Source organism: Xiphophorus maculatus, chromosome 21 (assembly GCF_002775205.1).
Source record: "Xiphophorus maculatus strain JP 163 A chromosome 21, X_maculatus-5.0-male, whole genome shotgun sequence".
NCBI classification, from domain to species: domain Eukaryota; kingdom Metazoa; phylum Chordata; class Actinopteri; order Cyprinodontiformes; family Poeciliidae; genus Xiphophorus; species Xiphophorus maculatus.
The window spans coordinates 15,803,450-15,875,538 of record NC_036463.1 but is presented as its reverse complement, the minus strand read 5'-3'; the positions used below and the strand labels follow the sequence as shown (position 1 = coordinate 15,875,538).

Sequence of the window (72,089 nt, the reverse complement as noted above, 5' to 3'; positions counted from 1 at the left end):
GTATTTTATTGGTAAAATCAATTATATATTTACCAAATTACTTCGGTGTGAGAGAATGTTAAATATTGTTTAATATTTCAGACGTATTCATTGAATGCAGAGAAAGTTGTAACATTTAAACAGTTTGTTAATGGACAGTTTTATCAACCCATTTTGAAAAGGTTGTGCAGTACAGGGATGTGACAGTATACAGCGTGTGACATTATAATTTATTCATCACAAACAAGCGGAAAACTTAAATTCATCTGCTTTCCGCATTGTATATGGGCTACACACTGTTAGACATTTGACCCGTGGCATGCCATCGCATGGAAACATTAATCTAAACCTCGTCCGTTTCTGACAACGGGTAAGTGCTGCGCATTTCATTCAAATAAATACATACAGACACCAGTAAGTGCCCTTAAAGATGTAAAAATGCAAAAAACATTGCACATTAAGTACACAGTTGTTTGGAATTTTATTCTTGCTGCATATGAAAAATGAGCCTCGCGCGTGAATTTACAATTCAGATGGGTTTCCTAAGGGATACCCATTTAAGATGCATTGGTATAATATATTTGTTGTCTTTACTGCTCACCACTGCCATTGAACATCATTAGGTAATGCGCACTCAGTGGTGGAAGGAGAGCTCGTGTTTATCATCATTTACTTGGCAAGGAGTCGTTAGCTGGGGCTTTGGGTCGACTCTATTGTGAACTGGGCGTAGTTTGATCATCTATCATATCAGTTTTATATGCTAAAGACCAAGAAACATGAATACAATTAGCATATCTGAAGATGTGTGTTGGGGTTTTCTTTTCTGTAAAAAGAGATTTGATTGGGGGAAAAAAAAAAAAATCCTTTCCCTGTTGTGTCAAAGCGTTCACATTGACAGGTTTGTTGGAAATAGCTGGGCAGATACTTTGGTCCAGAAGTATCCACAAGTCCAACACTGAGTGGATCCTTCCCGCCTGCTGAGAGGGATTATGAGAGTCATTTAAGAGAGTTTTGAGAAGAGATCTACATGGAACCTCAACAATCCACTTCCCTGTAGGGTGCAAAAGAAACTTATCCATCATATTTTGGGACAAAGGGGGAAATAAAAACTGTTTTTCTTTTTAAGCAAAAACATTTACTTTTGCTACTGTGCCTTTAAAAAATATTCACACCCCTAGAAATCATCTGAAGCTTTCATAGGTGTATATATACTGTGATTAAATCACACGCTACTGACTTCTACTGTCTTGGACGTCAGAGATTAGATCTGGGAATGAAGGTAAACTGAAGTGTAGCAGAAGCCTTGAAAACTGATTTGACTGTTAATTCGGTAGCTTCATATAGGTCAATAATGAATTTTTTATTTGCTCACACATGAAATAAATGTGTTAAAAATATACTGGTTGTACAGCACTAGTTTAAGTTAGATGTAAATTATGAGGCGTGCTAATGAAAGGTCTACATCTGCCAGTTTCACTTTCTTGACAGCCATGTTGGATTTTGAACTCAGTGCTGCTCTGCAAACACCAACTTTCCTAGTCAAAACTTCAACTTAATAAGGTGTTCTTGTCGTACTTCTAGATGGGAACTCTGGGAAAGTTTTGTTGAAAGTCCAAACAAAAAAACTCTTCCATGGATGCATTGGTTTTATTTTTGAAGGATCAGATTAAGCACAAATGCACTTCATGGTTTTCAAATTTGTAAGATAAAGTTTAATTTTTTTTTTTTTTTCACTTTATTGCTTTGTGTGGGTCTGTCAGATAAAACGGAATCAAAACACTTTGAAGTTGTAACATGACAAAATGTTAAAAGCTGTATGAATATGAATATTGCCGATATCTCAGTACACTGTAATATTATTATGTTTGTCTGGATAATCTGTATATTTGGCTGTGTTTTATTGTGATTATTGAGGTTTGAAAGCTACACAAAAAGCAAACTCATGAGTCTAACACCGCCCTGGAGCTAACAACTCAAAAAGGCGCTTTTCACTGTTTTCTTTCTTTCACAGAGTCGGGCTGGAAATTTTCTCTCACTGTGGATAATGGAGAGACTTATTTGACATGGCACTGCATGTTCAATAAGATTTCTTTCCGCTCTGCACACTACTCTTACACCATTTGAATGGTTAATTGAATTAGACATTTAATACTATTATGATTTTGCAATTAGGGATTATTTAATCCCTTTTATCACAGGGCTCTTTAATTTAAGCAGCCTGCTGTCATTGTGATCCACAAACATAAAGAATGCCATTAATCCATCTGGCACCTCTTAATCCTAGATGGTTTTGGTAACCAGTAATGGCACCAAAACATCTTATTTTATTATTATTCTCTTTGCTTTTCCCCTTGAAAAAAGTAGACACCAAAGCTAGAGGCATAAAAGAAGAAGATAAGGCATTTAAAAAATACAAAGAAAAACATCTTTATTTTTGTTTCTTAGTAGCAAGAATTCAATGAACCAAATGACATTACTTAAAACTGTTTCACAGTAAAATTTTCGATTTTTGTTCCCAACCACCAAAAGAAATGTCAAGACTATGAATGTAATTATGAAAGCTTAGAACTTTGGTTTCCAAACTTTCATTAATGTCACATTAAGTTTGTTTGTCAGTAATTGTATGATGCTATACACGTTGTGTTGGGTTGCAAAGTAGGAAAAACCTTTTGACACAAATCACAGTTTTTGTTTCATCATCCATGTAAACAGATGTCGTATTATTGCCAGATAAATGACCAAATGCTGCTTTTAAGCCACATATTAAACAGCCCACTCACGGCATTGTGAGCATTGTTGAGCATTTAGCCATTCTGCACATGTGGGTATATACAGAATGGTTAGAAGATGGTACGTCCTCTGTTGACTTTAGATTTTAATGTGCACGCTTTATCACTCATCCCCATCATTCCAATCACTTCCATGCCCGCAAGTTATAATGACAGCAACCTGGCAATGAAGAAGTAGACCACGTAAAATCTGAGTGAGGTCAGTGAAGGTTCAACTGTTTGGAGAGATCTCCAACTTTCTTAAGTCAATACAGACTTTTAAACTTCAAGTGTCAATCAGATTAGTTAAAGAACACAGCATACAGAGTTTCACAGAGTAAGTTCCCGGAACTGAGTTGCTGCAACTTAGCCCGACGATCCTTAAAGGCAATGCAAAGGATGTAGTGGTGTAAACCAAGCTTGTAGAGCAACAGATACATCTTCTCTGGAGTGAATTGTGCTTTTTTTCTCTGTCAATTTAATGGATAAATCAGGGTGACTAGCTTGATTGCTTGTGTTGAGTTTAAAATTTGGTTTAGAGAGATGAATATAACTAAGGGATTCTAATTTAAAAAGGGCAAGAAAGACAGTCTTATCAGATCAAAATGTTTACTTTTAATTTTAAAAAGGTATCCCATCTTTTTTAGTCCTAAGTGATCATAAAAATCACCAATCAGACCTCACATTAAGATTCCACACATTAATTTCAAAATGATGGGAAATAAGTTTTATTCTATTCATGCAACTGTTCTCTCCATTTCTCCTGTTTCTAACTCCTGGTCCTGTTCCATTGTGGATAATGTGAATGGACTGAGTCTCCCGGGTGTCGCGGCCCTCTCTTTTGCCTTACAGGCAAATCTTTAGCAGCCACTCAGACGGGAGCTACTACCAAAGTCTACAGCAGTCTGTGGGGGCAAAAAACCGGACGATGTAAAATGATGATGATGGGTTTCATCTTGGACTTAGAAGATTGCATCGCCCAGCGCATGTGGAGCATGGCAGAGAAGGGAGAGCGCTACCCGGCCAAGGCAGAGCATTCTTGACAGTCCCTTTATTTTGAATTCACCAGGACTTGACATATGCCTCAAATTGTTTGGTCTCAACAAGCAGCAGATCCACGCTCCGCTGTGATCGGAGACAGGGGTCCGCTGTCTGCCGCTGAGGCTGTGTGTCTGTCATGAATGCATGCCAAAGACTCAATTTGTGTGTGCGTGTATGTTAGCGTTTTCAGTGCATATGTTGCTGTTTTGCATGCATGATGGCAAGCATAAATGGCAACATATGACATTTGCCATTTCCTGCCCATGCAACTTGATCATGTGTCGTTCAGTTGCCCTTGATGGACAGCCTCTGTTCTGTAAAGTAAATCAGAGTACAAGTGCTTACTAGAAAAGAAATACAAAACTAGGTAGTCGTTTTATCTTTACAGTTAATTTACAGTCAAACCATGCGGCTGGATCTCGGCATTACCTTAAAGTGTCCCGCATTCGCAGTAGAGGGCTCAATAACGTCAGCGTTCTCAGCGTTTTGCCAACCGCCATAGAAAGAAGAAGTGCTCAGTGTTTGCGGAAGTAAACATGGATGCTAAGGGTGGAGCATAGCTTACACATTTAAAGTTGTTGTTCAACAGGAGCCAGCACATTACCAACTGAATCGTCATTATAGTACGTCATGGTTGTTGTTTTTATTCCCGCTTGCACCTATCAGGACGCAGAATAAGGACATTTGTCGAGTGTCAGTGACGTTCAGGTCGGATGAATACGACCTGGACGTTAGGTCACATTTGAATTGGAAATGTTAATGCATTAACATTAGCACAAACATTGCTTATGTGGCTACTGCCCACATAAGCAGTAGCCTTTTCCCTAAATTATGCTTTTTAGCTATTTTGTTTATTTATTAGCCATGTTCAGCACACTGAGTGGAGGAAGTCAATGTAAGACAACATGTTACTTATATCCCACATGCCACTGACATCCTTTAGGTTAACATTAGCATTTTGGCTAATTTTAGCTTATACACTAGTTTTACTCCTGTAACATGGAGTAAGTCCATGTTACTCAACATGCTTGTGTCTCTCCATATGCTATTGTGTACATTGTAGCTTACTTTAGCATTGATGCTAATTTTTAGCATCAGACTGCTTGGTTCCAACTGACAGGCACACTTTGGCAGGCCAAACTTGTAAAGACATTTTTTGTTCTTTCTGAAATGGTGTGCAGGTACTGTTAGCTTTATATTGACTAAGATATTTAGTGCAACCACACAAAATTTTAATTTCAGAGTAAAAACTACCAGATGATCTTGAATAGAGAAAATGTTTTATGGTACAGTTTGTAGTATTTTGAAAATATAATGGGAGATGTAACTCAGTGTCAACAGTAGGTGGGTGAATGTAAAAAGGAGTCAATAAGGTATTTAAATGTGCAAAGTTAAGACTGGCTTGCGGAGGACATGAGGTTGTGGTTGAGTTTTAAACCACTCAGAGGCCTACAACAAAAATTTTCAGAAGCTGCAATCCAGCAAAACCAGAGGCAGAAAAGAGGAAAGAAATACGTCAAGGACAGCTAAAGTCGGATTACCATCACCTAGATTACGGTTAATTTATCTGCTACATCACTCCTTTAATTTAGCAATCGTAATAATATTCATAGATCATAGATTAGGCTAAATGCTATAGAGTGAAGCTCTTGTCATCATGTAAAAAGGTGGCGTGCTACAGAGACAAATAAAGAATGATTTGTATTACCCTGGAGCAAAGTGCTAATCAAGACTGTCCCCCAACTCCAATCTAATTGTCCACGTCCAGCTGATCAGCCAACGGAGCCCCTTTTACTCGGCACTTACTGAGATCATTGGTTTGAGAAATGATCCAGTGAACTGTACTAACTCGGATATGATTGGGTGGCCATTTAATAGCATTTGGGGGATGGTCTCGCTGATGTCTGTCGCAGCACTAATTGCAGCTAATTTACTGTGAAGCCTTTTCCCAAGCCGCAGTTGTTTTGGGGGTGGCACCCAGAATGGCGCTAAAACTCACATTTTATCCACGCAAGTAGGAGAAAGGAATTCACTGAGAGATTTGCAGAGATTGTTTATTTCCGGGAAATTGAAGATGCTGATGGTTTCTAGGCACATTCAGTGATAAGTAAAAATCTCAGGTCAAGCATCACATTTGGAGATATGGTCAAATGCTTCCAAGATTAGGATTTTTGTCAATTTAAATAAGGTTTTTCTGGTTTATTTTGCCCCTGCTTACATAAAACAAGACACCTTCTGTGGAACCACAAGCAGTGCTGTCATAGGTGACATTAACTTGCAGGTTTACTCAAGCATACAACATAACGCTTGCAAACATTACACAATCATCCTATGAATGGCCTTCTTGTTGGATACTTATTAATCTTCTCTGCACCCGTGCCATCAGCTTTAAGGGTGTGTAATGACTCGTAACGAAGGCAGTGCTCTGTTCTTAATGTGGGCCTACTGGGATCACCCCCATCCGCGAACACCAGGCTGTCCACTCATCAGTTCCAAAGGACAAACCTCTCCTTTCCCTTTGAAAATCCAGCCGTTACTGTACACCACAATTACACTCTTCTGTTTCTATTTGACACATGTGCCTGTGGATGTGACAGAAATTGAAATCCTGCCTCGTCGCTTCTCCAAACGTACATTTGATTCTTTTACTAAAAATATTCCTCAACCAGGTCTATCGACTTTGTCTCGAGCAGGACTATTTTCTTACTTCCATCAATCCAAAAGAAGTCCTATTATTGCCTCAGACGCTCTCCAGGCGAACTTGTCACCTCTGCGTTACCTCTGGGTTTGCCCCCCTCTCCAAGCCCCGGCTCTTCCAAGCCCCACATTATTCCATTTAAACTTCAATCCTATTTACGGCCTATCCTTTCCCTCGCCTGCCCGAGGCAATCAAACTATTCATCCAGCGGACTTCATGTCATCCGACCCCGTCATAAAAGCCTCTGTTGGGATATGTGTCCAGGAAAAGTGTATGTTTGCCAGTGTTGTGCATTTGGGTGACTTGTGTGGGTCTGCTTGGTAAAAAACAGAAGATTTGTTTAAGTGTGACTTTGTGACGGTTTAGGGCAACTGCAATATAGTACCTTGCTAAAAGTATTCACACCCATTGAACCGTATCACATTTTGTCAAATACAAACACAAAGTTTAATTCATTTCCTAGGACTTTACGTGATTGATCAACTGATGGTGTTATTATAAAAATCTGGCATACATTTGCATCCATCGCAACTGAGCCAATAATTTGTAAAACTAACATTTGTTGCCACTGCAGATCAAAGTATTTTGAGGTACGTCTCCACCAGCTAAAGATTAAAATGTTGACAAATTCATGATGAATTAGCTTAAACTCAGTCAGATTGGATGGGTAGCATCTGTGAACATCATTCTTCAAATCTTTCCGGAAATTATCAATTGTTTGAGTTTTAATTGGGTCATTCTCCTGGTATGTAATCCAAAAATATATATATATATTATTCTATACATTTTTTGTCTTGATTTGTTGTATAAATAAATTAGTCGTCCCATCTGTGCTCTGGATTAATCCTTTCCTTGCATGTTAGTGCGCCATCAGAAATTGGAGACTTTGCAAAAGGAACAGAGAGGCTGAGTTTGAACATGAGCTGTCAGCTTGTGGCTTAACATTTTTTTTGTTTTTTCCCTGTTGACTTCTCCTCTCATCCCAATTTGTGCCCTGGTGGAACTTCCTGCATCAGCAGAAACGAGGTGCTGGGGAAGAGGTAGGATAAAAGGTCTGCCCATCACCGTCCTCCTCCTTTTTCCCCGTTTTTGTTGTTCCGTGTTGTTCTTGTTTTCTCCTTGTCTCTTTTTTTTGTGTTTTTTTTTGCATCACATCTTCCTCCAATTAACACCGGGGGATGCTCGTAATGAGCCGCTGCAGCGACGTTCGAGGCGAGGCCTTTGTGGTGCGCAGAAGTTGAGGGGTGCTGGTGATACGGCGAGACAAGGCAAGAGGGGTTGGGGGGGATAATGCGAGGATGGATTGACAAGCACGGGGAGGCATTAGGCAAATGGCATCATTAAAAAGTGCAGTTACCTGAGCCAGGCTTCATGTGGCATCAGATGAGAGAGAGGAGAGAGGGAGACGGGGCAGAAAGGAGAAGCACGTTGGGGCGGAGCGCCTCCAGCTTTGCTGCTCTGGTAATTTTGATCTTGCTCTTCTTCTCATGTTTAATACACTCCACCTCTTTACTGGAGGCCTGCACATGAGACAGAGGCTAGAGATGAGGTGCAGGAATTATGGTATGCCCTTTTTGATGCCACATGCCTGTACGCGTGTGTACAGGCGTGTGGTCAGCTAATATTTACAGATTTTTTAATTATAATTTTTTTCCCCTCGATAAAACATATCATTGAGCATCATTTAATTGAATGTTTGCAGTCGTGAACCTGTGGTGTAATTGCCCCAAACCCTGTGCGAGTATAATCAAAGGCCAGTTTGTGTGTATGACAATGCATTTTGCAGGTGCTGAGTTAGGCAAGTGTAGCGCGTGTGTGGGGGTGTGTGTTTCGGTACGTGTGACCGTCCTCCGTTGGTCCTCTCTGTAAATGGCAGCCAAGGAGAAAAAGGAATGTGGAGTCATTTGACTTCAGAGATTCTTGCTGAGGTGCCTCTGGCAGCCGGTTAGAGCAACCCCCTAACACACCCACACACACACCCACACCCCCACGCGCGGAGTATACGTGGCCCTGTTCCCCACTTTTTAAATTACGTTTCCAAAGCCGACTAACCTGTTAGCTGCCATTTACATTGTGACAGCTAAATGTACCTGGTAGCATTTTTGGAAGGCTTTCAGAAAATTGTTAAACGTGGCCCTTTATGTTCCCCCTAACCAACTTTGCCTGAAGATGTTGATGTTTATATTTCTTTTTGATGACGTGTACAGGGGATATAATTTTTTTATTACTTCTATTTACATTCACTTTTAAATTTTAGTTTTAAATTTGGTTTCGTACCTGCTTCATGCCACAGGTTTAAACGCCAAATACACTTAAGGTGACTGGATATAATTTCCATTTTTGAAGAAAGTAAATTGTGAAATTTCTATTGAAATAGGTTATATGTTAAATTTTATTACAGAGTAATGCAGGAGTAGAAATAAATTTGAATGTCATGTTGGTTGATAATTGGCCTGACAATTGTGTCATTATTAGACACATCATATTTTTAAAAATAAATAAATAAATAAATAAAACAATATTTGCAGTACCGTGTTGCAAAGTTAGGTTGTTTTTTTTTTTAGAAATGGGGGAATACAAGTCTTGCTGTCATGTTCGAGGATATTTCAGCTGCAAGACTTGGGGTTGCTAGCCATCACTTCAGTCATGTGAATTTGGTGAGTTTTAAACAAACAAACAAAAGTCCTTGTTAAAGTCCTTGATTAATTGGTGACTGATAAGATCACATCAAAAGTCAGGCTTCCATTAAAGGCACAGTTTTATATTTATTTTAGTCTTTGGGATTTATTGCTCACATAACTTCAAAGAAAAAAAAAATAGAATATATTTATCCATAAATACCTTGATTTGAATTGGAAAAATGTAACATTTCTAGAAAAAAATACTTAATAATCCTGCTAATTAACTTCATGTATTGTTTCTGCATTCATGTCATTTTCATCTAAATGTTAATGTAAAACAGCGATTATCTCGGAATCCCTTCATTTTCTGTTGGATCCAAAACTCCTCCCGCCATCAACGACCCTGCCGATTTTTCTTTTATTAGGCTTAAAGTTTGTTACATGTGCAGCATTTTCTAATTTAAAACAAAGCTTGCATAAATAGTTTTGTGTCTGTTATAATTTGCAGACCTTGAATAGGAATCTATCCCTAATCAACCGTCACCAGGCAGTTTCCACTTCCTAATACCATTAGAACCAGTCATGGCTTTAAAAATAGGCTTTTTAAAGCCTACTTTGGTGCAAAACTGCACATTCCAGTGCCCAAGAAACACACAGTTGGTGACACAAATTACAAGCCCTGATGGCATGTGCACCGGCTTTTTATGTGTTGCGAGTGTATCAGTGTCACTCGCAGAGGGCTACAATTGCAGATGAAACTGTTTTCTCATTCCAAACACAAATTAGATTCGTGCACCGAGCGACCAGGAAGTGGGGGAAATGTTGCCTTTATGATTGTCACAGATCAACAGCTAGCTTATTCCCCGGAACAATGAATGAATAATGAAATAAATAAAGCGGATGTCTTCAAATCCATAAACCTATCTAATTGGCTCATAGGAGAAATGGAGAGCAGTTGAGGTCTCACTTTCTCAGCATTGCGCCATTATGTAAATTGAAGCCAATCAAACTGCTGCCATTGAGACGCTGTGTAATAGAGTTGATAAGCTAGGCGGTTTTGAATTAGCCATAAAAGGAGTCATATAAATGGATAAATTCAACCTTGCGTATTTTAACCCAGTGAACTTAGTTTTAGTCTTAAGTCACACTGCTTCATACATCTGATCACTGTGGACCTATCAATGGCTGGTGGTTTTTTGTTCTTTTTTCTTTTTTTTGATAGTGGTGAAGGATTTCGGTCTAATCCTAGCATTGCAGTTATTGGATTAACAAAATTAATTGTGAAAAAAATATATATGTATGTATTTTATGCCATTTTTTAGTAGAAAGGAAACATAAACTCCTCCTAAAACATTATATTAATTACTGACTTTGAAATAATGTGGAATTTTTCAGAACATTTGTTCTTTGTTACTTTGATTTTGACACAGTGACTTTAGCAAAACGTTTGGCTGCCTTACACTCACATCTTGCTAGCTGTTTATAAGAAGTACAGCTTTATTAGGAGTAATAAATCATAAGCCTTTAATTTTAAGAATGACAGTCTGGCATTTTTGGCACCAAAAATCTTAACGAAATGAAGAATTGTTTTCTTTTTTAAACAGAGATATAATAAAACCCCTTTTTTTTAACCTGCTTAGTAGTAGTGAAAAACATCATGGAAAGGGGCAGTGCTGGGTTTCCTTTGCTGGAAAACCTTTTTACCAAATAGCCTGTTAAACTGAACTTGTCTGTATTTTTAAATCTACAGGATTTCAGTAATTAACTCTGATTCAGTCTATGTGATTGGACTGACAGATGTTATGAATTGGTGCCATCTAAATGTTGAATAGGTCTTTATCTGTGCCTCGTTTGTTTTTAAGGTTTGATCTGATTGGCTGTCCTTGTTTGTCCTTCTGTCTGTCTGAGATTAGAAACAGGTGAGTGAGCATTTCCTGTAGCTGTGTCCCCTCTGACTTGCTGTTGTCCTATTTAGTGTTGTTAGCTAACAATAGAACTCCACCGTTTCCCCTTGGCCACAGTAAACTGCTGTTTGTGCTGACCTTGTAGAGCACAAAGCCCGGCTACAGTTTATAGTTTGTCCTACTGTGGACTTGTTCCTCTATGTGTTGTTTGTTTGTGTGTGGGAGACACCGACGGAGATCCGTGTTTGCACAGGAGTTTATGTTGGTATGTTGGTGTGGTGAAAATCATAACACCCAATATTTAAGAAAGAGACTCTTTTTTTTTTTTCTTATTTACTTATTTTAGGTGTTAACATGATTCCTGTGAAAGACTCATAATTAAACTACTAATGCAAACTTTTTCCAATCTTAAATTGGAACTGTAAGAGTGCTAATAATTATCTAGTGGGCGGAGCCACTGGCACATTCTAAACATATTAGTCAGGCCAAGATAGAGAGTTAAATTGTCATGTATAGAGTGATCGCATTTGTTTGGAGAAACATTTGCCCTTCCTTCCAATTTGATTTGTTTGTGAGACAAAGGAAATATCCATGCACAGCATCATTTCAATTTTTGCAGTCATATTGAAAAAGGGATATTGCATTTGTAAAATGACTGTTGCAGTACCTGCAGTAACAACTAAAGGAGAATAAATCTACGTTAGAAAGCTTGGTGAATTGAATGTACAGTCCTATTCAAAACTTTCAACAATCTAATTTATTAATAATGACACATTATTTGAACCATTTCAGACTTGTTTCTGCTTTTAAATTGGTCTTTTAACAGTTTTGTGGTATAAAGGTGAACGTGAAAGCTCATATCAGCTCAGTTATTCTCAATCTCTTCCCAATATGAGCAAGATTGCTTTTGTATTAGTTTCGCTTGCAGGTTTCGTAGCCGTGTCAAAGCTTCTGCATTAGCATGCAGTGAATCTGAATCAATAACACCAACAAGGAGTCTAATTTCTAAGTCTAATTTAAAATTTTAATTTCTCAACTGTTGCACAAAGTTGCCAGTTTCCTGACCTACTTTTAGTGATTACGTCTACCATCCAAATTCCCACTAGACTCAAAATAATCTGCTTTGTCAAAGCATTAATTTGTTCAAACACACTCCCTTCAAATATACTCCATTAATACATGCACATGCCTCCTTGCCTTTTCTGACATTTCTCTGACGGATGATGTATTTCATTATGCAACAGGTTGTAGAATGTCTCTTCTTTTCCTTTTTTTTTACATTTACATTCACTCTTGTTGCAGATGAATGCCTGTAATCTTCAGTGTATTCCACAATTCAGTGTCTAATGCGGACAAATAGGATGGCGGAGGCAGTGAACATTTGCTTCAGCGAGTCCCTGCCTCTCTTCTCACCCTGCATCTGGAGAGCTTTGACTCATTGTCTATATAAAGTCACTTTGTATGGTTTGTGCATATCTGCAGGCAGCACACCTTGCTCTACACATATCATTTGGTTTAGTGGCAACAGACCCAGAGGACAGAAATCACAGTCTCTGAAATGCACACAGACACACACACACACGCTCACAGATACATATTTGCCTCCTAAGGTCCCCTCTCCTCTCTTTCATCTTTTATTCAAAAGCGCTGAGGAGGAGTGAAAGAATCGGACGATTTGGTGTGAGTGACGAGCGGGAGAGCAAGCCGGCGTGCGTGCGGGGGTGTGTGTGTTTGTGTCTGTGGGTGGCGAAGACGCATTTGCGTACTCATCTTTTCATTTTCCCTCCTGTCTGTCTGCCACCAGCAGGGGGGCTCTCTAATCATGTTTTTAGTAGTATTTACTAATGTTTCATTCATTAAGCTTCAGCATCCACAGGAGAGACATCATCCATCCTCTAAAGTGGAGGTTATTATCACCTTAAATCATCTTGCAGGGTACCTGTTTGCTTGGCTGTCATGGGCCGACGGAGGCCGGCCCCGGTTAGCCCCCAAGGGAAAGAGCTGTCACTCTGCCCCCCTCTGTTTTCCTCCCTCTGCCACTCTTATTCCCTCATATTACTCCTCATCATTTGCAGCCAGTCCTTTTCTTTTCTTTTTTTTTTTCCTGTTCACATATATTTATTTATTTATTTACCCACTTTCAGTCATTTTGCTTCATTTTCTGTTTTGAATTGCAGTTCTTCTAGTTAATCCAACTGGCTCTTTAAGTGCATGGCTAGATAAGGCCTTGTGTAATATTGTGCATTTAGAAATGCACTGATCGACCTGAGATGTTTGGTGAATTTGCAAATTATGGTTTTGTTAATCAACTGAGATCTCTCTCTTAGAGCTACTTAAAGATTATATTAGAAAAGCATTAAAAACATTTTTTTATAGTCTTAACAGCTTTTATGGGTTTTTCATATCATAAAGTTTGGATGAAAGTACAAAAAATCGTGTTTCACAATTACTTTAAAGCAAAGATAAAATGATTAGATTTCACATTTTACGCAGTCTTTAGCATCTTTTATTAGCACCATTAGCATGGACTATTGCTGTTAGCATAGATTGCATTACTCTCTCCATTTCTCAGTCCAGCCTGTTCAATGACACACACAGGCTGAAGCTCAAAAAGAACTAGAAAATTTCGGAAGAAATTTAGACGGGGCCTGCCAAGGCGCGCCCGTCGGGCATGGGCCCGGTGTCGTCGCGCCACAAATCGGCGTCGACGCCAAAGGACGCCGCGACGTGATCAGTGGCACGCGGAGAACCGCAAGAACGTTAAGCGAGGCGGACGTGCACCGTTCGGTACGATTTAAAATGTTGTCAAGGCTTTTATTTTGGAAGTTTTGTTAACCTTCATTTCAAAGGGCCAAACTAATCCCATGCGTAATAGTCCTTGGGTTAAAATAGTTATATAATGCTCAAAACACAAGTAGCTGATGTAAAAATATTCAAGGCTTTTATTTTGAAATTTTCAGTATGCTTCATTTCAAAGGGCCAAACTAATACCACGTGTAACAGTGCTTTGGATGAAAAAGTCAAATAAAGCCAAAAAGAGCAATTACGTCATGTAAAATTATTCAAGGCTTTTATTTTGAAATTTTCAGAATGCTTCATTTCAAAGGGCCAAACTAATACCACGTGTAACAGTGCTTTGGATGAAAAAGTCAAATAAAGCCAAAAAGAGCAATTACCTGATGTAAAAATATTCAAGGCTTTTATTTTGAAATTATTATTATGCTCCATTTTAAAGTTCCAAACTAATCCCATGTGTAACAGTGCTTTGGATGAAAAAGTCATATAAAGCCAAAAACAGCAATTACCTGATGTAAAAATATTCAAGGCTTTTATTTTGAAATTTTCAGTATGCTTCATTTCAAAGTTCCAAAGTAATCCCATGTGTAACAGTGCTTTGGATGAAAACGTCAAATAAAGCCAAAAACAGCAATTACCTGATGTAAAAATATTCAAGGCTTTTATTTTGAAATTATTATTATGCTCCATTTTAAAGTTCCGAACTAATCCCATGTGTAACATTGCTTTGGATGAAAAAGTCATATACGGCCAAAAAGAGCAATTACTTCATGTAAAATATTCAAGGCTTTTATTTTGAAATTTTCAGTATGCTTCATTTTAAAGTTCTGAACTAATACCACGTGTAAGAGTGCTTTGGATGAAAAAGTCAAATAAAGCCAAAAAGAGCAATTACGTCATGTAAAAATATTCAAGGCTTTTATTTTGAAACTTTTGTTAAGCTTCATTTCAAAGGGCCAAACTAATACCACGTGTAACAGTGCTTTGGATGAAAAAGTCAAATAAAGCCAAAAAGAGCAATTACATGATGTAAAAATATTCAAGGCTTTAATTTTGAAATTTTTGTTAATATTCATTTCAAAGGGCCAAACTAATACCATGTGTAACAGTGCTTTGGATGAAAAAGTCAAATAAAGCCAAAAAGAGCAATTACGTCATGTAAAAATATTCAAGGCTTTTATTTTGAAATTTGCAGGATGCTTCATTTCAAAGGGCCAAACTAATCCCATGCGTAATAGTCCTTCGGTTAAAATAGTTATATAATGCTCAAAACACAAGTAGCTGATGTAAAAATATTCAAGGCTTTTATTTTGAAATTTTTGTTAAGCTTCATTTTAAAGGGCCAAACTAATACCATGTGTAACAGTGCTTTGGATGAAAAAGTCAAATAAAGCCAAAAAAGAGCAATTACGTCATGTAAAAATATTCAGGGCTTTTATTGTGAAATTTTCAATATGCTTAATTTTAAAGTGTAAAACTAATCCCATGTGTAACAGTTACTGAGTTAAATCAGTTATATACAGCCCAAAGCAGCAAGTAGTTGTAAAGGCCAGTTCTCAGTCCTGATCTGTTTCAACTGAGGATAGATAGAACTACAACGATGCGTATTCGTAGTCCTAACCAGCAGCCAATAGCCTCTTGAGTTCCGTTGCTATGGCAAATAATGGTCTCAGCAGGTGTGAGCTCTGAGCTGTGAGCTCTCAAACACACAAGTGTGTTTGAGCAAACACACTTTACTGAAAAAAAGCATTGGAAACAAATCCTTCTTGTTCGGGAACCGTAATACATATTCGAAAAGCGTTTTAAGCGTATGACAGTTCAATGTGTCTTCTGCGATAGTCCCGAGATTCATATCTGTACCTCACTCAGAGCATTTACAGTGATGAGAGAAAGAAATGTTGTGCCCAGATATGAACCGAGGTCGGCTGTCACTCTAATATGAGCAAAAATGAGAAACTTTGGGTCGCTTAGAGGCAAATTGTGGACAAACCATAACTGGTATCGACGAGCCGTCTTCACTTTCGAAGAGATCACAGACGTATCTACAAAATGAAATTTGAATGGCATTTCTAGGTGAATTTGTGACGACACAGCAAATCCTCAAAAATAGGGTATTTCTAGGATTTTTCCCATTGAGTTATAATGGGGTTTTTTTCGTAGTTTTTTGCGAATTATGTCGCCATGTTAATCCCGAATCCCACCAAAAGTAATAGCTGGAATGGCGTGAATTTTCTGCACGTTTTGATACCTCTTTTGTAGGTGTGCACGCAGCGGTATGAGCCGCATTAACGGTTACGGATGAAAAATAAAGAATAATAATAATAAAGAAACTTTTCTTGGGAGAATAGCAATAGGTTCCTGCCATTGCTTTGCATGGCAGGCCCCAATAATCAAAGCCACTTTGTTGCACTTCGACATGCCTCAACGTTAACTGATGAAAGCCTTGCTCTCTTGTAGCTTAAATGAACACATCTCGACACGCTGTGGATTATACTTTTTTTCATTTACACTAATATTTTACATCTCTTCGCTTCCCTTCAGCTTACTTCTAAACACCTCACTAAAACTGAAAATAGTAAAAGCTTTCCTGCATTAGATTGTTTATAAGACAGCTCTAGGAGGCGTTTGATGATCCAAAAAAAGATCAGATATTTTGAACGTAGAACTGATATTCAATTGATTCTGGTCAACACCGGATTTCTCTTGCCTATTAAAACCGCTAGTTTTAAAACTCTGTAGTACTCTTCAGTAAAATACTGTGCCGTCATATTTGACGGCTTCGGGTCCAACAGTTGTCCTTGCTGCTTTCTCTCCCTGTGAAAAGCCCACATTAGCTCACTCTCCTCTCTGCATATCCATTCAGTTTTCTTTTCCTCTCTTTCTGTCTTTCCGATCGCCATCTCACTCTTCCTCTCCCCTGCAATCCTTCTCTTTTTTTGCTGCTCACCGCAGCAATTATCGCCCCACCTCACTTTGCGGTGACCTCTGAGATGATTAAGTGAGATTACCTGTACAGTTGCTGTGTGAGAAGCACGCTGTGAGATAGCGTGTGGGTGTGTGTGGGATACAGTAACTAGAGTTGCCTCTAGCCCCGGGGCAGGTGAGCCCTACAGTGTCTGTATAGCTGCGGCTGCTTGCTTAAAGTTTTCAACATGATTGGTGGACTGCCATATAGATGCAGTCCTTATTATCCTGGGTATAAATGAATAGAGTACAGAGAAAAATACGAGGCAGGTTAGGAAAAAAAGAACGCTCTGCTCATGCATTGCTCGTAACACTAACGTGAAGTGCAAAGATTACGCTCAGCCGCAGTTCAAATGCGATACAATGTTAACAGAAACGAAGGTCGTTTCGTAACTTTCACACGAACACACCCAAGACAAAGATCCCAACTGTCTACACTGAATTAGAAGTCCTTCCACTCTTGCCAGTTTGAAGGTCCGCGCCCGTACAAAAGGCGATTTGTTGGTTCCCTACTTTCGCTGCAATATGCTTCTCATTAGGTGTCCGTTGCTCATCACCACCTAAGGGTGGAACTTACACTAATGAGGACACTACATCTAACGAACATCCTCCTCCCCCTGTCCTTAATTACAGCGGCCTGCTTCTCCCCAGGCCACTACGGCACCCAGAATTCTTTTTATTTTTTTGGCAACACCCTGCCACCCCCCCAACTCTGCAACCGAAACACAAGCTCTACAAACTGTTTTGTCCCCAAAAGCCGAAACGAAAGACGCGCGCTCCTGTCCGCTGTGCTAGCGCGCCATGTTTGGAGGGCGTCGCACTGAGGCTATGTCCTCGTCTTTGTGTAGGGAAGTGGGGTGTTTGTTCATTGCACGGTGAGTTGAGCCATTATTTGATATTAGCTGAAACAAGCTGCAAGCTCGCGGGTAGATTGGTGATTAAGCATGCAGTTACAAGACCATGTGTGAAGTACTGCAAACTGTCCTCTTAACAAGGAACATTGTGACTGATGCATTTAATATTTACATGCTCATCTAACAACTCGGAAATGACAAAAAAAAACAACTTTTTTCTTTCTCAAAAGCCTTCTTACTAGGATGACAAGTTTTGCTGGGGTTTGTTAAATTACTACAGCTACAGTCGTGGGGTAAAAGTGACAAGGACAGACACAACTGGTTCTTTAAGGTTTACTAGGAGACCTACAAGCCAGGTACTTCAAATTAAACATAGCTTTGGGCACCTAAGCAAATTCAGCCACAGGTCAGACATCGCAATGCTCAGATAAACTATAAAAGACTCAAGAGTTGCATCTCAGACTTTACAGGTATCATTTCATAGGGTAAATGTTAAAGCTGGTGACAGTATAATTAGCAGATTTCACAGATATGGCTGGTATGGAAGTGTTGCGGGAAAAATGCTTTTAAGTCTAAGAAGAAAATGGCAGGACGACTTAGGCTTTCAAAGATGCCTCTGAGTGAAACTCAATGCTTCTAATTATTCGGAGGAAACCAAATTAATATTAGCAACAAAAAAAAAACTCACTCAAAATTTTAAGCATAATCTTGGAAGGGTGATCATTTGTGTTTATTTTGCAGATACAAACCTTGAGCACCTTAAAGCTATTGACCGGACACAATAAACTCGGCCAACTGACTCTGGTCAAAAAAAGCTTTCTAGAGCACAGGTGTCAACTCCAGTCCTCCAGGGCCGCTGTCCTGCAGTTTTTAGATGTGCCACAGGTACAAAACACTGGAATGAAATGGCTTAATTTCCTCCTCCTTGTGTAGATCAGTTCTCCAGAGCCTTAATGACCTAATTATTCTATTCAGGTGGTGCAGCAGAGGCACATCAACACGTTGCAGGACACCGGCCCTTGAGGACTGGAGTTTTGACACCCCTGCTCTAGAGGAAAGTGACCACATTTAGTCTTTTTTTTTTTTCAGAGAGTTTGAATAGAAATGAATCCAGATATTGCAAGAGCCAAGTCAAAGTCCAGAACTTGGACCAATTAAAATTTAATGTTACAAACACCTCAATGAAGACAAGTCATGTTCGGAAGAGGAATGGGCTAAAATTGGTCTAATGATGTGAGACACTGATAAAGTCAAACAGAAAGTGACTACTGGAAATAAAAAAAAAATAAAAAATGGCAATTTTATCACATATACATTTCTTTATCATTCAAAGCCGAGGCCTGTACGTCTCCAGACCTATATGCACAGCACCATGCAACATTTACAGTAGCACTTTGTCTAACAAATCTAGATATTTCTTACAAAACTGTTCCAGTATATTTCTATTCATGCAATGCTGTTTAATGATTTATCACATAGTTTGCAGCAACAAAGCCCTTGAAAGGATGAAATGGACCTAATCCTCAGTAATAGGCATAAATTATGACCAGAGGACGTCCGACAGCGGCGTTAACTGCGGCCAAAATAAGGCGCTCTAATTGGTCATTTTGAGCATCAGAAGACCATAAGTATCGTTCCACTCGGACGTGCTTCAGGGCCCGACGTTTCCCCATGAGCACCTGAGGTTATTATGTGCAAATTTGTAACAATTTCTAAGAGACTGACCCGTGGTCATCGCTCGTGGCTTCTCCTCCATCTCAGACTCAACAAGATGTGAGGAAGCTAATTAGGGCAAAGTGGAAATCCAAGTATATGCCTCAAACTTTTAGAATCATCTTCATTTTCCTCCATTTCTTATCTAAATTAAGTTCATCTGCCAACATGCAGTCTATATAAACTCGGTTTTTGAATGTACAAAGAAGCCAATGCAGTGATACAAATTTTTTTAGCTTTTTAAAAAAAAATCTCTGTCCTCTTTTTTGTCGTTGCCTTTATTTACTCTTCCTGACTTTTTTTTTCTGCTTTGTGTAACCACGGCATATTATGAATGGAAGTGGATGTTAAATTAGAAATTAATTTGGATAATTTGTCTCCAACCTCTCCCTCCTGCTGCCGCTCCTGCCAGAAATATGTTAATATATCGTATTAAGTAATATTTGGCCCCAGATACACATGCTTGTAGAGAGAATAAACTCGACTATCAACAGAAGGGAAAAAAAAATAAAATAAATAGATGGATCACTCATGTTGCGTTGAATCTCTAAGCAGTTAGCTCGGCTCTCTGAGCATGCTCAGTGGAGACTTCTTGTTTCCTCCTGTTAGCTATGCACTGTTGCAATCCAGAAAGTCTTACAAAGAGCTTAAAATGACCAGCACTTCCTGTCTTTTATGGGTTTATGATGTCACGATATCAATTATCACCAGGTGTAATTACCATTTTTACTTTTTTTGTATGGTATTCAGTATTCTCCTTAATGTAACCCAGTGAGCTGCACTGTATTTTCCAAACTATTTTCTTCTGTAGGTGGGTTTGTTGATTGGATTAATAATCTTATCTTCTGCTTATTTTTAAAATTTTGTTTTGTTTGTTTGGTTTAACTAATTTTCAAACATTTTTCTGATCTATGTAGAGGTCTGGTAGGAATTGTTGCTCCCTTTTTTTTTTTTTTAATTGCTGATTAAAGTTCACCTACAGGAATCCCTCATTATTTTAAGAACCTTGACTCGGTTTGTGCACATGTGCACAAACTTGGAAGAACCCCCGCTCCCCTAAAATCTATAATCAAATCAAATTAAGCTGGTGCCTGTGTGTTTTAGCCAAAAGCATATCATTGTATTTCTTTGCTCTAGTGAACTGAATCATTCCCGCCACTACGCAAGATAAGAAATAATAAAAAAAAAAAGATAATGCTTTTTTTTTTCTTTTTTCGTGCTTTTAAGAATGGTGGGGATTGAAGGGAGAGGAAAACATATTATGCCACTAATGGGAAATGAGTGCGCTGATGGTGGAACTGGTGAGCATTAGTGTGACTGTTTAAGCGACCACAACCTGAGATCGACTTCACGTTAAGGACTGGCCCTGCAGGACTAACAAAAAATAAATAAAAATCTGCATCTCTGTGTGTGAGAAGGTGGGAGTAGAAAGGTGATAGACAGAAATGTCATGTTGTGGGGGTTCTCGTCCATCTCTCTGCAAGCACGAGGCTCTTTATGTGACTTCTCACCGGTGTGGCACATTACAAAGCCTCATAGACAGTGAATAAACAGCGTGGCATGATTCAAAGCTGATGTGGGAGCCACCGGGGCTGTGCGGCGAGTCGCTGTCATGTCACATGTTTGAGGAATCAGATTAGTTTCCAATCGTCGATGTGGCGCACCGTATCTCTGCAGATAAGGAAATGTTTTTTTAAGTGGCACCCAGAGGATGACTGCTGAGGAGAAAACAGCAGTTTTTGCTTTGATTTGACTTAACTGTAACACTTTTTTTAAAATTAAAAATAATGATGTAAGTAGAATATGTTTTTTTTTTTACAAGAGATCGTAAGAAGATAATTAATGAAGAAATGCATAAACAAATAAAAATAGCACAAACATGACGAGTAACGCATTTTTCAAACGTTCCATTGGATCGTACTAATTAACATCTTTCTACTTCCCTCTTCTATCTTCTCTCCTTTCTTTCTCTCCCCTCCTCGTCTCCCCCCAGTTAATTGAAACCCAGGAGACTCCTCTTGCATAAAATCAGATTTATCTATCCATAAAAGGATTTCGTTAAAAATAGTCCAAATCCAGTGGCTCACAACTAAAAGCCTGGAGCTACTTAGGCGAGCCTGGCTCCAACCCCTTTCGCCCTTGCTCAGTCGCCGCGGTAAAGCAAGTGCTGCCTATTGCTAACTAGCTGGGGACCCATTAATTAATTGCAGAAAAACACAGACATTATGTCTGTGGGGCACGATTTTCTTCCTACCCCAGAAGAAAGACATGAGCGCTTGTGTGCACATGTGGGTGTGTGTGTCTGTGTTGCTCCCATGCACAGCCTTTGTGAACTGTCTCAAATGTCCCCCATGCAGTTTGCAATAAGTGGGAGCTAATGATGGTCCGCAGTGATCGCGAAGAGCCAATGGATCATCCAAAACACATTGATTGCAGAAGACGGCAGAAATGATTGAACAAATGTAAGCAGAGCAGAAAGGTGGCAAGAGGTGATGATGTTTGGTATTGGTGTATTGAACTGTCTTATAGAACTTTTAGGGGTATAAACAAATAATGAGTTGTAGATAAAGATGCAATGCATCCAAAGTGAGAATGTCATTTATAGAAACTTGACTGTCAAAGACTTTAATTGGATTTGAAACATGACTTGTGAATCTCTCTCAATATTACTATGTGAAAAAGCTTAATTCAAAAATCCTGAACGGCTGTAACAAGCAATTACCACATTTAGGTTTGTTCGGCACTGTCCACTGTTTACGTATTACCACTACAGTGTTTTCTTTGGGGGTTATGGGTGGCTCACTTCCAAATAGCTCTGGATTTATAGCACTCCAGTCTCCCTTATTCCTCCCTTGGTGTATACAAGGTGTTGTTATTTGGATCGCAGCCAAACATAGATATTGGTACTGCCGCAACCTCCTTAGTTATGTGGGAATTGAGTTCGGATCAGATGCTTGGTACATAATTAAGCCGGACAGGGACTTTTCAACGAATTCAAAAAAAAAAAAGAAGCCTTCGGGGCGACCATTACTGATGAAACACCCTAAGGACAAGGTTCATATGTGGGAAGCTCCAACTGAGGGGTTTTCTTATTAATTCTCCATCATTGGACACAAAGTGACTCCCCCCCCCTTTTTTATCCCCCCCAATACACAGGGTGACAGAAACGGCAAAATTCTGACATTCAGTTGTTTCCTTATGTAAAAATATGCGCATGTATGAGCCCACACTTATTAGTTTGTTTGCATTCACATTTGGCTTAAAAGTGATACATGGTGCAGCTGTGTTGTACCTCCAGTCAGTGCTTCCAGGCTCCAGAGCTCTCTTCTTGTACAGGAAATTAATAGGCAGCTGCCACTGGTGCGTTAAATTGCTTTGCGTTGGGTACTGCAGATAACTGGATTATTTATTTGTTATATGACCCGTATTAGAACAATTGGCTTCTGCTTTGCTATTGTCTTTAAATGAGATCTTGTTTCCTTGCATAGTTTTTGAAGACACTCCTTGTAATTGTTTCACACCATGACATGTGTTGCAAGGTTTGGTGTTTAATTCTATTATCTTTAATGGGATTTTTTTATTTATTTATTTTTTTTTACAGCCATCCTTCATTGTAATAAGATCAAAATTAAGAACACAGATTCTGTAACTTTTTAAATTAATAACAAATTTGTGTTCAGCGCACAAATTAGCGTGTGGCTCGTTGTTGATTAAGTGCAACTTTACCATGACTACATTTAGATTTTGGCGTTAAAACAATCCTTTACGTTTTCCAAACCAATCAGTTAAATATGTCACAGATCCAAATTTCCACTTGAGGTTTAAAATCTAAGTTAGGAGAAGTTAGAATTTGTTTAAAAATATTAGTCGAATGGGTGAGCACAGTACAATGATTGAGGAGAGTAATGCTTTGCAATCATTCATTGATCATTGTCTATACTAATTAACTTTTGCTTGACTGGAGCAAAGAGAAACTTTAGGAGAAATTAAAAGTTTTCTCCCAAATCTGTTTCCCAACAATACAAATATACTGAACAAGAATATTATATCAAGTTTTTAGGAGCATATCCATGCTGTGACCCAATAGTAGTTGCAAAGAGCATCCATGGATTAGCAGCCTAAGCATGAGCAAGTGCCTAGTGTTGCCTTGAGCATTTTCAGGTAGCCTCACTGAGATCAGACTGGTTTTGTATTGGAAAGCACAAGAGTGAAACATCGAAATGAAAACATTTTCAAGCCATTTGCCTGTCTTGTTCATAAACCTGGTGTCAAAACTTGTCATTTTGATGACACTGACACTGGTGGCTGATCGATGAAGAGCACCAGCGCCACGGAGGAATTGTGAATATGTCTCATGTAGCTGTTTATCTGTTGCTGACATCATTTTTAATCGCATAAAGATTATTCGCTTGTAATTTTAATTTAATTTCGTGTAATTTTAATTTCATGTACCATTTACAGCAGAATATAGACAAAAAATTTGTACACATTTGTAATGTCTGCATTGCTGATGGTAGGACGAAGCATACATGGTTGGCAGCAAGTTTAAACACTGGGTGGAAGGGTAGAAAACTAAGTGAGGCATTTTGAAATATTTTAATGTACAGCAGTCAGATAGGCAGAGTATAAAAATGTATATTTTTACTACATTTCACAATTATGGGGTAGTTGGTGAGATTCCTGCACACAAGCTCATACTGAAATACAAAAATATTACTATTGTGACGTCTCAGAATGCAAAGAAGTTCACACAGAATGAATTCCTTTGCAAATCTTTGCAAATTGTTTTTTTAATCAAACCATTATTAACCGTTATTCATTGTTTTATCATCTCATTCTCTTTCTCTTACACCCACCTACCTTTTCTTCTGTCTGTGTCTTGCCATTGTGCAGTGAAGACTGCTTGCTGTTTTCCTCTCCAGCGGGGGGATTCCACACACACGCACACAAAGGACCACTGTCAGTGGGGATCTCCCTCAAACCCCTGCCGCTGCCTGGCCTGGCATCGTCTCGCGCTGCCTCTGCACATATGCATGTCATGTGGTGTCAGTGCCAAGGTGGTTGTTGATGTTATGGGGCCTGATGGCAGCATATTCCCTGCTGATAGCGATGATTGCTACACTCAGGTGCACCTCTGCAGTTTGAGCGGGTGTGTGCGTGCGTGTGGGTGTGTGTGTGTGTGCCCTTTAAGCCTGCCCTTCACGTTATTGGTCAGAGCCTGGGCTGACTGGTTAACCCTCTGTAAGAATTGAGCTTGGCAGCTTCGGGTTTATGAGGCCGCTCTGTACTCTGTTTCACCAGGTTCAACATGTTCTTGCCCCCGTTTTCCCCCCATTGTACACCGACCCTCCTGTTTTTCCATGTAGCTGAGCTTCTCTCAGAAGGGCCTGACTCACACACTCTGGCGGATGTACAGAGGATCATCGCTCCACTGATTTGTTTTGCGTCCTCCAGCTCCATTTAAATGGATCTCTTGTGTAAATATATGCAAAATTGTCAAAGATGCTTCTGAGTGGATCTTGTGCAAATGTTATGCCACAACATTCATCTCTGTTTCAATGCTGGTTCCCCATAAACTATATATATATATATATACTGTGTGTGTATATATATATATATATATGCTACTTTCAAGTTCCATTCTTGATCTTATGAAATAATATAAAAATTACATTGTTTAATAAGACATGAGGAAAAATGTAAAGATCCTTACGGCTGACATGAAAACCTTTCCAAATTTATTCACGTAAGATGTCAAAGAAGTTAGAAAAAAAAGGGGGGGGGGGGGGGCAATAAGTAATATTCAAGTTTGCTGCGATTTACTGTGACATTTAGTAGATTTTGCATTAGCTCACACACCAGGCAGGACCCATGGGAATCTCCTCTGCCGGTCTACGGTTAACATTCCGCGTTTGTCCGGCACTCTGTAATTTATTGGATCTCATCTGTCCGAGCTTTGATTTATATATTGATTTGAAAAATAAATAAAAGTGATAGGAACCTGCATTGGAGTGTAATGATGGACTGTGTCGACATGCAGGAGTAGGGATATGAAACATTGGGAGGAAATTAGATATTATGCCCCCAAGACAACTGCAGCCAGCAGCACATTCATTATTGGCTGGATATTTATTATTAAGAATTTCTCCTCATGAGTGACTGCTGCAGAATATTTCTTCTCAGCTCCAGCGAGCTAAATGGTGTGTGCGCGCGTTGGGGCGTGGGTGTCTCTACAGCGGAGTATTTGTTTGCATGTGTTTGCAGAAATGTTTGCGGCCATATTGTCAGCAGGTGATGACAAGGGAGCTGGGCTTGGCATATTCTGGACTTTACAAGGAACCACGCACAAAGAAACGACAAAAGGATCCTTGGGCTTAGTTGGGAAATATATGGATTTATCCATAAAGAGACGTGATCTTGGTTACACAATCCATATTTCTAGCTGAGAGGACTCCATTTATGGAACCAGCAGGGCAGAAAACACTTGACAGCTGCTGAAAACCAAAGCTCCTCGCCACAACTTCTGCACAAATTCTAATTACAGCCCAGTGAATTTCAAACAGCAGCAGAGAAAAGGGCTGGTGTCCAAGCCTCTCAGATTTTATTATTTCATTTTTCCCTCTCTCTCTCTCTCCTCCCACTTCTCCATCCTAATCCACTTCAATTATGTTCCCTCCCATTCCTCCTGATCACTTTACAGCTCAGCAGCACCTGTGCTAATTGTGGTGTGATGATTGCTGATATGTTTTGCATCCTTAAAGGAGTTTTACAGGAGGGGGACGACAAATAAACATCCAGCCCCAGGGCTTTTTGGGTAGCACAGCTCAGCCGAGCAGATGGCCATCATATTATATGAGCGAAGCCTCTCGCGGAGGCTGAGGTGTGGGTGGGTGGGGTGTAATGAGTCCGCGGTGGGAGGAGGATGGAGGAGTGAGAAGTAAAGAGGGGAGACAAAGTGAAGGAAGGAGGTAGGAGGTAACGTAGGAGAAGGACAGAAGGACAGAAGACTAAGGAGTCCAGCACTAGAAAAGATTTCTGTTGACAGCACAGTCAGCTAAGCATATATGCTAAAATTCGATGGAAAGGCCTAGCTTAGCTTAGACCTACAGCTAATTTGAACAGGAAATCTTTTAGCTTATCAAATCTCTCTATGCATTTGATAAACAGGTCATATTTAAAATTATATGTGACATCAACAAACAGCCTCAAGTGTTCTCAATAAAAGCATTTGATAAACCACTGTGGCAACTAAAAATTACTTTAAAGAAAGTTAGTCACCATCTAGTCACTCACAGTCCCATTAAATTAAGTATTTTCTTGTTGAAATTACTTTCCTTCTTGAGAGTTTTCTTTAACATAAAGCAAGAAATAATTGAGGAATTACTTTAGATGGCACCGATATCGGCAGGATATGAAACTATGGGTTGTTGATTTCACATCTAGATATTTTGTTATTGTGGCAATAAAACATCATCCTTGGTTTTAATCAATAAAACTGCATATTAGTTATCAGTACAGAAGTCGAGGGGAGCCAGGTTGATGAATATATTTTTACAAGAGTATTTCAAGTTAGACAAGCTTTTACTTTTAGTACCAATCTGTGGTAGTGTTTATGATGGTATAACTTCTCTATTATTAAAAAGAAAACAAAACAGTGGAAATATTTCTTTTTGCTTTAGAGATAAGAATCTCTGTTTAGTCTTTCTGGCAGCAGATTAAACATGCACAAATTCACTGGATGGAATCACATGGTACAATCTGCATTATATATATATATATATATATATATATATATATATATATATATATATATATATATATATATATATATATATATATATATATATATATATATAGTCTTTCTCTGACATTAATATTTGCTTCATGATTTGAAACGCACAAGAAAAGTTTTAAATTCCAATTTAAGGTAACTAAAGCAGTTATATTTTCTTTAAAAGAGCCAGAAGTGGACACAGTGGCTTTATGTCTCTCACCTATCCACCTTGATGCCCCCACCATGGCGCCTGCCGCCGTAATAAATGTGCTGCCAGTTCTCCCTGCTGTGGCTGTCTGAGGTCTGACCACATATTATATGGCAACCTATCTGAAGTGGACTGCATATTATATAGCAGCCTATTTGCTGGAATGATGAGATCCGGACACCTACACCATTATTTATTAGATAGGACCAGAGCGGTGTGAGGCTGGGTGGCCTCGGTTGGCAGGTGTGTGCGTGAAGTTGAAGGAGGGGTTAAAGTAGGAAGACAAGAGGAAGGAAAGTGAAAAACCCAAAAGTAAACTAGGGATAAAAAAAATAAAAATAAGGAAGAAAAAAATTGACCCGAGCAATGTGATGTGTACGCATCACTTTCTAAAAAAAACAAAAAACAGGAAAGTCATTTATTTAATTCTAATAGGTTGCTGTAAGGAACAGAGCTTTCTTTGAGCATACAATGAAGCATTTGTCATCTCACAGCCTTTCTGACGACAGAGTGCTTGGAAACAGAAAAAAAAAAAAAATATATATATATATATATAAATAAATGTTAGTCTAAATAAAAAATAGCTGACTACAGTTTATGGCAAATTGCTTTGCTGCTTTGAAAAATGGCCAAAATCCTCCATGTTCTAACAGGGGTCAGCCTACTTTGTTAGGTGTGTTCTCCTGGTGCAAAAGACAAATGATGTACTTTGCCTTGGGTCAACTGGGCTTTCCCATCCCATAATGACCTTTCAGGGAGCTGGAAGAGAATAGGTGTTCCCATAGCGATGAAGTACGCCGCACATCAAATGTGTGCAATGGCAAACTAATGTTTTTAGTGCAGCAGTATGACCTCCCAACCTCTAATGGACTGTTTTGCTGTTCATAAATCACACAAATACATCAGCTGAGCGGAGTAAAAAAAAAGAAAGGAGTTTGGTGCTTGTTTCTACTCGGTTCTTGTTTGAAATCCTACTCTGTGACAAACGAAGAAGGATCTAGAGTTGGTTTCAGTTAAGATGCGTCCTCATCACATTCCACAGAGAACTTGCCACTTTGCTGCTAAGGGGGAAAAAAACAAGTAACAGTCCTCTGTGTGTGGGTGTGTGGGTGTGTGTGTGTAAAGGTTCCCTGAAGGAGAGAAGATCTCTGTCAGTTTGTCACCACACACAAGCTGCCAAATTTTATGAAATACCAAATTACTAATTGGCCCAGTGCTAGGTTTCCTGCCTGGAAGTGAGACTGTAATATCTAGGCCTCTATTAGGATCACAGAGAGAAGCACTCTCATCCGGTCCCCCACTGTGCTGGCAAGCCTCTGCTACTTCACAGCATGGTGGTGGAAATGAAGGACAAAAGACCTCTGAAACACAACCAAATGCTCCTACTGTAACGCTCTCTTCAAAGTTTGACGTCCGAACTTTCGTCAGAAAAATCAAACACTTTAACAAGCTATGCAAAATATGTAGTTTCTTATATTAATGCCTTCATTTAGAATTTAAACGCAAGTACGACACCATGAAGGATTGCGAGCGCTCTCTCTTCAACTACTCCACCAATTTGCGTGTGCTTTTCTTAATATGAAAAAGGCTATGTTTTTTTTATTGTGTGTGTAGCAAGGTACCGTTGTTTTCCAGGGATAAACTGTATAATTCTGGCCATATTTATTGGCACCTCTGCTAAAAATGTATACCAAAATAAATAAATATGTGCATATACATTCAGTGAGATAATCAACTCATGGAATTTGATTCTCTCAAAAGATGATTAGTAATAATAAGACAGCACTTAAGAGTTTGAAGCAGGTCAATCAGAGAACAGAAAGAGAAGTTATCCTTCACCATACTTGGTGTGATGCTTTTCATCCTTTCCTTCAGTCAAAATCCCCATAAGTGTTCTTTCACCAAACACATTAATCCTAATCTCATCTGGCCAAAGCGTTCGGTTTCAGTTAAAGCCCCAGTAGTGATTAGCAAACTTCAGTTAGTGGCATCCTCCTCAAGCATTCTGTATGTAGGCAAGAGTTTAATAGTTATGTTCTTTTACAGTTAGCTGGAGATTTTCTTATGTCTTATTAAGATTATGTTATTTTCTTATGTCTTATTGAGCTCTCTGCTTAAGTTCATAGCGGCAAGAGAAATATGGACCAGTAGAAATGTAAATCTCTGATGATGTCATTTATACCCGAGTGAAACAGGAAGTCATGGATTAGCAAATGAAGTTTGCAGAAGTTTAGATTGAAAATTTTAAAATGACTAAAAGCATAAACTTGAAACAAGCTTGTAATTGCCATCAGTTGTATTCTTTGAAAATTAGCCAATGCAATTTTTTGTCTTCCTACAAAATGAAAAGAATGCATCCAAATCAAAAGCTGGCTTTCCCTACAATTTTCAGCGTGCGATTATGCTATTGCAATAAAGGACTAATTCATTTCAAGGCTTTTTACACGTCTTCACCAGGGGTGCCAATAAATGTGGCCAGCCCTATAAATAGGATCTCTAAGGTAATGAATATTCAAACCAAAAGCAAGGATTTGGTTGAAGGGGAGTTCACACAAAAGACAGCAGGACTGCAAATCAGCATGTAATCAAATGCCGTAACCAAATTAATGCTAATGTATCACATAAAACATTTTAATCACCAATTTAAATTGTTGAGAGAAAAAAACCCCAAAACAAAACAAAAAAAATCTCTGGCCCAACTCAAAAAAGATATTCATTTACTAGTAGGATCTTAAATATGTTATCAATTAACAGACTTTAACTTAGCAACTGTGTGACTGACACCACTTAAAATAAGATGTCTGCAAATTAATAGAATAGCTTACAGAAAGAAAAGACTGCTGTTTATGTTCTGTTTAGCAGCACTATCCCCCCTTTTTTTTCCAGGACTCCTAATCAAACACGCCTTAGGCCACTAGATGGATAAACACACACAGATAGATTCTGGCAACATTTCAACTCCTCTCTGAAGCAGCGCAATGGGAGAGAGAAAGGGGCTGGCAGACAAAACCACACAAACACAAATCACTGTAATTACTAAATACATAGTTTATTGTAAAAAGAGATGTACCCTTTCATCCAGAAATGATTAACGAATTATGGCAGTTGACAAGTGTCGCTATACAGCGATACAAATCATGTAGAACTTAAAATGCTCATCACATGACCAGACGTACCACTTTTTTAAAATTACCAATAAAGTATGAAAAACCACTTTTAGAAAGACGTTTGTTATGCAAAAACACAATTTTTGTCCGTTTTTCTGGCACATGCGAGAGGCGTATGGGGAGAGGGGGCAAATAGGATTCTTATCAAAATGTTTCGATTTGTTCGTCATACAGGGTGGGCGACAATCATTTTAGACATGACGCACATCAACACGTCTCTGGATTTCTTTATTTTTTTTCCCCTTCCAACAGTTCGTTTCTCTTCCAACCACTCAAGGGTTTGAGTTGATTCCAGTGCAAAACTGTGCAATTTGGTTAGCTACGGAGCTGGCTTCCCTTTAGAGAGTCTCGCAAGTCCTCACGGCTTCAAACCGACGCAGGGAATGTTTCTGTGGGGCTCTAATGCTCGCTTTGCAAGACCCCACCAGGCACTGAACCCCTTTTATAAACACTTCTCCCTCGTTTTCGTTTTTACACTTCTTCTTACAGTGCTTCCAGCTAACCGGCAGAGTTCTGGTATTAGATATGAACATCATCCAGCAACTCCCTGAACCACAGTTTAATCATGTCCGCTGCTTGTAAGGCTGATTGGAGGTCAAACCCTGTATACCCATCCGTGGCTTCGGTATTGATGGTGATGTAGCGCCGCTGCTCAGGCACATGCTTCGGCTCATCCCCTGGAAATCGTGGACCGAGGCGTGGAGAGGTAGGAAGCAGTCTCGTCTGCGGGGTTCCGCCGAACTGGTGGCGGCGGGGGAAGACGTGGGGTGGGGGGGGTTGGGGGGGGGGCACCTACACGTTTTGCGACAGAAATCGGACTTTCTTTTTCGTCAGCAGCCAGCTCCTGACGTCCTTTAACGTAGGGAGTTTCATTTTCTCTTTGTTTTTACTGTAAACATTCAAGAAGATGCCGAAGACCACCAGAAGGCCGCCCCAGATGTACCTGTTAAAAGGCAAGACAAGTTGAAATTGTAAAGACGGCACGGAGAGAACGCTTACAGGATGCTGATGAATTGTTATTCAAAAGCCTTCTTAAAAATACTTTTTTTTCTTTCTTCTTCCCATGCAGAATCACAAGAAGTGCTGATCAGAAGTTCACATGCAGTAGACCCCAGCCTATTCATGGTTTCGTCCCACAGTTTCTCCAAATTACATGCAGAAAATGTGTCTATTTTCAGATTTTATATACAGCGCATATGTAAACTATTTGAAACAGAATTCTATTTGACAGGTTGTTGGATGATGTTTGCATTATTAGAAGGCGAATGCACAAGTATTGGAGTCATTTGCAGTCAACCATGGACCCTAACTTGTCCTTAATTTTGGTTGTTTTACATGGTAGAATGAAGATGCAACAAATACCTTCAAGTCATATCAAAAAATAAGGATCAGGTTAGTTTGGATTTACAACTGATTTTCTTTAATTCATACAGGGTTATAATAACAGGTCATTTTTTTTTTGACCTGAACAGGCAATGTTAAAAGCAGTCTGATTCCAAAACCGATCAATAATGGGTGTATGCAAACTTCTGACTGGCACTGTGTCCGTTGCTCTGCAAGCAAGGGTAAAACGGAACTAAATGCAACACTTTTCAAGTGGGGGAAGCAGAAAACCGCAAATAAAAATGGCAAAAATATAAAAGGTTATAAGAGAAAGAACTGGAAGAATGAAACTGGCCAGGTTGCACAAAAGTGTTTTTTATTGAGATATCTCGACATGCATGTCAAAATTCACAACAAAGAAGCAGCACCAGAAGTAGGAAGAAAATCAGTTCCCTCTGACACAACCGCAGCGTTAAGATGATAAGTCAGAGAGTAAAGGGTGAAGGACAACGATAAGGAGCTGAGGAACAGTAGGGGATAAAAGTCAAGAAGGCCAAATTGAGTTTTCTCCAACAAAGAAGAGATCCGTGGCACCACGACACTCTGGAGCTTAAGCAAAGATTGAAGTGCCAAAAGTGAAAAAGGTGATGGTACTTACTGAAAAGTGAATGGTTTGGTGAAGAACATGAAGGAAAGTATGATGGTCATGGCCTTTCTGCCAGTGGTCACTGTAAAAGAACCAACCAAAAGCAAGGCAGCATTTACATTTCTATATTAAAAATCACAAAAAGATGAAAAAAGTTCAACACAAGTTACTTTCAACTGCTGATATAAGCTTTTGTTTTATACACAGAGTACAATCAATTATTTACAAACTATTTTCATCTTTTTCCTGTGTGACATTTCTTGTACAATTCCAATGAAAAGTAACAATACCGTACGAAAACACTGTTAACCTTTTGCTACAGGTTGCAATAAGCAAATGTCTGAAAAAAAAAACCCAATTAAAATCTACAATAGCAATTTTGTTTCATGTTCACCAGATTCACAATAACTGACGACAGTTGCTGTCGTGTTTTATCATGTAGTAATAAATGTCAATATTTTGTGTTGTTAGGTATGCAAATGCAGACAAAAAATCAAAAAAATTTCATAAGACAGATAATATTTTCCTGTGTCTCTGACCTGTTACTGCAACCAGGGCGCCAAACAGCTTGATTAAGGCTAGCACAAAGGAGATCCCGAAATAACCCGTAAGAGAGAAGAAGAAGGCATAACCGTACGTCTTAACAGGATGCTGCAAGAGAGAACATAAGAGTCTTTTCTGAGCCTTCGGGCAGACTTGTTGGTCTATTAAGAATCAGAAGCTTTTTCCATTTCCAAAAAGGACGAATCAAAGAGCACAGAGACACAAACTTAGAATCAGAATGCACGAAAACGTGATTTTATTCGATTAAAAACACACACACACACAGTAAACACAGTCATCCCCATTAACAGTCAGGGATATGTATAGTCTTACAGGATATTTACCTCTGAGCAGAAAGCCACAGCTGGTCCCAGCCCACCCACACAGAGCAAGCCTCCCAGTATGTAGATGAAACCGATAGAGTACGAGTACAGCACCTGTGAACACACGACTAAACGATGAATCATTGATGTCACACTTCGGGGGTAAGTTTCATCCTTTAGTTGCAACACTAAGCACAAATATCAGCAGGGATAAACTTCCTGTGTTTATCTCCAACATGTCAACCGATCTGCAGGTCAATATGTTTTCGTTTTGATTTCATCGAGTCATAGACACTCGTCTGGTGAAAAGCCTGGCAAAAAATAAACTTTTAAGTAAAAGAGTCTTTGGATTAAAACATTTCTTTTGAAATGAAAATAAAACACTTTATGAAATAACAAATAGCACAATTGTTGGTACCGCTGTATTCAAGACATTGTAAAAATCTACGTACAATCACAGCATTTCACAAGGTTGGAGAATAATAAAGAGACGGCTCTTTGACTATTCTTGACAGAATGGGCCTCTGTCATGTCATATTTACACCCCACAGACACAGAAAGTCCTGAATTACTGATTAAAAGTGCCTCAAAACTATGATGAACATCAAACGGTGAAGGATGTATTTAAAAACAAAAAAAACCCCACCTGTTACATTTATTTTAAAGAGAGCATAACCAATAAGTTTGTTAAGCTTCCCCACAAGACCAATAAAATGTTCAGCATGACATTGTGCTGCGGTAATTAACACGATTATGCTAAGGCTTTTTGCTCATCTGTCCTGTGCGCCGACAAATTTGTCACATCTGCATATGTTCTTTTCTAGAAATACATATACATATGTGAATATATGTTTTAAAAAACCATTTACCATTTCAGAGTTGGAGCCGTTGTGGAGCTTCATGGCCTTTTCCTGCACATTTCCAATCACGGCATCAGCACACAGAGCCAGGGAGATGAGCATAACACCTGCAAAACAAAAACACATATTTACTACAGATGTGTTACAACTAGGTGCTTTTTAAAAAAACAAAACAAACCAACCAAAAAACAAAAGGGTTCAATTCATGTTTTATGCAACATAGACAAAAAGGAGAAGAAAAAATCAGATGCTAAGATCTATAAAGAGGACCAGAAAGAGTTAAATTTCCAGGCACAAAATAATTTCAAATTTCTCAAGAGAAACACCATACTGGATTTAAATGTGATATGCATATTCTGTGAGGCACTGATTAGTACTAAATGCTAGTGCTGGCACTGTAGCAAGTCATGCAGGTCTCAGAAATAAAGACAAGAACATAAAGCAATGCTTAAATAGCATTTTTTTTTCTCTCTGGTGGTAAACAAGTCAGAGCAAGAAATATGCTTGAAACCAGTTTATTTGAGGGCGAGTGTTGTCCTTAAATTATTAATACCCTAACTAAAATGCAGTGTTGAGACAGCGCAGCACAACTCTACATGGGCTAAAGTGACGGCATTTGAGGTTGTCTCTGAGAACTGCCCAGGTTTGTGGATCGTGAAGGAATTACCTGTCACATTGAAGTTCGGAGCTACTTTGCTGTCAGCTAGGGTAAACCAGATGAGTCCCAGACTCATGCAGAGAGCAGCAGACACATCAGTCAAGTTATACCGTTTCCCTTGAACACACATAAAAATAAACAAATAAATAAATAAATTCTCATTGGCATCATGCACGAATCTGTTGTAAAAGTCTAATAAGACACTTTTAAAATATTTATAGTTTGAGTAGCCAGGTTAAAACAGAACTCGTAAAAGTTTTTCTTTTAGTATTTCACACAATTCCAAGTTTCAGAGGATATGCAAAAAACAATGAAAAAAAACGGGAAAGAACAGGAGAAAAACAACAAGATGAAAACAGACTGACGGACGGGTGCCTTAAGGTTGACAAGAGGACGCAGCATCAGGTTAGCTGTGGTCGACTTTGATTCCCCCCACTTGCCTTTGAAGGGCCTCACATCAGATGCAACCCCGAGAGCCCCTCCCACATCCTTCTCTTCCACTTTCTCTTCTCCTTGCATTCCAAGGGAACAAATGTTTTTTTTTTCGCTCTACCCCTTGAGGGACCCTGGTCCTCACATCTGCTCGTCGAAAGATGAAGGAAACCGAGTGGGGGCAAAAAGAGGAGCACTAAACTCATCTGATGTTTAGGACATGGAACCTTGAGAAAGGCCAGTACTGCTGCTGCTGCTGACTGAGCTCTGACGACCGAAAACAACAAAAGGTGGATGAAAAGGAGGGAGTGAAAGTTGAAAGGTGATAGCTGCTTCAAAAGATACCAGCAATCACAGGAATGAGGTGGAAAGTGTCCCTCATAGAAAATCCACCTGTCTTAGCCGATTACATTTAAACTGTTTTATGTCAAATAAAACTTGGGAAATATGGCTATTTACAATTATGCCCATTTATGTTCTGATTCTTAGGATTTAAATTTTTTAAAAATGTTTTTATGAAACAGATTTAAAAAAAAAAAAAAAAAATCAAACAAACCAAAAACAAAATGCAATTATTGAACTATTGCCCAGTCATATTTTCCACATATTTAAATACTGCTAAAATTCCATGGCACAAAAAAATAACTTTATAAACACAGACTGATTTACTTTACTTCAATGACACCGGCAAAACGTCAAAGCATGTGTAAATGATGAAAACCATTTCTAAGATTAGCTAACCTTGGATAAAAACTCCTCCGATCATGACTGGGATGAGTTTGCAGCACTTGAAGATGACCTGGGTGGGGTAGTTCAAATAGCCTAAAGAGGTATTGGATAGTCCCATAGTTCCTACTGTTAGAAATGCAATCATCATGTAGGTCTTCCCTGGTATCCTAGACAGAAAGAATGAGAAAGACAGTGAAAACGGTAACAGCAACGCAAAATTCAAAAGAATCAAATTCAGCGAATTCGTAAATGTTTCGATAAGATACAGAAACTCCTCAAACAATTGTACGTTGTGTTTTCTTCGACACTGTTTAGCTCATCGGGTGGTAAGTTTTGCAGTTTACATTTGAAGTTAAATAACAACATATTCAGGGCAACGTATATCTGTAAAAATAGCTAAGCAATTGCTATTGTTTCTAGCACAAAAAGTAATGGAGGACAAACAGTAAGTGGCCACATCCAGTCAAGATTAGAATGCACAAGATATCAAGTTCACAAGAACAAAACAATACTAGATTTGATCTATATATTTTTTTGGAATAAAAAGAATCCTCCTTTATGCTTTTGCAAATGAATTAAAATTAGTGCTTTAAAGTCTGTAATCGCTTTAAAGACAATCCATTTTATATAGACAACAGATTAAAAGACAGCTTTAATGACAAATGAAAACGTATAATTTTTCAGACATTGATAATAGAATAAATAATTCACACATATCTGCTCAGAGTAGAATTAACCAGTTCTACACTGATCATGCAATCAGATACATTAGATTTTTAATTTGATTTTGTCAAATTAGATTCTGAATCCATAAAAAAACAAAAAACAGTAAAACAGTAAAATAGCCGTATAATCTAGTACCAGTAGGAAGCTGCGGAGGTCAATCTCAGCCACTGACGTTACAGTCTTGGTTGCAAGACTTACAACTCATTCATATTTTGTTTCTCACTCTGTCAACATGTTATTTCATGGAAAATTCTTAAATTAAATGACCAAATCTATAGGTACCTTCTGCGTTTGTCTTGCGTGAACTGAAGCTCAACGAGTCCAAACATGGAATAAAAGCCAAACTGTATCAAAGTGAGGTACCAACCAAAAGGTTTGAATCCTTCCACAGAAAATATTAATTCCTATGGGGTAAGGACAAATACAGAAATGAATGCAGAGTACTACCAGAATAAATCAGAACACACTTAAACACAAAAACCTAAGAGTAAACGACAGCATGGATAGATTTCATCGAAGGTTTCTTTCTTTTCCACCTGTATTACCTGCAAATATCCGTAGATAAGGTAAAAGAGGAAGACTCCAGCCACACAGATAAAGAACTGTGTTGGGGCACTTAAGCTGCTCAGGTTGATTCCCAGAACCCTCAGCTCCTCCACAGACTTGATGTGAGGCGACATCACCTCTGTGGACGACGGAATGGAGATGGAGATGTGCTTCCGTGAACTGTTGTAACCCACCAGGCCATATTTGGTGCTCATTGTGTCCGTGGTAACTGGAATCTGTGAGGACAAAAAAAACATACAGGAAGGGTGTGAACAGTCAGCCACAAAATAAATGTTTGAACAGCAACAGGTAGATGTTGGAGAGGTACAGTACATCTTCACCTTGTCAATCCTCTCTGTGATAAATATATCATATTCTCGTATAGAGGTGTCACAATCAGGATTCTTGTTGCTGATATTGATCTGAATCATTTAAGAATAGATATTTAATTAAACTAAGAGGCAACTTGATCAATTTCACGCATATGCAGTATAATAACACACTGCAACCCATCCAAAGTGGTTTACATGACTATTATGATGCTGTAGCTTTTGACAAAGGATGTAGAATGTGTTTTTCTTGCCAGTGACAGACATTTGTTTTCCTTGTCACACCAGTTTTTGCAGGTCAGTCACATATGCAAGGGTTAACCAGATGGTTTGAAACAACATATACAGCTACATTCTTTAATAACACACTCATGTGCTAGGAAAAAGGTAGCATGTTGATATCAGCTATTGATAATTTGACTCATATTTCAGTGTTATCCTACTTAAGCAAGCAGCATCTATGCACCACAAATCTGGAACTGTTTTGATTGTTGATTCTATGTTGCATTGTGTTTCTGTGTTTGATATGATGTAAAGCACTTTGAAATGCCTTGCTGCTGAAATGTGCTATACAAATAAAATTTGATTGATTGATTTATTGATTGATTGATTAAAACTTTCAAAAAACATTACTTCCTTACTGGATAACCTTATCGCTTTCTTCTGAAATACACTGTTTCAAATGCACTACTACTCTCCCAGTGCCTGGTGCAGTAAAAGTTTAGTTTCAGCCACAATTCCGGAAGTAAAAGCAAGTAAATTCAACTACAGCTGCAGCTCTACTGCAAAATTTTAATAGATCACACACAAATTGTAGATTCTTTCTGATAACGATGCCATTTCATTATCTAGATAAATTTCAAATGCATTGTTTTTAAGACAGAGCAGAAAATGTACCTAGCTCTGGTCGCAAATCCTTCATCGAAATGGCTGATCTGAAACCACAACAGTCCCCGATCTGCACTACCACTTAAAACTGGCCAAGTTGGATGAATATTTAACTTGCCTGACGCATAAAGTAGCTACGTGTTCTGAATAAGGCATGTTGGATGGGCTACACTACAGCATCCCAGACAGACCAAAATAAAGGATGTCAACTGTCTGCGTTCAATGAACTAGGAATTAAATAACCAACAATACCCGCAGCTTTCTGTGTTATCCTATCAAAGTTATTACAGACAAGAATTACTTCAATAATGGCTCTTCGTTGCCGGCTAAGTTAGCTTTAAAAAGCGAACTGCTTACCTTCAGTAACACTTCCGGGAGTCTTTAAGTGTGTATTTCCTCCTTTTCAGAGGCAATGTTTATGGAAATCATTGCCCTGTCCATACAATCTTCATCTTTTATTTAGTCTAGAGCGTGTCATGACTCCGATTTCAAGTGACAAACACTTAAAATGCGAAAAATGCGAAGGTAAACCTGCTAGCCTGCTAAAACCTGCTAGCCTGCACTGGCTGCAGTGGCAGGAGCAGCCAACAACTTCCGCTGAACTCTGAACTCGAACGCTATTGGTCAACAGAGACGCGCTGATGCAGGTGCATAAAAATTAAACTACGCGACCCATTAATCCGTTTTAGTCAGAAAATGAAAAAGAAGATAGTGTTTTGAGAGGAATTGAGCAAGACGTTGTTTAATAAATGTAATTTAGAAGCAGCGGAAACAGTCGAGCTGCATAGCGTGGACTCACCTGTTTGGAAGAATCCATGTGAACGTGGTGAGTGTATGTTGCCGTTTCCTGTTTCACCACGAACGTGTTACTATGTGGAAAAAGAAAACAAATACCAGGTTATCCGGTAAATCCGGTTACATGACAATTTTCTGCAGCCATAACATGCTACGTAGATATACGTAGATATAGGATTTTATTATAAGAATTCAACTCAATTAATCTGAAACATACCGGTATATATATATATATTTCAGAAATTCAGTTGAAGAAGTTAAACTCATGTATTATTGATTAATTACTGGTCGAGTGATATATTTCGAGTGTTTATTTGCATCACTATGGCTTACTGCAAGTGGAAACTAAGAACATGTGCATGTTTTTGTTCTTTCTCTGGTTCAACACACCTGAATCAAATAGTGGTTAATTAGGAGGCCTCTGGAGAACTGTGACTGTCGGAGCAGAGACACCTAAAACGGCAGGACAGGAGCTGGACATCCACGGCTTTTACAATTGTGCAGAGGACAACTGACTTGAAAATGTTCCAGCAGAAACATCTCCACATGGAGGGTAAGTCTCAAGTTCACATAATGAACTCATAACATAAAGAATAGTGGGAGAGAAACTATGTGTAATCAGTGCTTCCTTTTTTGATTTACATTGACATGTTATGTTTTATTTTTCTTAGCTGAACCTAACTTAATCTGAATGAGTACACGCTACCGAGTCTGAAAAAAATTATTAGTAGGAGGCAGGATAACTACTAGAGCAGTAGTCATAACTGGTGTGTTTCCTTCTTTGCGTATTACTGTGAGTTTGCTTAATGTTTGGAGGCCATTCTTGAGTTGATTGGCTGACTTTGTTTAAAGTTTACTTTCTATGTACGTGATGACAGCTTTCTTAAGTGCACAGAGGTTGTGTTCAAAGAGTTTGAAAGTTTAATCTTTAGGATTATACCTTTCTGATGATTATTATACATTTCTGTCAGGTTTCAAATTAAAATGAAAATTAGATGTTGCACGAGTTGTCACAATTTAAGTCCTTCCAAACAGTCATTATAGATGGCGGTGGCTCCAATAGCAGCCTGTGCTGCAGCAGATTAGAAAAGCCTCTGACAGAACACAACACATTATCATATTCTTGTTGTATGTTGATCTGTCAGGGGGGAGACTTAAAAATGTATTTGAATATTTTGTAGTATTTGTTGTACTTAAGTGATAGCAAAAGTATAAAAAATACAACACATACATCTCGCAAAGAAAAATATATTTTATGTGATATTAACCCTCAATAACACATCCTTTCAAGTAGGTTTTTAGATGACCAGTTGCATTAGATAGTTCAGCTGTAATGCTTAACAGTATGCTCCATTTCAATCATATTTTGAAATAAACATGATTTTTAATAGTCTTTATCAGATAGACAAAGAGAAATTAGGTCAAATAGCCAAAGTATCAAGTTATCACTTTTTTGACTGCACATTTGTACATTTCTGTATTGAAATGCTTTCAAGCCACTGAAATCATTTGAGACAAAATGTGTTTGTGAGTTGTGTTTCACACCCACAACTTATGTGATGCCTTTGTATTGTTTCTGTTTTGCTGTAGTCCTGGCTGCTGTTTTCCTTCCGTTCCCACAATCTTTCGAGGTTTCTTTCTTGTTTCACCTGAAGTCGTCATTTTGTTTCTTGCCAGCTCTCCTCTGTCTTCGCCCGGCTTCCTCATGCTCGTGAGCTTTCCTTCCCATTGTACTTTTACTCTCCCCTCCCCTTATTACATTAATTCTTTCTCAGCGTTCTCCATTGCTACCCCTGTCTCTTGGCCATCTCATATCCCCACCGCTCCCTCTTTGCCTTCCCCACTATAAGGCATGAAACTCTGTCTGGCCCATTCGTTGCCCTCCTCCCTCCGCTAGTCCCCCCCTCTCCACAGCGTCCAGTCTCAAATCGCTCACTCTGCCTGCCTTGGTTTTTCGCTCACTCTCACGCTCCCCCTGTCCTCTCTCCCCAGCCAGAGGTTAATACACTCCAGGATGGCATTATTTCCTCCCCGGCCCGCCGACAATATAAAAATTCAGAATGGACAGCTCAATCCCTCTTCCATCTCAGATTTGATTGTAATGGTATTGCCTCTTGTCCCTGGGAGGCCCCTGCTGCCTCGCCAACCCAGCCTTTATGACACTAAATGGCCCGGCTACAATTTTTCCATCTATTCAAAAAATTCTGTTAATAACTCATTTGGAATGAGCCGTCCAGACTCAGCGGACCGACTGCAGCCAGGGCTCTCACCTCTCGGCTCACAGGGGCCGCAATATACAAAAAAGGATGCAGGGCTGAATGGAAAATGCATTGGTTAATTAATCTCTTCGAATTTACAGCCCTCTTTTCCCCAAATGCCCTGTGCACTCCGACTGACAGTCCCAAAGAGACAACATTTTCATATTTACAACCTTTCATGGAGAAAGTGCATAGTGGCGGCTGGAGCTGGTCGGACCACTTTTCCTTCCGCCTTGTCCAACTTTACAAGTGCAGCCATTCATCATGCATGATGGATTTATGTAATAAAACCCATTTTCCTTTTCCATACCACCCTATTAAATAATAAAATAATTATTTATTGATTATTCAAAAAGGTACATATGTGTGGGTAATGACTTTTGAGCATGCTACCGAACTTTCAATAAATAAAGCAGACAGGGGTGTGTGTGTGTGTGTGGAGGGGGGGCATTGAGGGGAAGGAGAAATAAAGTCAAAAAAGAGGGATAGAGGAAATAAGAGATGAAGGGAAATGACTTTTGAACCAGTAAAATCTGGATCCAATTCTGGACTCTTGGAAAACAGATCAGGAAAGACGTTATTGGATTTTCAACAGTCTTGTATAAGAATGCAACTTATAACGTGTTTTTACACAGTAAGAAGACAACTAGGTTAGAGGCCTGAACAAAATCAAGATTTAAATTCTAACTTTTTCTTTTGAAAAAAAAAAAAAAGATTAATTGGCACTTGTCATCACATGACCCCCCCCCAAATCATGTCAGTGGAAGTAGAAAAGGTGTATCTGTTTTATAAGAAGCCATTTTTTATCAAGACTTTGACAAGGGGGGTCTTGTAGCTTCTCAACTTTTTTGTCCTTTTACAGTTGTGGTTCTTGTTGTTTCAGGGGAAAAAAACATTAGGAATGAAAAGTATCCATCTGCCCTAGGGTATCAGTCAGTACCCTCCTTTAGGTTATTTTAACGAACTAGTCAAGGGGCAAATGTAGCTGGAGCAAATTTCAGCAGGTAACAGGAAAAGTGAACATGTTACTGCAAAGTTGCTCTGTTGCATTCTTTTGAGCCTTCAACCTCTGTCTGTCATGAAAACTGATGGATCACCAGAGAATTGTTAGTAATTCCAACTAAGCTTCCTGTTCTAATCACCAACACAAATTGTAAGTCTGTCTTTATATTTCAGATGGCCAATCTACACAAGGAGGCATCACATCCTCTCCTATAATAAAAATAGACTTTGCAAGGCAGGATGGCTAGAAAAATATTTAAATTGCTTTTGATTATTGTTCTTACAAATTACGGTAAATGTTAAATACAAAAATTTGCATAGAAATCCAGAAAACAAACAAGAACTTATTTTCTTCACAAACCGACTCCTGAAGTGTTTTCCTCTGAACTTTTTGTTGCTGAAAAAGTTATTCTCTGGGCTTTATGAGCTCTCCAGCAGGGTATCAGTGATGACATTTGTTTATTCTTGCTTTAATCTCCTTTCCAAGAAAATACACTTCAACTCCTGTAATCATGGTGCCCTTAACTTCATCCATCCTAATAGTGGTTAATCACCGTCTGTATCGTAGAAAGCTCCAGCCGTGGATCATTTCAAAAGAGACACTTTAATGTCAGCCAGATATTGCGTTGAGGGTTTCTTAATAACCCATTTGTGTTTGGTCTTATCCTCGGCTAAAGTGCACTCACTCTCCGTTGTCTTTTTCCCGTCTTGTCTCAAGCCTCCTGCATGCTACAGAAAACAGATGCTATCTCGGCTATATTACTTCTCAAAGCACTCATATCCTCTCCCATGTTATTTTCTTTGATCTGCTAGGCTTGCTGCCCTTACATTTTTCTTCCTCCCCTCTCTTCCTCTCACACCCTCAGACCCCCACACAGACACACAAACCCCCTCCTGCTTCTTCATTCTCCTCTTCTTCATTTTCGCTTCCATACTCTATCTTCTTTTCCTGAGAGCAGACAGAGGAGCCACAGTGGTATCTGGTAGCTGTGGATGTCTGAAATTCAGGCTATCGGTTCTGTTGTGCACTGTTCTGCATTTAATATTTTTAAACCTAATCAGAATTAGGTTGGGCACATGTTAACCTATGTGACATTCATTCTAAAAGTAATTAATTTTCTTGCTTAAAATATGTACTGTTGATACTCTTAATTAAAATTACTCTCTGCCAATCCTGGTTACATGGATTTTTATATTTGGCACTAACAGGTCACATCCTACAAATAGCTAGTTTACATTATTTTAATACTGCTATAATATATGTTAAACATTTAAAAAACACGGGCAGTCCAAACTGAAAAGAGTGACTTTTTTTTCTTCTTCCTCTTCAGTGATTCACTGTAGAATTAGAGTTGGAAAATACTTTGTGAAAACCCCCAAAACGAAACAAAATAATATGCGTTACGAGTCTACAATCAAAAAAATACCATAAAACAAGAGTTAAAGCACAAAAACACAAATAGCATGGTGTAATTTAAAGTAAATATAAAAATAAAAGTACAATCAAAGATCGGTGATAATAGAGTGCGTCTTAAAAGTTAAAGATACTTCTGAGCTAGCTTCCCAAATATCAGTGGGTAGTGTGTTCTATTATATTGCAAAACCTTCCCAAAACTGTTATAGGGAACTTTTAGCTGTTTGGGTGTAGATAACCATAGTGTCGTAGGGGGTATAATCAGAAACGTAATTTGTGACATAATTTGGTACCGGATCATTGAGAGCTTCTTCGAATGACTGAACAAGGATTTTAAAATCACTGAAAGTAACAGAAAGCTAATTCACGAGTCCACAATGTTCTCTCCTTTTGGCTACGGAAACTACAGAGTTTTGAAATGGTTTGATTGGCAAGTCCTGACCCAAAAAAAAAATAATAAAATGAGCATAACCAACATAGACCTCACAGTGGATGTAAGCTCACCCATTCAGGTGTAAAATGATGCCTCAGTTGCAAAGACAGGCATGCTGAATACTGGGGTTAAGTATTCAGCGACTTATTCACAGAAGTCAGAAGAAGTGAAAGCAGACACTGGAGACCAGGGAATCTTTGACTTTCTTATGAGCAGCCAGGAGGGGGAAGCATCCCTCTTTGCAAGTATACTTCGAATAAAAGGAAAGTAATTAAGCAAACAATTTCTCAGGAATTGTGCGTCTGCTTATCCCATCTACCATGCTCGCTCGTGCTCCAATACATCCAGACAGAAAACTGTGGGGTGGCTGGTGGTGCTGGGGGCAGAGGGGGGGGATTGTTTTTGTCTCCTCAGAATGACGGTAAATGACACACATGTTTCATTGCCCATTCATTTAACCTGTGCTGTGCTTATGGAGAGAAAGGGATTTCGAAACAAATTACGTAGTGTCATTTAATTAAGAGTTTGGCTGTGAGCAGTAATCCTGTTTTTCCTCATAACCTTTAACTACTTAATGGATTTGAGAAGCTATTACCTTTCAAGATTTCTGTTTTTAATTATTTGGCGTATTGTCACTGATATGAAATGTCAATCACACACCAGGATTAATGCTGCAGTTTATGACTCAATATTATTTACTTATGATGCCGGATGATTCGGTTTGCAGGTACGCCAAAAAAAAAAAAAAAAGGGAGGAAAAAAAAGAAACCCACTTGGTGGCCTAGTTGAATTTTCGTGTTCTTTAATCTCCATCCATCCTTTTACTAATATAGCCTAATTCTAATTCCATGAGAGGCCATTATTTACATAGATATTATAACAGGAAGCCATGGTAAATCTCACAGTAATATTAGAAGTGTGCCTTTGTGAATCTCAGATTGGATTATAATAATGACTCAGTTTTAATATGTACAAACTCAATTTATAGTTTTCCTCTTTTGCTGTTTATACTGTAGGTGTGCATATGTAAAAATATAATTTATGTCGTGCATATGTGTGTGTGTGTGTGTTTGGATAAAGTCAGCTGCAGAGGAACTCAGCTCTCAGCCTCATCATTTTTTGGCTTCGCTGTGAAAGTAGCAGGCAGAGTTTGTTTAGTTCCCCCCGGAGGACATTGCAGTTCCCCTGCCAACAGACAGACTGTGACTCCAGTCCTGACTGCGTACATGAATATCACCTTAAATACACGAGCCTCGCAAGGAAGGCATGATTTATTTTGCCAGGCGCTCACGGACTGCGAGGGCATGTGTCCAGATCTAAATCACAGCTGCTCCTGTGACAGCACTCCGCATGCCCGTAAAATACGGATGTATTTTGAATTCCTAAGTAGATCAAAAATATATCTATTAGGAGACCCTGATATAGCTACTCTGAAAGTCGATAGTTTCACTTTTGTTAATGTCTAGGAACACACCTCGAGCACTTTAAATATTCACCGATTTATTCAAATTGCTGTTTTCACCCAGGTTTGACACGGCTCTTATGCTGCCGCGCTGGCTCCTCAGACCGCCACCCCCAGCCCCCCTGCACACCAGCCCCCCATGGCACGGGGCATGTAATCATCCTGAAAGTCTCTCTGGGTGTCTGCACTCTCATAAAGCAGGAAAATGGATCGTGTGGCCCAGGAAGGTAAAATGAAAGAAAAGGAGAATGAAATTACAGACCTGGCTGACTGCACAAATCATGCATATCATGTTTTATGGCTTGCCAGAAGAATTCAACACCTGTGGATCACAGTAGCTGTAATTGTACGTGAACGCACACAGGGATGGAGGTGGGAGGAGAGCTGCGGTTTGGGAATGTGTGTGCGTTTGTGTGATCCGCAGGTATGTTTTTGTTGGCAATGGCTGGAATTTTGTGGAGAGGTCGGGTGATAAAAAGAAAGTTACGGGAACGGCTGTTGTTCACTTCTTCAGCACATCCTGGGTGAGCCACCCGCAGCCCACACGGCTCGCTCACAGAGGCTTCATTTACCATTGTAATTACCCTGTTTATTTACCCTACATGCTTTTGGTGGTAAAACGGGGGCCAATCCATCAGATCAGGACAATTTGGCTCGGCTTAGGCTTTGCCATTTACTTTAATTAAATGAGGCAATCAGTGTATCATAAATCACAGTTGGTGTGACCACTGGCTCTGTTTGAACCTGGTCTTCTTTAAAGCTGACACAGCTTGTGCTGAAGCTTAAGGTTGACACTCAGATTTAACCTGAGGACAATCTTATGTCCTAATCCCACTTAAGGCTTTGGCTGGTTCCTGGTAACAACATATACCAAGGTTTCAAAAAGGAAAATCTTCCACCACACATGCTATGGTCTAAGTCCATTTAATGAGATGGCTGAGAAAGTTTTAGTGAGTGTATGGACGACTGGGCAATATGCCTGATAAACGTATCATGATTTAAGCATTTAAAATCAGTTTATCAGTAATGTGTGTAAATATATATATATATATATATATATATATATATATATATATATATTGCTTTGAATAGTTAAAATACTGCCAAACTGGTGATGCAACTTTTCCTGTTTTGTCCACAATTTCCTCTTCAGTTGTTGTAATTGTTTGCTTCCTTCACTCCACGCCGTTGTTTTTATTTTTAAGGAGCTATGAGGCCTGACGGCAAAACCTGAAACTGCTTTTGCACAAGTTACTCAACAGGTTATTGCTAGGTAACCAAAAGGTGAGTGAGTTGATGCCAACAAGCTTTCTTAGTTGGCTATGAGAGGTTGAACAGCTTAAGCCTCTCCTGTACCTACATCTCCCAGAATGCTGCACAGTTCTGGATCGGAGTTCAGTGAAATTATTGGACATTGCATCGGACGTACTATCTATTGATATTGATCACGTGTCTATCGCGACATATATTAATAATTTATTGTCCAGCACTTGGTATATCGAGTACGAGGGGCATTATATTGCCCCTCCCTAACTTGTTGCAAATTAGCTGTCTGAAAGAAGGTTCTACAATCTCCTCTCATTTACAAAACAGACAACACTGGTTGCTTAAACATATTTCTGGTCCTGAAAAGCACAAACTACGAGGACGTGAAAACTAAAGAAGCGCCACCTATTGTCTGTGAGAGCAAAGAGCAATTGTCTCGTAGTCAAAGTTGTAGCTTTGATTTCAGCTTCTCCTCTCACATCTTCACTTGCCCTTTGGCAAGACACTTAGCTATAGTTCACCTGCTGAACTCTGTTTTGGTTAGGCATGTGTTCCTGCTGTGAGTGAATATTTTTCCAGTGTAAAGATATAAAATAATTTCCAACTTTGTTTTTCAGTGTATGTATTGATTAAAAAACTACATTACATTAATACAAGTAAATACGATATTGTACCAGAATTAGTAGGAATAGTTGTGGCTGTTGTAATTTAAAGGAATTAGGTAATTGTTTCTTGTTTTACATTTTTGAATTTATGCCATAATACTGAGAAAATAATAACAACAAATCATGGTATTTTTTCTCAAGGTTATCACACTGCGAGATCTGATTCTATCTATTTCACTTTATCAAACACATTTGCAGTAAGAGAGAGAAAAAAAAACAACTCAAAATATTTTCTCAAACTTCTCCCAAAGTTTGCCTCCAAGAGTTTAAAAAGCACCAACAGATCAATAAATGAAATATAAATAAATCTGAAATTTCAAATAAGACGACAGCGGTGCAGATTGAAGTGTCTCCCCTGCTCTCCTCCTTCTCTCTCCTCTATGCTGTGGATGCTTGAGTCAAATTGATTACACCACTCCATCTGCATCATGACTGGCCTCCTCCTGTGTTTGCCGCCTCTGCCTACAGCACAGAGTTAGTGTACAATTACATATAGTTTAATATATCTGCCTGAGCACCTTTAAATAAGCATCACAAGTCCACAAGGTGATTTGTCTTGCAGCCCCATTACTCCATTGTACATCTTGATAGCCAGGGATCGCTCCTAGCTATGTTTAAGCATTAAATAGTGTATTATTATTTCACATAAATCAAGCTGAGATGTGAGGGGGGTATTCATAAATTTTGCATTTCTCACAGACAGTGTTTTAAAGTCGCTCTCTCCCTCCCTCTTCCTCTCCCACCTCCCTGAATTTGGAGACTAAAGCAATTGTGCTCCCTGCGCGTGATAGTACATTAAAGATGGGCATACCATGGAGGTATATTCAAAACAACATGTAATGCAGACAGATTAAGTTTGAGTTGCTTTAAAACATTCATCATTGCACCGTTTTCATAATAAGTAGCCTTGTTTTGTGCAGGCTTTTTTTTTTTTTCCCCAAGTCAGCCAGATGCACACATGAACACTGTATTGTTATTGTCATGAATAATGGGAGAAAATACTAATAAAGCCCATTTATCATAATATTTTTCCAGTTATCCGTGGCTACTGAATCTTTTATCTGTGCTCGACAACAAGAGGAGGAAATTAAATTTAAAGGTGAATGTTTGCCGTCAGCCGCTTTGTTTCCCTGAATCCCCTGAACCCACCAAACCACTGGTTATTAGTCGTGTGTTTGTGCGAAACGTCTACTCAGGAAATGACTTCACTCAGGAAACTTGATGTCAGCTTCGCACACCAGCATAAGAAGTGCCAGGAGTACAGTGAGGCCGACAACGCGTTCCTCTCACAGCTCACCCACCGCTTCAGTGTAAAGGTATACAAAAGTGACAAAGGAGGAAATTGGAGCTGTAGCTGTTTTGGTTTCTCCAAGGACACCTTGCACATTCGCTTCAGTTTCGTGTCTTTGTTCTGGAGTTCTGATTGGTTCTGACACTCGGTGAGGAACTGCAGGGCTTGAGGTGAAACCCGCAGATTTGTTTGGAACTTTTGAAAGTGTTAAATTGTATGAAAATACCATAAAAGTATGGCAAGAATTTTGATCAAATTGTTTTTTATTATTTATTTTTTTGTTTTTCTTGGTTGTTGTTACCACTTTTATTACACCCAAAATATTTTCAGCAATTTTAACTTTTTTTAAACAAACAAAAAATAAATACTACTTCTTACATTAGAGGTTTACAGAAAAAAAAACCTAAAACCTTTAAAATCAAAAGTGCGTAGAGTTGAAGTAAGAGACATTCATACTTAGCATAATCCCAATCACTGAGTTGGATGTAAGATCTTAAAATTTCATGTTTTCTGCAACATATATTCAGTTATCTTTGCAGCTGATAATACTTTTTAAGAACTAGCTCTATAATTTCAGAAGATAAAAAAAGTCATAAAATATGCTAAAATCTTAATCTTTTACTTTTATATTATATTTAAGAAGCTACACTTGTGTAAAATAACTTATAATCCCTATTACATCTGGATTAATATGAGATTTTTATAGTATGAGAACCTACAGGGAATCTTTCTTGCCCACAGCCATCGTCATCTAAAATAACTCTTTAATAAAATAAATTACAGCAACAATTAATTTAGCTTTGGGATAAATAAAGTATTTTTGAATTTAAATTTTAATTGAAACACCACAGTTTCAGTGAGAGTATTGTGATATTGGTACAAAAATGTCTAATACGATCTTACAACTTTTGTTTGAAGTAGAGTGTGGAGAACCACAAACATCCTCTTCTGTCAATAACAGTGTCTTCAGTCAGAGGGTTTTACAAATTTGCTGTACTGCAGACAGCTAAAGGAGATCCTTCCTCCTCACAGCCATCATCTTTCACAACAAATCCTTGAAGAACCTTGAATTAATATGAGTTGCATTTAATTTCCATTTGTGGTCAATTAAATATTTTTTAATTGAATTACATGGCCTTTAGGCTGCAGGAATGATATACTTCAACATTTGAGCAGTTTTTATACTATAACCCTTAAGAGCCTCGGTTTACCTTTATACTGGTAATTGCTGCATGGCTAATAGCAATAATAAATCCATTGTTAAAGGCTGCTGACACAACACAATTCCCTGATAACCAAGCTAAACGTGTAAAAGAAAAAATAAATTAAAAAATTTAAATTCTTAAACTGTTTAAATAATCCAAAAGCACCATCAGTTTTGGTTTTTGTGATTTCATGCCCGCATAGCACCAATACACCATAATTAAAGCTAATTTGCACTTTTAAAACATGCTTGTCATATTCAGCACATGATAATTATATGACCTCCTGGCCTGGGGGCTTCACTGCTGTGAGAGAGTGAAAAAAGGAGGGAAAAAAAAAACCTTGTTAAAGTCACTGAAAATTGGAAATTGACTCAATGCCAGGACAGTAAGTTGAGGACTTGGAGAGAGTGAAGGAAAAAAAAAAGTCTTTGAACTAGTTTTTGCTTGCAGAAAATATCGCTTCTGGGTTGATATTCTTTCTGAAATGTTTCATGGCGATGAGAATTAAGAAATGAAGCTGCATTTCCAAACTATTCAGTGAAAGGACGGTCCATACCCACAGGTATCCCGTTCCTGTGACATCATCATCTGTTAAATTTTACAACTTTATATTTATTTGAACCTCTTTTGAACCTTTTACATTGATAGCATTTTCATTGATTAGTGTCTTTGTCCCATTAGAAATGATTTACTATTATGTTAGTCAGATCTACATGAAGCTACGTGTAAATCTCTTTCTTTGCCTTCATTCCTGGGAAGAACACGTCTTCTGAAGTCAACATGTGCAGGCTGGCTGCATGTTTCCTTCTCATTGCACTCCCAGAAACCTCACTCATGTCATAATTTAATTTTATTTTTTTGTTTTTTTGTCATTATCGCTCAACTTTCTTTGGTTCTCACACACGCACGCACACAGCAAACACTCGAAACAACACCTACGAGGATAGATGCTCCGTTTAAGAGAATAAACATAATCCAGACATGGTCCAGTCCTACTTTGTCTGTTCTGGCTAACTCACACAGAGATCCGTGATTCCACCAGGAGAGATTAGATGTCCTTCGTCAGATAAAACTTGATCTGCAGCTCCTGAGATAAACAGGAGCTTAATCAAACATCAGATAATCAGGACTGGTTTCACTGTCTCTTTGTTGTCAAATGACAGAAGGCCTGTCACAGGTTAAAAATTGGCGTTTTGCAAATATAAGCTGATCTGCCTTTCGTGTATCATCACACTCTCATAATTAGTTTCATTACTAATCACACTTTTTTTTTTTTTTTTTTTTTTTTTTAAAGATGGCAGATGCCACCCCCACCTCCTCCACTATACGTGCGTTTCCTTTAAATTCTCTGATACCTTCTCATGCTATAACAACCCCCACCTCTCTGCCTGTCTATCATCCAACCAAAGGTGCTCTGGGTGGGGCAGGATTTCCATCTTTTGAAGTGTACTTGTCATATGAGATCTCCATCACCAGACGCTCAGTGCAATCACCAGCACAAGATTAATTGTTTGCGGTGAACCGCTTCAAACATTTTTTTTTTTTTCTTTAGACAGCGCGTTATAGGATGAGCTATTGCGAGGCCAGACATCATCATCATCTGTACACACACCTGTGCATTCTGAGTGATAAATGTGTATTTGGTCACATTTTTGTGTGACAGAGAAAAATACATCCTGTCATATGCACGGTCATACAAACATCATATGACTTACAAATCAAAAAAAAAAAAAAAATGAAGTAAATTCTATTTAAAAAAGAAACTGCATGCGTTCTGAAATGTACGTAATAAATTTGCACCGACATGTGACCCACCTCTCTCGCACATGTACGACTCCAAACAGACTGCAGCAACACAACATTAAGCGCATTTTCTCTTCTTTGTTATCTCCTGCTTCCGTTTTGCCCTTTGGTTAAACATTCTCTTGGCATGCATGATCCCATTTAACTTTGATTTCCTCCTTTTCCAGGACGGCATCCTCGATGGTTCCAATTTCCAGCCCATTCCCCAGTTTTCAACCCCTATGACAGACAACACACACTAGAACGGCTGTTCAGCCGGGGAAGGGACTCGGTAAGTGATGTTTTTTCCTTTTCTTTTTTTTTTCTTTTCTAATCCTGTCTGAGATAAAAAGGCGAGTTTGTAGCAGATAAGGACTTGCCCGAGTGGAGAGCAGGAAGCTTAGAGATAGTTTGAATGTGACAGCTTTGGAAAACATTGCAGCAGAGAGGGAAATGAATATGAATGTAAATGTTTATCCAATAATGCACACTTTTGTTTTATTAATTCATTTTAAACAAAAATCATTTGCGTTTTTTTTAAATTAGAAAACATAATTTATTCAGTTTCTAAAACCATAACTGCTTTTGCGAGACAAGTTCAGTAAAGGCTAAAAGAACAAACATATCTATTTATTTTCATTTGAAACAATTTTATGGTCAAATGTTATTTTATGTAAAATTTAATGACTATAATGTTCTTTAACTTAACAAAAATTCCCCAAAAATGTTAATTGCTTATTTTTTAGAGATATTTTGAACCCCTGAAAATCTAAATTATATTTCAGTTGTTGCTGCAACTGTGTCTCACATAAAAGGGGCACCTCATTGTAGGACTTCAAGTGGTTTCTATGTAATTCCCTTATGAAGCTATGCTAAGTTATGAAGCTATATAGATCCTAAAAAAACCTCTTTTCAGCACAATTTAACTAGGAGCGAACCTGCAAATTCATTCTTTCTGTGTCTCTCTGCAACTCCGTCATAAAGCAGAGCACCCCATTTCCATATCAATCGGATTAGTTCCAAGACCAGGGAAGTAGGAGTAATGTAAGTAAGCGTACACATTTAAATATAGGACATCAAAAACATTGTTAGGGATTCATTTATTTTTGAAGCAGCCCTGGCTCCCGGTGCCTCTCTGTGAAGATGAGATGAAAATGCATCTCCTTCATTTTATTTCCATTTTATTTTGAAAAGCGCAGTAGTGCTTTAACACTACACAGGCATCACAGGATCCTGATGCTGTTATATGCTTAACCTCCTTTGTAAAATGAGTATGTCACATTAAGCACTGGTAGAAGATACAACAGAGCACAGGGCAACTACATCTTCCACTGCTCGTGCTTTAATGTGGTTTTGATTTGATATATCTTCTGGGTTTTGATATTGTGTGTGTGTAAAAGAATCTACTGTGACCCTAACCTGTATTTTATTACTAACATTAGTGATCTGCTTTATTGATATGGATCAATTGAAATTCAAAGAGGAAATAAGTGTTGAAAACGAATGTGGAGGAAAAATAAAATATTTTAAACTTTTCCAAACTATTGGAAAAGTTTATTTATTTGTAAAATTTATTAGAACTAAATTCAAATATCAAAAATCAGGACAGTAAAGACTAACTAAAACAATAAAAATTAATAAAAATATAACTTTTTCTAACTTGCATGCACCTTTGTTTTTTATTTTTATTTTTTATACAAATGAACAATTGTTTGGAAGACCTGGTTAGTTGAGAAGCGATTGTGAGGTCAGAGTGTGCGAATGAGTCACAAAGAGATTATTCAGCAGTCTGGCTGTTGACGGATCAGCGCAGTCAGAACCTCCCTGTCTGGATGCAGAAATAGATGGATGCCTGCCTGTTGCCTCTTCAACCCTTTATGACTTAGTCTGTGTTTCCGTAATTGAAAAACTATCTCGGCTCTGTTGTCTTGGGATTTGTCCTTTTATAATGCGGCTTCAAAACAGGAAAACCAATAGTGGGAATAGACCCCCAAATGTAATTAATTTTGCTGGGGTGGGGAAGGGTAAGAACGGGGGTTGGGGGGGTATTATTGCAGGAGGAAGAATTCTAATCAGTTGCAGATTCCTTCCTGTTTGGTTAGCGTGACCGTGGCCAATTACCAGTGAACTCTGTGTTACAGTTTCACTTCCTGCGCTACCCAAAAGAAGGGACACAGACCGGCGATGCAGAGCCTGCTCGGACAGGGGGGAAAGGAGAGACGGGAGATAGAGGAAGAAAGACGAAACAAGATGCAACCTGATGGGGCTGCAGAAAAGCAAACAAAACAGACAAGGAAGAAAAAAACCAAAAACAAAGTAGTGGTTGAAATCTCCAGCTTGATCTAAGGTGCAGAGACGTGAAGGCACACAGGTCCTTTATCCAACTAATATAAGACGCAACATGTGATTTCACAAAGGAAATGAAAGGATTTCTGATCTGACTTTCTCGTGCCGGCTTCGTTGTTCTCAGGTAAACTGCGGCACAACAGACTGAACTCCAGTCACAAATGCAATAACACATAACTCAATCACTGCAGCGATGTTATCAAAAGACACAATTTGGCAATGCTGGTTTCCCCTAAATCAAATCAAACTGCAGGACTGAACAACTGAATTAACAATTGCCAAGATACACCTGAATTCACACGGAGTGTTCTTTGTTTTCTTTTTTTTTTTTTTATCAGTGTGCTGTAACTGTGCTGCCCTAGAAATTGTCCACACTTTTTTTTTTTTGTTAAACATCCAGTCAGGGATTTATATACTGTTGTGACAAGAGGTTTAAAACTAATGATGTGCCAAGAAACTATCTGGTGACCTGGTTCATTTTGAGAAGCCATGTCAGGTGTGCAGCTGGTTGGAAACTTTCAGTGAACGCAACACACCGAAGTACCTTCAGGAGGCATAAACAACAACAATTGTTACTGTGGGTGTTGCCTCTGAAAGAAGACTAAAAGTTTTTAGAAAAACAAAAGGTACAAGAGGCTATTTAAAAGGAAAAGGAGGACGTGTCAGCTGGTAATTTCGGTGGCATATAATGAAGCTTTCACAGATAACTAGAAAAAATTTGTTTCTATATCTTTTTGAGCGTTTAACTTGTCTAACAATCCTAAGCGTATGGTAAGGATCTGCATTCTTTTGGGAATACACTCAGAAAAGGTGTTGTTAATGCTAAAATATTAGCAGGTTAGCATGCTAACAAAGAAAACATAGGATTTTAATAACTAATTGAAATGACAACTCTGTCTAATGCCACACAGTCTTCTTAACATTTCTAACCATTTAAGAAATGGAAAGTGATCATAAAGTCTGAGTGGTTGGTCTCTTTAAAAAAAAAAGAAGTCTTTTTTAGACTGCTTTATCAGATGTACTATGTCTTCTGTCTACTGACTTCCGCATCTATAAATCTTATAAAAAATGTAGATTTGTTGACAATGTAGACCTTGTCAGTTCCTGATAGGTTTCAAGTCGAACTCTTGTTACAACCTGTCTTGCCAAAAGGCTTCCCTTCAGCTTGATCCCACTCCTCTGTGTTCTCTTCTATATCTGTTTCCATATTTTCCCAAGGGTTTTTTTTACTTTACTCTTTCATTGCTATTAATACTTAGCTTTAGATTTACAGTAGGGCGCATACTGAGAATCTACAATAAGTCTTTCCAGTGGGATATTCATTTATTTATTTTTCAGTGTTTAGTTGAGTGTTTGGTTCTGTGTTTAGATGCAACACTTTCAAAGTTGTATAGCTGACAATTACATTTCGTGCCCAACAACAGAAGGATTTGTTTGCTTTTTCTAGATAAGACCCTCAATATATTTTACCACACCATCCAGGAGTGTCTTTGATTTCATTTCCATACAATGGAAATGCATGCATGGAGTCATACAGTCATATAAATGTCATGACTGATAAGATCAAATTCCCTTTTCTAGTAAAATCCAAGAAATCTGTTTTGTGTTAGCCAACAGATGACATGACATTTATTACCATTTTCCAGCACAGTCGCAAACGTCTCACGAGGCCGGCTACTGAAGCAGTTACACACACAGTAAACTGCTTAGAAGATGTACAAGGGAATGATGCGCAGAACTGGCAATATGAATGTGAATTCCCTTGGAAGGCAACTTTGCACGCACACACATGCATAGAGGAGAACGTGAGAAATGGGCAAAAAGCCACACTATTCAATGTGAACTGGAGGGTCCAAGTCGCTAAACTAATCCTCGTACCACAAGATCCCACTTTCAGCCAAGTCTTTTGCTGCAGCTGCCTGGGATCATTTCACAAACACAAGGTATTCCTGGAAGAATTGATTCTGTTAGATAGTACATTGATCACACACATCGCCTGCGGACAGAAGATGGCTTTACAAGCAATAAGATGGGAGACAATTATATTATTTTAGTGAAATAAGACAGAGTACAAGCAGTGAGTGCCAATAGCCCAGGCTGGGGAGGGGAGGTACGGGCGGGCCCCCTCTGTGGCTGCCTCGGTGTGTTTGTGCTCCATCCTCAAGTGGCACGATAATCCACTAAACTTTCCTGCTCCCGCTCCTCTCAATGCAATCAGGATGCGAAGGCTCACCAGTGATTGCGTTCATTTGTAAAAGCATCCAAGCCAAAATTGAACCCCAAGGCTGATAAACTATAAAGATGCTGATCAGATCGCGGCTAAGGAGTCCACACTTGAGGGCACAAGTGTCAGGGCTGGAGCCAAAAGAGCAATGACTCTGTATACCTCACTCAGAGCCGGGCGACTGCCTCGGAATACAAACAAGAGAGGAGAAAACACAGAAAAACGACAGCGGAAGGCAGCAGGATTTTTCATCAGGCTGCATCTTTCAGAGGCTGGAAGTGTGATCTGTTTGGTGGATTTTCAGTTTTTAAATGCTGTTTTATGCACTCTTTGGAAAAATGGGGAGCATTTATGTTGCCTTGGAAAAGAATACAAATGCCATGAACTTTTCAATGCGTTTTATGTGACAAATCAATTCAAAGTAGCATGCAGTTGTGAAGAGGAAGGAAAAACAATCATGTTTATCAAATCAAAAAAGAATATAAAAAGTGTTGCATATGTATTCATCCCTCTTTAATTTGATACCCAAATTAAAACTGCCTTCAACTCAACTAATTAGGAAATAGTTTCCACCTTAGAGTAAAGTAATTTCACTGTAAAAACAACGGCTTTGTCTAGGCCTTGTTAGAGAATGTTGGACAGCAACATAAATACCAATGAATACAGGTTAGTTAGTAGAAATTAAAATATTAGTTAAAAAGAAAACTTACAGGTTTGCCACATTTCATGCAGAGGACACAACAAACATGTGGAAGAAGTTGATCATCTTAGATGAGACCAAAACCTTTTTTTTTTTTTTCTAGCATAGCATGCAAAGATACGTCTAGTGTAAAAATTGAACTGAACGTTACTCAGATCACAACATGGCTACAGTGAAACATGGTGGTGGCAGCATTGTGTAGTAGGGAAACAAGAGCTAAATACAGGATAATCCTAAGAAAAAAAAAAAACTGTTAGAAGTTGTGAACAACCTAAGACTGGAGCAGAGGTTCAACTTTCAGTAAGAGAACAATGCTCAACATATAGCCAGAGCCAAAATACAAATCATTTACATAAAATAAGTTTCTTCAACTGAGAGTCTGTGGTAAGACTAGAAGATTGGTGCTTACATCTCCTCCTGCTCCGATCTACCTAACTGAAGAATGTGTAGCAAATTGGAATATTGTAGCTATTGAAAAACTGGTAAAAACACACCCCAAAGGCTTGCAGCTGTAACTGCAGCCAAAAGTGGTTCTAAAGAGTTAAATAAGGAGGGCTGGACTTTTTAATGACAGATTTTAAGATTTTTACTTAGAAAAAAATTTAAACTATGGAAAATTGTTTTTATTCCCTCTTCAGATTTGTCAATAATTTATTTGTTGATCTATCATACATCCTCTAACATATTTCACAAATTGTTAAAAAAATGTAATGAAATACTATAAGTGGTGTGAATAGATGCAAAGCAATGTAGCACTTGAGCTTTGTCATTTATTTCTAAGCATGGTGTGAATTTTACAATGAAAAGTAGAAACATACAACATATGTTGTAGAGGAAGGTGTATGGATTAAATATATCAGTGATATATCACATTATCAGAATAACAGTACATAATTGTATTCTTCAGGTCCAGTACATCCCAGGATGTTTCAGCACTTAGCTTATTGTCACCACACCAAAAGAACTGGTACAACCTTTGTTTTTTTTTTTTCTTTTTTGCTGCCCTACAGTTATCTCTCACAGCTATTGCAGCTTCTCATACTAAATGAACAGTGTCATTACTTTAAACACACATATCTGCCTCTGCCGAAACACAAAGAGCGAAGAGAGACTGAAGAAGAGAAAAGAAAGAAAGGGAAGATCTGAGGATGCCCCCCCGCCCCGCCCCATCCTCGTGGCCCCAGCGCGTTAAATGTCAAAGAGCAGTCAGCGGGAGAGACTGATTCCAGGAGGCGATGTGAATGGGACGATTGAAGACCTGCTTTGATTGACAGCTCTTCCTCTCCCGTTCTGCCCTGAGGCTGATTGACAATGTGGTTCATCTCACATTTTGTGACTGAGCTAATCCAGTAAATTCCTACCAGACGCTGCTCAACTCAGCGGAGACGTGCCGCTCCTTTCCCAGGTGGAGGTTTCGTTTTGTTCCTTCCTCCCCAAAATAAATATGTTTTTCCATCTGCGGCACCCAAAACAAACCGGGGAAGAGGTTGGGGGGTGAGGCGGTTGAGGGTTCGAGGGGGGCTATAATTAACTTTAAGTGCATAATTAAGGGAGTTTAGAAAAGTGGTAGTTTTTTCTATGAATTAAAATGTAGACTAATTACGTGTGGGAATTGTCCTGCTGTTGTGCTAGCGATTAACATTGTCACAGGTTACTGTCTCAATATGCTGCCGGTTGGAAATGGGATCACCTTACTGGAACGATTGATCTCTTGCCAAGTTCAGTAATTAATTGACTCAACAATCACTGACACGCAACTGTCTCGCGCATCGTCCCTCATGCCCACAAGGTGTGCCGCTCGTCCTCTCGACCTTGCACCTGTATTTTGATGTGTGCCGTTTCCCACAATTGGCTTCAGCCGCACCGCAGCTGGCTTTTCAAAGAAGGGGGAAAAAAAAAAACATGGTAAGGAAAAAAAATACAAGAGAAAGAATTTAATAAAAAAAAAAACTCTTTTAGAGTTCGTCTTTGACACCAGTGACACACATTAATGTGGTTGCCCAATAAGGATAGGCGTGTGCAATACATTTGACGCCTTCATTAATCATCATTCCTAAATGATCAGTCTGTAAGGAGATTCATTTAAGCATGATTAATTGCAGACGGAGTCTAATCAGGCGATGAATTACCTGCCTAACCTTTTGCATGAGGTTGTTGTTAACCTCAAGTCTAACCATTGGAACCCAGAGTAGTTAACTGTGTCAAGGAAAATTAAAATACAGCAATAATGAGAATTTTCAAAGGCGTATATAACTCCAAACTTTAAATGTCCAAACGTTACTTTTAATTTTTTTTTAAATTTTTATTTTACTGCTGGTTAGATAATTTCGCATATATACATTTCTATAAACAATACTTACCAGTTAATTTATATTTTACTGTTTGACTTAAGAGTTAAGCTATGTTATGATTCCTAAGCCATCATTTTCTGTTTTCCAAGCCTATAAACTGGAAATAATATATATATTTTTGACAATTCAAACCGGGGAAGAGAAGAGAGCATGCCACTCAGGTTAATGTGTATTAAGTCAAGAAGTGGTTACAAGAACACACCCACTTAATTTAACTTGACCATATCTACAGTCAGAGCAAAAATTAAGGATAAAATCAACTGAAACAGTGGCAAGCAAGGCTAGACACAAGTTAACTTTGGTGGCATATATAATCAGGATTGCAAGGAAGGTTAAAAACAATCTTCAAAGCTCAGACTGTAAATGCATCTTGGAATCACGAGTCCATAACTACTACTAGACCCCATCTACATAGAAGCTGGGCATAGATGCCTGCCAGAAAAATTCTATATCAATCCTCCCATCATAAATGTAAAGGTTAGGAATTTGCTAAACTCTGCTAGGACTTTAACTGGAACTACAGTATCTGCTTTGTTCGGATACTGCAGGTGGATTTTGTACTCAACAAAAGATGGGAAAGAACACTGTTGTGTATGGTGAAGGCTCTGTGATGCTATGGGGTGTTTCTATTCCACCAGTCCTGGGAACCTTATGAGATTCTAGGGCAGGGGTGTCAAACTCCAGTCCTCGAGGGCCGCTGTCCTGCAACTTTTAGATGTGCCTCTGCTGCACCACACCTGAATGGAATAATTAGGTCATTAGCAAGGCTCTGGAGAACTGATCTACACAAGGAGGAGGCAATTAAGTCATTTCATTCCAGTGTTTTGTACCTGTGGCACATCTAAAAACTGCAGGACTGCGGCCCTTGAGGACTGGAGTTTGACACCCCTGTTCTAGGGAATGGTTTTAATGAAGGTAAACAATATAAATAATACACAGATGCAGCCAAGTGTGACATCTTGGGCTCACAATGTCTCTATAACAACTATTACATTTAATATTATGTAAAATATATTGCTTTCTACTTTACACTTACTGTTCCTTTAACCCCCACAGAGATAAAAATGCGTAGTTTTTTTTTTCTTCTTGCTTTGTTAATTTAGATGAAACGATTGGGGTGGGGGGACATGTTCCTGTCTTTTCCAGTGTTGACACTGATGCATGATTATGTCCATCAATGTCATCAATAGATGTTACACTCTTGCCTGTTGTCGAGCCCACAAGACAATACCTGGATGTGTGCAGTTCTGTGTTTGCTTTGTAATCATGATGAAAGCCTTGCCAGGCAGTTACAACAATATTAGAGTGAGCTAATCTCTCACAGAGATGAACTGAGAATGACTCGCATATGCATCAAGCTTGCATTGAACACTCGCTGCATAGTATGTGTTTAAAGTTAGACTGTCAGGTCTGCAGCAGCATGTTGCATTTGTAGGTGACTATATATTCTCAGAATAATGCAGTCTCAGGTTCAACTTGCATAAAATATTTAGTACCAAGGAAATTTTGTGATAGCAGCATTGTTGAATATTGCAGTGACAATGTAGGTTCGAACATAACCCATATTTTCTCAACTCATCTTCTTTTCTATGATCACAATAACTCTCCCACTTTCTGCACTTCGACGTCTTAATCACGAGAATCTATATCAGGTTTGAACATTGAGGGCACATAAAGTCCATTCAGTTTGCCAAACACGTTATTTACATGCTGTATGGGAATGCGGGGCACTTTATAAACAAAAGCCTTCCAAATATACTGGATCCACTCATTGATATTGACATAATGTGTGGAATTCAATATATCTTGCAAGCTCTACTCTGTGCTCTTGAAAACAAGAAAAATGTGACTCGATACTTGAAAAGAGAATAAATACTGGATTAAACCATACGCTCCGATACAACTCCCGCTTCAGAGCCAGTGCTCATTAGAGGCGAGGAAAAAAAAATTTGTTCACACACAGAAATGAGCCATCATAATTGCATGATTTTATGCACAATTCAAATTCAGACCATTCCTTCTTGACACAGCCAATACATCTGTCACACAACTCCTCGTTTTTCTTTTTTTGTTGAATAATTAAAAAAAGAAATAGAGAAACATACTAATGAGAGAACCTTACTTGAGGGCTTTGCTGCTCCACTGACTATCATATTAATGTATTCCTGTGTGAATTAAACGCATCATCAAACACCTAAGTTCCCTCTGTGTTTTCCTCTGAAGATGAGGCCTGGACACCAGTGTCTACCTTGCCCTCCAAAAAAATTAAGGGCATTCTTCATTATTTCACCTCTTGTGATTACTTGTTAATAGCCATGCACTAAAGTTCCTCCCTTTGAATTAAGAAAACATTGTGAATTTATCTTTTTATGAGAACGACATTGTTTCAGTCGACCATTAAGTCATTAGTAAATATTAAAAGGATAATCTGATTTATTATAATTCACTCTTTTATTTCTTACATATTTGCATATGTACAAATCTGTCATATTTGTAGAAATCTCTGCAATATTGAAATTTCAATTTCAGACCTTTGTTTAGTCCATAATCCAAAAATAATGGCACCTCTGAAAAATCTACAAGATATGACAGGTCATATAGTCATAGTGGAATAGAAAAATGGGCCAAGCGATTTACCTTACAACAGGAAAGGAACCCAGTGGAAACACTGAACTACACAACACCTGGATCATCTGTTATGATCCAGGTGTCCATCATCATGCTGTCCATATATGTGAAAAATTGTGAACCTGTTGAAAATTATTTGTTTCAAGCATTCTCTAATCAGGCTTATTGAGCTTAAGCTATTTTGTAAATACAAATTTGTAAAATGTTCCATTTTGTAGAGTTGCAAAGATGGTGCAGGCGTACGTCTAAGAGACTTGCAGTTATAATTGGTGCATGCACAAAACATTGACTCATCGTGGATGAAGACAAATGATGGATTTGACTTAGTGTTTGTTTGTTTTTGTTTTTCTATTGTGAAACAAATGGAATAAAATAATATAATTTCTCTTCAGATTATGCACAACTTTGTGTTGGTCTGCAACATAAAAAAAATAATGAAATGCATTGACATTTACAGTTGAAACATTGCAGAAAGTTACAAAAATATCAACAGACATTGATACTTTTGCAGGGCACTTTAATATGCAATATGTGACAGGCAGGAATGCAAGAGGTTAAAACTTAGATTCTACCATTTCTTTTTCATCCTTTCTTTCTTGTTCAGCCTGAAGGTCTGTTACCTACCAGTGTAATCTATGCCTAACCTTTTAACACTTTCCTGAACTTCTCTCTGTTCCTCCTTCCTTCCATTCATCCGCTTATCCCTGCCTTCCTTTCTCCTTGACGCAGACTGACAAGTTTTCAGTGCTCCTTTCCCAGAGTGTCTGTGACAGCTTGCACCGGCTCATTGAGGCAAATTGAAAATGGGGGGTATAAAGTACACATGGAGGTATTTTAAAGACTGCTTTGTAGCTGAGCAAACATGTCGGCTCATGCTCTAAAATGGCATGTCCAGGGCGGAGGGAGTGTGCAAGATTTAATAATCATAATAGACCACATAGCGCTGAAACTGCTACATTGGTCTGGCTTTCACTGAAGAGTTCAGAGAGATGTTAAATTGAGCGTTGATATGGAAATGTGCAAAATCGCTCTCTTTAAAGGTATTGCCCAGGCACCAATAAAGCAAAGTAAAGTATAAAGCAACAAAGCATGCAGTTAAGGTGGGACTAAAATGTTAGTTTGAATATTTAGAATAGATTTGCCCATAGCTCTTGGAGAGCAAAGCAGGCAGTGTTTGATTGATCATGTCCCACAGGGGCGACAGCCAGCATGCCATTTATACACAACAAACGGGCTTGGCTGCACTAAACTAAGCTCACACAACCTATGCAGATAGCGCAGTCTTTCATTTTAACATGTGCATGCTAAACCTGGCTGATAAACGATTTGCCTAGCAGCACTTCCGTCCATATTTTATCACAGCAGACAATGCTTGGTGGCGTTGCCAGACTCGGTGTATATCCAGTATTAGGCGAAAAAAAAAAAAAAAAAGAAGTGTCTCCTCAACCTTTCAACAGCTTGGCTCCTATAATTAACTTCCACAGGACTGATGGGAGCTTTAGTCTGGGGCTGAATGGGAAGAGTAAAATAAAAAAAAAGAGAAAAGAGAAAAATAGTTGAAGATAAAGATTAAAACAGCATATACTCACAATACAGATATACACTGAATTTGACAGAGATAGGAAGATCTTGGGTCAGTCATGCTCGAAGCTCATAACCTCACTTACCCACCGAGCTCTTGTCGAAAGCAGAACTCGCTGAAAGGATTAATGAACATTTACACTTAAAGCTGAGCAGTTGCAAAACACATCAAAAACCTTAAAGCTGTGGCACGCCTGCAACATTTTAAGCCATCACTTTGAATATGGCAATGATGCCAACAAAATATGAGCGGGGTAGAGTGTTAACGTACATATCCAGAGGCAAGAGTCTGGTAAATCTGGAGCCCCAGTGATTTTCTTTTTTCATCTTTTAATGGAGAGCTTTCAAATTTAAGTGCGTCAGATAAACAGATGTTCCAGTCACAACCTAAAATACCCTCTGAGTTTAAAGAGAAATTTGTTCACGAAGTTACAGGTTCAATTCAGAACTCTACAGCTTTTGCGTACGTTTCACAGCTTATTTTTGCTGCAGTTTCAAATCAAGCAAACATACAGGGAGAAACTATGAAAAAGACATCATACTCCATATGTAGTGAAGAGGAAATAACAATTATTGCTTTTGCTGTTTCTAATCGTAATCTTAACCAGACGAGAGCATGTTTGGGGTCCAGATGACGTCTAGACTATCTGCAATTGGACAGATCCTGCACATGCTTTTTGTTAGGAGGTATCATTAATAGCCAGGCGTGACCTCTGACCATCTCTTTAAACCATTAGCCGGGCTGCTGATGGTTTCTGTTTTCCTTCGTCACAGAAGATCTTCAAGAGGAAGAGTTGTTGTTTTGAGGATATTGTGACACTGACTTGATGTGTTGCGCTTGTTTTTGTAAGAGAGGATAGATTGTCAGTAACTTGATTAAAATCCATACTCTAATGGAGTTATATTCTTCAAAAGGACATTTATTAAGAAGTATTTATTGTTTTATTTATCGTGGTAAAGTTTAGAATGAACAGAAAACGACAATAAATAGTTGTGGGGGTTGGGTACCAATGTCAAGGTATGTTTTAAAACTACAAGCATGCTTTGTCATACCATCCATAAAGTCATTTTAATGAGATACCAGCTAAAGAGTTAAAGTCACTATAATGTTCTTTCCTCCAGCTGTTGCTGTGCTCTACAGGCCAGCTGACTAAAACTAGGATACTCCCTTTTCTCTTATAAGACAAGAGAGACGGACATTTGGAAATATTTACAGGAATAATAAAGCATAGACCCTTAAGGGGTAAAACCTAAAGGAACACCACCCATCACTTTATTAAGGTAACACTACTACTACTACTACTACTAACTGTAGGCTTTAACTGGGACGTTGGTGAACTAACCAGCTGATTTCAGCTTCATAGAGACGAAAAGTAGAAAAGTAAACTGTTCTCCACAGTGAACAAGTTAAAAAATGAACATGAGATTTTTTTCATAATATTTTGAAGGTATTTAGTGTGATAATAATTAACAAAAAACATTCATGTCTTTCTTGGTAGTATACTTTAGGACTACATACACTAATTTCATTTTTTGAAACTGTAAATGTTTTTGCTCAAATCTGTATTAATAAATTCCAAGGAACATCAAGGAAATCTTATAGGTTGTAATTATATTTGTGATGATTTCAAATTGGCAGGAGTAGAAAAACCTTTTTAAATAGCAAGTGGATTATTCTGTATAATCTATGTTATAGGTTTCCATGTACAATTTGTTAAAACTGTAGCATTTTTGCTCGAGGTAATCACACCGTGACAGTCTCATACCGGCACATGTCTAGTCTAAACATATATGCCTACAAGTGTCACCAATCATGCGCATGCGTGTCACTTTGTGTGTTCATCTATTAGATAGGAGGGTAGCTCCCATTCAGTAACCTATCACTTAAATCTGGCTGCGGGGCACAAAGTCCATTTGTCACGTCACGCTTTTGTTATCACACTTTTCTTCAGAGAAAACAAACAGCAAATCGCACAAAAGACCTCCACAGAACGACGCTGCCTCATCGGCGAGAGCTCTTTATTAGATATGATGTGGAAAAGGGGAGGACTTAGACTTAGCAGAGGAGGCGGAGAATGAGGAAGATGTGTGATGGCGTGTGGATGTGTGTGTGTTGGACTGTCCCTGCAAACGAGTACGTTTCCTACTTCTTGTATGGGGTGTGTGTGTGTGTGTGTGTCTATGTAGGCATGTGCATCTAGGAGAGTGTGGAGGTGTGCGTAAGAAAGATACCCGGAGCCTTGCTATAGTACTCTGTTCCTAAATCATGTGTACAAGCTGTTTTCAATAAACTGTTAAATTTGATAAAGAGGTCTGGGATTATATTACAAAGCCCACAGGGCACTCGGACCTCTGCTATCATGAATACATTTTGCCTGATAATAACACTGTGACTTCAGTCGCTGCCACAGGAAAAACTGCTGCCCTTCTGGAAATCAAGTTGCATGACAGGGTGACACCTGTATAAATGGACAGGTGATGAGATTATAATATATTTATGCTTCCTGGGCAGGTGTTAAGGGACTCCTACAAGCAAGAGTAAGTAGCAACCAGAACTGGAGGCGGTGGCCCTGGAAACCATGGGGGTGAATCCCCTCACCTTGAAGAAGAGGCCTTTTATTCATGAGGGGGAGTAATACAGATGGGTAGAGGAATTTGTGATTAGGTTATAAGACTTTGTGTTTACATGAAGGATTTCTACTAGGTTATGCTAATTTGTCAGAAATATGAACTGTATTGTCCATTAAACAAACAGATGTATACTGTATACATATTTTTAAGTACTTAATTAAAAACACCTTCCTGACCAAATTAGTTAAATAATTCACTTTGGAACCATTGGAGTGGAACATCATTACCTTAAACTATCCCAAAACAAGAAAAAGTACCTCCACTTCTGACGCTCTCAGATGTCAGAACTCATTACTGCGTAAGCGCCCATGTTACTTGGTATTCCCGACCGTGCCAGACTTTCCCATATCAGTATCTAGGTGGCTAAGAAGGTGGGCAGGTGATGAATGTTCAGTAATTGTCAGAGTTCAAGTGGTAAAAAGATTCAAATCCATGACAGTGAGAAATGGAAGAGATTCCCCGGGGGAAATTTCAGGCAGCGAGGAAGTGCATCCAGCCTGTCTAAATAACTGATCGCACCTCAACTTGGTCACTTGCTCAGAACGGTGCGCTCTGATATTAGAAGTTTGCCTGTATTGCAAATCAGAGCTGCTGCAGCTTTTTCCCCCCATATTAGCAAAGTGAACGTATTCCAAATATGATTTTCAAATTTTGACTATGATTGTGAAGGAGTTACATCTCAGCAAATATGACTAAAAATGAAATTCATAGCAGGAATGAATTTTTGAGCTGGACTTTAACTGAAGTGTTTTTTGTATGCACATTACAAATATGAAGTTTTGTGTTTAAATAAAATGGAAGGATGTGATCTTTCCTTGCTGGTGTCAATTCTGGTAATGGAGGAAAATGAGTCCTCCATTGACTGACAGTCAAACAAATAGTTGACTGTCAGCTTGGTTTTCCCTGACTAGTGATTTTTTCCTATTTATACAACGTAAACACACCATACATAAAATCCACCAGGTTGTGTTGACGATAACATTTAGTGTCAATAACCTTACTGAGTGAAGAAGATTCAGTTAGTCATATTTAATATTGTTAAGCTTTGTAAAAGTCAAATTAAAGAAGCACAAAAGCTCGGAGAAGCTGTTTGAAATTAAGCCCTATGAGACACATCTGCAGTTTATTTAGGCTGCAAGAGAGCAATATTTAAAGCAGAAAACAGGAAGAGTGACGAGAGTAATGGGCTCTGTTTTATCACTGAGCTTTCAACTTCTGTGACAAACATGTTGGACTTGGAAATGTTTTTTCCTGCTGGTATTGCTGTAGGACTGATTTACGTTTGCAAATTCATGTGAGATATTTTTTGTACAAAGAAACAGTCAATGATACCCTCCATAAAAAAGGGTAAAGCACAAATTGCTAATTTAGCTGGTTGCTTACAAAGATGTGTCTGAGCAATAATTGTCCCATTACTTGACCCATTCCTGCACCCTAGATACAGAAAGGCTTAACTGAGTGAAGGAAAAATAGACTTACTCAGTAGCCCAAAGCTGCTCATCAGATGATGAAAGTAAAGCTTACATTTCATTTAGAAATCAAGATTGTTTGCAGGTCGATCAAGATTGTTGGATTGTAGGACTGTCGAATAGTTTTCTAAATCACTTGTGAATTATTCACTTTCATCAACTGAATCTCCTATTATCTATAATAACCATTATTTGCAGGGCTTATAATCTACTATTAAATCATTTGTCATAAAGATAAACATGACCGATCCCCATCCAGTATGAGAAGTCAAAAGCTGACTGAAGCAAGAAGCAGTCAAAAAAGCAATTTGAATCTATAACGATCTAAATGCATGCACCAAGTTCAAATAATAGACCTACATGGATTGTGTTGGTAAAGTAATAGTTCAGCTTCTTTGAGGTAGAGATTCTGTTGAAAAGCTATACATTGTTAAAATTTACTTGGCTGCATTAGATAGATCTCTGGTTGTTATCATTTAGAATAAATCCCAATTAGTTGGTCCATGGAGATGGAAGCTGATTGCCCAACTACTGTCATGAAACAACTCTGATCGCTTCTGTTCTCAGGAAGTTTCAGGGAGGAAGATCATTGGTGTTGCACGTCCTCCACTTCCATTTCCTGAGTAAATATACATTCATTTTTGTGTGAATATCAACCCAATCCAAACATGACAACTGGTTCATAAAATATCATTCACATTTTGCATTATTTTTTTTAAATGAGAGTTGCTTTGATATAAGTCCACAAAGACTTTCATCTCAAACTTTCGAAGGTGTTTTTAACTTTCAATTCTCTCAACCTGGCTTCAGGTAATTAATTTTGACTTGTACCAAAAAAAGCACACCCAGAGTTTTATCTAATGTCTGTACTATTCATTTAAAAAACATCTGTCACAACTTCCTATAGTGATTTTGTGTTATTTAATAAAAAAAATGAACTCTGATGATGAGTATGTCCATTGGATACTCCAAGAAAGTCATACACCTTCATAGATAAAGACTCTGGCTTATTTTGAGGTACTTAAATCTTCACGGATGCCTAAACAGCAAAAGTGCCCATGAGCATTTCCAAAATCACGATGACGCAACTTTTTAGTAATAATGTGGGAAAAGTCAAAAAGGACATTTACCTGAAAATTGCCATTCAAACATTAACATTGACATTAAAAGGGACACAGATTCCAGAACAAAAGTTTTAAAATTGCTTTCAAAGAGTAATAAATAACCTGGACAAGCCTTTTGTTCTTCTCCCAGAGATGTTGTTCATGTAGAATAACTTTACAACAAACTTACACGCTGTGGTTGACTCAGTGCTTGTAGTCAAAATATAGCAAAGAAAACACCAGGGGCCGTCTGCTTCACTGGAAGTGGGGCTTGTTAAAGTCTGACCTTCCCAAACAACAACAAATCAGCACTCTGTTGACTTCCTCCTGGGTTAAGCTGTGGTTAATACGGACCGGACAACCGTTTTCAGCGGGACAATCAGTGGCCCCTCACATTATTAGTGATATAAACAGGCAAATGGGATTAGAGATTGATAAAAAAAACAAAAAAAAACTTATTTTATTACAAAAAGAATCAACAAAAATATGATGCGCTCTCAGACGGAAAGGAGATCTCTCAATAGTGCTGTCAGGGCCTCGTAAAGAGGACGTTTCCTTCCTATTTTTGGTGACTGGACCTTCCCTCTTTCCAAATAGTAGTCCTCAGTTGTATCTCACTGTCTGGTACTCCAGTGCCACCCCCCAAGGTGCAGGGAATTACCCTGTCTAGCACCCCTTCTCTATATTTAGGCCATTTAAGGTTGCATGGTTTAAAAAGGAAAGTCAAAAGATGCCATTCTTTATGAATGTCTGAGCTTATGAATAGGGTCGCAGCGCCTCTTCCTCCATCCCCTCGGGAGTTCACCTTTTCAAATATAACAAATGCCTCAATTAAAATCCCCTTCAAACACCGTGCTTATTTTTTGATAACAATTGCCCACTGCCTCCCTCTTGTCCCCTTCATTTTCTCTTCTATTTTATTTCCTTTCTCTAAGGAGGGCTGATGTAAAGGGGCACGCAGGCCAGACGATATTTCCGTGTAGCAAGAACAGAGGGAGACGGAAAGAGACGAAGATAAACTTAGAGAAGAAGATAGAGTGAGAGAAAGAGGGAAAGAGCAAGCAAGAGAGGAGAGTGTTTTTCTTTTGTGACCGAAGGAGGGATGTGAGGCCTAGAATGATGTGAGCCAGCAGATGGCAGGGTAACAACAGTAATATAGCTACTTTTGCTGCGTCTGTCTGCAGTCAAATTGCAGGTCTGAGGGGAATCCTTGGTGTGTGCACAGACAAATGTGTTCAAATATTCCAAAACCTTAAGGTTTCACATATACATAAACATATATAATGTTAATATGTACACTGATTTACTAAGAGTTCAAGTAAATTTAAAACCCTTTTATACTTTTTCTTCAATGTTTACACATTTTTATTCAAAGACTCAATTTTTTTAATTTTTTTTTTAGGAAAGTTTGACACCATTCAGATCTCAAAGGGGAAATTGAACTAATTCTGAATGATGAGATCTGATGTTTACATTAGCCCTGAGAAGCTGAGATGAATTAAGGCTTCAATTGAAGATGGCTGGCATTCATAATGGTGGACTTAAAGATGGCAAACAACAGCAAACAAGTAAATCCAAACAACATGATCTCCCCTGGACATTATCAGCATGTGAAGCTCATGGTAGCGGAGCTGTCTGGCATTGTTTAGCTTAGCTTAGACTAGACTGGGTTCGATTAAGCTCCGGGGAGGAAACCAAAGGCAGACTTTTTCCATTCAGTAATATTGACTAATTAATAATTATGTCAGCCCCCCGCCCCTCTTCAGCTTTGGGTTGCACGCTGGTTTTGTGGGCATGATTGCAACCATGTTTTTTCTTCTTCTTCTTCTTTTTTTCTTTTTTCTTTTTTCTTTTTTTTTTGATGAAAGCCTGCGCAGGAGTTCTGTTTACTGCATCTTAAAAAATGTGCCTCTCTGCATGCAAATGCACACAAGTAAATTAGACCAGAGCAAATGGTGGTTTACAGTACATGTTGCACAAGGCACAAGAAGAGCTGCAGAGAGCAGGAAACAGGATCTCTGTTTGAAACTAACAAGCCAACTTGTTGTGGAGTCGAGTGTGGTTTTTATCTGGAGCTCCAGCTGTTTTGCATAGAAGCATTTATGCCACTCCTAACATTTTCTCTGTCTGTCTTCATGTGCCTGTCTCATCCCTACAATTTTTTTTATTCCCTCAGCCTTGGCCAATAATGTATGATATCTCTATCTTGAGAGCCACACTAATATTATAGTGCACCCAGACATCCCCTTTTGCCTTTTGGGCTTTTTTCTTTTGCCTTTCACTCTTCGAGTGTATCATCAAGAGTGTCTCCTGACAATTTCCAAAATGCGATGTAATGGTTTGTTTATGATTATTTTCTGCAGCATTTGTCCCATTTTCACTGACTGATGCTTATGAAAGATTACCCAGTTAAATTGGATGGAGAATTCCCAGATGATTGCGTCCCTCAAAGAACATATCCAAGAAAGCACGAGTAAATAAATCTCCTGGACTCCAATAAAATATGTAGTTCATCCCTATGAATCACAAAATATGGTGGGGGTTCATTTCTGACCATGCTGCGCTGGCTGCGGGCTCTGAAATTTTTCAGTGCAAATTATGTGATATACAGAGTGGGACAGTGGTTGTTAAACTCTGTTAGAGAAAACACTATCACACGATTCATCTTAAGCAAAAATGAGTTTGTAAAACCGTTTTGACAGCTTAACCAATGATTTATGTCTGGCTTCATGATGTTTGTGTAATGCTATATTTATTTATCCTTCCAGAAAACAGTTTATGGTCAACCATTAGTTTAAATTCAACAATCATTCAGTTTAGATTTTTATCTAAAAAAAAAAAAAAAAAAAGAGTTTCTCCTTCACTTTTTTTGGCACACCAATCTCCTTCTTTCTCCGATAATTTCGGTCTAATATTATCTTCCAGAACCCAAACAGCATTTTTCCTCCATTTCTTTCCACCTCGTCAGGTCACAGTGCAGCAGACAAGTCGGA

The 72,089-nt window shown here is 38.6% G+C and overlaps 1 protein-coding gene and 1 long non-coding RNA gene across 3 annotated transcripts; one reads left to right on the top strand and one right to left on the bottom strand.

The window, feature by feature from the left end:
• Positions 1-30,348: 30,348 nt before the first annotated feature.
• Positions 30,349-39,345, bottom strand: slc35b3 (solute carrier family 35 member B3). Of its 2 annotated transcripts, none has more exons than XM_014474915.2 (10): positions 39,290-39,345; positions 37,273-37,509; positions 37,010-37,131; positions 36,014-36,168; positions 34,850-34,957; positions 34,192-34,289; positions 33,344-33,436; positions 32,996-33,107; positions 32,469-32,538; positions 30,349-31,430 (listed from the first exon to the last, which is right to left on the bottom strand). In XM_014474915.2, exons 1-10 carry the CDS (start codon positions 39,305-39,307, stop codon positions 31,280-31,282), a joined length of 1,164 nt encoding a protein of 387 aa, XP_014330401.1. In that variant the 5' UTR covers positions 39,308-39,345; the 3' UTR covers positions 30,349-31,279. The 2 variants fall into 2 exon arrangements, with proteins under 2 accessions (XP_014330401.1, XP_023182301.1); XM_023326533.1 differs by lacking the exon at positions 39,290-39,345 and adding an exon at positions 38,848-39,073.
• Positions 39,131-55,883, top strand: LOC111606243. Its single transcript, XR_002751994.1, has 5 exons — positions 39,131-39,316; positions 39,689-39,838; positions 45,919-46,081; positions 52,252-52,355; positions 54,205-55,883. It is a non-coding gene; the product is annotated as an uncharacterized LOC111606243 (long non-coding RNA).
• Positions 55,884-72,089: the final 16,206 nt, after the last annotated feature.

What these genes read in the sequence shown, in the direction of transcription:
- slc35b3 (XM_014474915.2), bottom strand. An exon ending in TTATCTACGGATATTTGCAG is followed by an intron (nt 37,132 to 37,272) that starts GTAATACAGGTG and finishes CTTACCCCATAG; the next exon opens with GAATTAATATTTTCTGTGGA. An exon ending in ACCAAACCATTCACTTTTCA is followed by an intron (nt 31,431 to 32,468) that starts GTAAGTACCATC and finishes GCCTTTTAACAG; the next exon opens with GTACATCTGGGGCGGCCTTC.